The following is a 72089-nucleotide window of genomic DNA, read 5'->3' as shown; positions in this document are numbered from 1 at the left end:
GCTATATTTGTTATTCCACACTTTCATTTCTTCCCTCTCATGTATCATCATCATAAATATCAACATACATATAATATTCCGGAAATCACAACTTTAAGTTCATTAGAAATAAACAATTTAAGCAAAATACATTTTTTTTCGAGAAATGGAGTAAAATAATTGGCAATTGATGCGCAAGTTAAAATCATCAACAAATAACATACCATTTATTAATGACATATTTTCTCCAAAAAAGGGCAACACACAATTTCCACTCACACATATGTAAAAATGCAAAACACATTGAAAATACTCACAAATCATAGCGTCTGTTAAAACAGCCACATATAGGCGTGACTTGAATTTATAAGCTTTTAGGCAATTCTATTTTCGAAGTCAATTCAGAGTAGTTGAATCAAGACTTATTTTATAACCTTTCGCACATAATTTTATTTCATTGGCATCATTGGCCACAAGTATAACTTTCACTTATATCAATCGTCGCATTTCATACTTCTTTCACATCTTTTAATTCCATTGGCACCATTGGCCACAAGTATAACTTTCACTCTTGCACATTGGCCACACTTTATATCCCAATTCACTTATTTCACTTCCAACCATATTTATAGGTTATCAACAGTAAGACATTTCCAATCAAGAATTTAGGTACACATATGAGCAATTAAGAGTCTTAAGCATATTGAGTTTTCTCACACAATTTGGAATCATAACCTTCATTTGAAACACAAATCAAAGACATAGCATTTTAATCCACATATCATTCTTGAACACATTCCCAAAGGATAACATAATATGTTAGGAACATTCGGAACACGTTTTGAATACTTTATTCTCGACACTTTTCTTATTCAGGACAATCGAATTTATTGGGAACAACTCGGAACATAGAATAAGGAACTTGAGACAACCATACTTGAAACTTATGAGAACATCATTGAATTCAATTCTAAGAAAGTAGTTTAGCCAACATACCTTGCTCTGAGTTTTCCTTAAATTACTACAACGTTCCGAAAATTCTAGAAATCCCAATCTATTTTGAGACAAAATAAAATTGAACCATTATTAGAAAGATATTCATGGTCTCAGCTCATTTGAGCATTTTATCAAACACTAGGTGTGCAAATTTAACTACAAGGTTCTTCTACAAGATTTCATTTACTCCACAATCCAATATTTACTTATTTGAGCTCAACAATCATCCCACAAACCTTATTAGTACAAGCATGTGTAAATAATACTCTTACACCCAAGAATCATACTCCCAACCACCCATCTTTTACCCCAAACTCGAAATTGAAGACTAGGGGTTTGAATCTTACCTCTTAGATGAAAATCTTGTGAGATTTTCTTGTTGGATTTCAAAGCTTGGGCAAGATCTTGATGAACAAAATACTTCATCTACTTTATCTCTCTAGAACACTCTTACTTCTCTCTACAAAATCTCAGAGGATTGCCCCAAAATAAGCCCCAAAGCCTATTTATGAAAATGGGATAGCGTTATGAAAATAGAAAAATTAACCCTCCGAAATCAGGTTTGCGGTCGCATAATGGATCGCAGAATAGCTATGCGGGTTGCAAAATGCACCGTAAAATCGGTGCCAAAAATTGGGTTGTACTGGTCCATTCTACGACCAGTTTGCGGTCGCATAACCACTTCTGCAATCGCACAATGGTCGCAGAATTGGTCGCAGAATCGCATTCTGCCAGCCTTTAGTAATTTGGTTATAACTTCTTGTAGGAATGTCCAAATGATGAATGGTTTGAAGCGTTAGAAATTAAACACATAGACCTTTCTTTGGATAGGTAATACACCATATAAATTTTCATATCAAGAGAGTTATGCTTGTATAAAGTTAGGTCTTGTGCGAACTCACTTGAAACTTTATCCCATCATAAAATTTTCAACTTGACTTAGCCTTGGGGATCTTCTTAGACCATAAACCATTATTAATTCACCTCATACATATATTATCATGATCAATTGATATCATTCATATAATAGTCCTTGTCTTCACACAAAAATAATGTAATTAGCGCACATCAACTTTCTTAACAGCGCTTAAGTACTTCGAAATTTTTCGGGGTGTTACAAGTGCGAACTTCCTTGATGAGTAAAGTTAAATATTGATGCTCTTGTGTCACATTAGAACTATTTGTGCTTAAAACTTCAAATCATTTCCTTGTTGATAATTCATAAGTGTTGTGGGTAATTGTTGGTCCCAGTTGATATGTGTTTGATTCACCTTAGATTAGCTGGAATAGCTCTTATCTTGTGTAGGGTGGGAATTACCTTATTTGATCGAGGACAAGCAAAAGCTTAAGTTTGGGGGAGTTGATAAGTGAGAATTTTGACTACTTATTAATGTCTTTTAGCTTTCATTTTAGTCCAAAAGTGTCTAATTGTATTCCCAAAAACTGATGAAATATGCTTACCTGCAGGAGTATTGGAAAATGAGCCACTACGATCAAATCCAACTCAAGAAGGAGTGATCTGAACAAGGAAAAAAATCAGGCACAGAAGCTTAAGTGCGGACCGCAGATTTCTATCTGCGGCCGCATAATGTGAAAGAAAATCAACACAGCCCCAGTGCAAAATGCGGATCGCATAATTATTGTGCGGCCGCAGAAGCTACGTAAGAGCCAAAGTTCAGAGAGTTTCATTTTAAGCTCAAGAAGAAATGTGGACCGCACAATAATTGTGCAGCTGCAGAAACAGTTATGCGACCGCACTCAAGAAATGTGCGATCCGCAGAAGAGCCCAGTGCGGCCGTACCCAGAATTGTGTGGAACACAGAACATGAGAGATGCGGCCGTAATCCAGAATTGTGCGGCCGCAAAGTGAACTCATGTCAAGATCTTAAGAGAAGTGCAGACCACACATATAATTGTGCGGCCGCAGAACCTCCGAAAGGGCAATTTTGTCCGAAAATTCGAGCTTTGTATAAATAGACTACTTTCACAAAATTAGGTCAAGTTTTGAATATTGAAAGTCCTGTAGCCGTTTTTACTTGCCTCTTTAGGCAACTTTAGCTTACTTTGGTGATTTAACATTGGATTTGTATCTTTTAATCTTGGAATATGAGTTTTATCATCTTCTCTTCTTTATTTTCTTCTATACCCATTATGAGTGGCTAGATTTCTAACTAGGGTTGTGACCCAACCCTAGTGTGTAAACCTAATGGATGTTTGATTTATGGCTTGTTTATGGTTGGGTGTTTATTATTTAGCCTTGTTCTTACCTTTAATTGTAGAATTAATGGTTCAAACATTAGTTTATGCCTATTTGACTTGGTATCTACTTGAGAAAGAGAGACATAGTCTAGGAAAACTTAGCTAACAAAAATTTGGGATAAAGTCAAGAGATTGACAGTCCCAATTAAAGGGTTGAACCTAGAGATAGTAAAATCCGACCTGAGCATTTTATCAACTGTTTTGTTCAATACCCATTTGGACTTGAGAAAGAAAAATTGGGCAAAATTACTCTCTTACCGAGAGGTATTGAGTGGGTATTTGAGTGTTGATTGATATAATACACCCCGACCAACAAAACAAGCTTTAAAGTTTACAACCCGTTAGGAAAATACCTAGGTGAAAGTCATACCCGTAGGACTTTTTATATATTTGAAAATCATCCAAAAAATAATATTCTCTAGTTTATATCTTTAGAATTGTAATCCTTAGCCTAATTTTAGATGTAAAAACAAAACCATATTTATGGAAGTGTAACCAAGATACTTCATGTACTTTATCCAAATATATACCACTAATCCCATCTCAGCTCCCTGTGGATTCGATCCCGACTCCTTGCTGGGTATTATTATTACAATCGGCCGTTTCACAACCCCAAATAGAGGTGTGACTTGGAAGAGATCAATATCACTAGGTCCTAATTGATTTGGCAAAGGATCAGACAGGGAATTAGCAAGACATTGTTTGGCTTGTTCAAACAACACTTCAAAATCTTCAGGCCAGGAATTCTAAAATAAAGCAGAGTAATCGAAACTTTTACACTTAAACAAAGAATCAAAGGTAGAACAGTCTAGGATGATATGCTGACCCAACATGAGTGATTCAATTTTATCAGATTTTTTGGAACGAAGATTAGCATAGAACATACGAACAAGATCTTCATAGACTTTTATAGGGTTAGGACAAAGAAATTTTCCCATTCTTGAAAATTGAAAAAGTCTTTTACCTTGCAATTAAGGGATTCCATCTCTTCCAGATTCATGATTCTTACATGAGCAATTGATTTTTCCTTAAAATTGACAAACTTGTCTTTGTTGGGTGAATCCAGTAGTTCAACTCTGACTCTAGTGCACTCGTCAAGTCTATCTTCACTTTCTTTGGGGTGTGAGCTTCTACTTCTTCTTCCATGGGGCGCTTTCCTAGGGCCATTTTGTTAGAGCATCATCGAAGAGGTTTTCTTGAGAAGATGAGAAACCCGCAGAGTGGTCAGAGCCAATGGTAACTTGTTCTGATGGTTTAGATGGGGTTTTCTCTTTGGACTGGGTGCTTTTGTGAGTGGAGGCAGAAGGGATTTTCGAAGCTTTAACCATTTGGGAGTTAGGGAGTAGATTATAGAGTGAGGGCTCCAGGAAGAGGAGGATTTATGGAGATGAAGAGAGGTGTGAAAAGGTGGGACTGAACTGATGGGACTGATAGATGCAGAGAAAGGGAACATACACGACTGATTGATTCAGCTTCCTTCTAGATTTACCAAAAAAGTGGAAAGAATGGCTAAAAATGGAGGCACTTAATTAATGCAACAAACAATAATAATGAGATACATGATACAAAAAGATTTCCTACCAAAATCATTAAAATACACAATCTTTGAAAAGTACCGAAATTCCAAAGCCTTAATTTCAAAAAGGAATAATGGTAAGTAAATCCCTAAGGTTTTGAAATCTGTCCTCTAGAAGGGGCTTATTGGAAATATTAGCTAATTTATTTTCAGTACTATCAAATGATAATTAAGTGTCACCCTTAAGAACATGGTCTCTAATAAAATGATACTTGATATCTATATGCTTTGCCCTAGAATGATGCATTGGATTTTTTGATAGACAAATATACTAGAATTATCATAGAAATGTTTTACAGGATTAAAGGATAGATCATAGTCATTTAGTTGGTGAGTCATCCAAAGTAGTTGAGCACATCATTGTCCGATGGCAATGTATACAACTTCAGTTGTAGATAATGCAAATGATTCCTATTTCTTACTATTCCACGAGATGCGCAATTTTCCAAGTAATTGACAGGTTTCACTTGTGCTTTTCCTGTCATCTTTATCTCCTGCAAGATCTGCATCTGAAAAACCTTCAAGCTTAAAATTGTTAAGATGTGGATACTATAAACCATGTAATGTAGTCCCAATGAGATATCTAATGATTCATTTCACTATTGTTAAGTGAGACTCCTTGGGAGCTGCTTGGAACCTGGCACATCTGCATACACAAAATATTATGTCAGGACGACTAGCAGTTAAGTAAAGTAAGGATACCAATCATTCCACGATATTTTGATTCATCCATTGATATTCCTTCCTCATCTTTGTTAAGAGATGTAGTTGGACTCATGGAAGTTCCAAGTGCCTTTGCATTGCTCATTCTAAATTTTTGTATTAGCTCCTTCGTGTATTTTGTCTGACATATAAAGATACGTTTCATCCGATTGATGAATTTGCAGTCCAAGAAAGAAAGTCAATTCTCCCATCATTTCGAGCTCATTTTGCATGAGATGTGAGAATTCCTTGCATAGAACAGGATAGCACTTCCAAATATAATATCATCAACATAAATTTGAATAATGAGATTACCCGAAGATGACTTTTGATAAAGAGGGTAGTATCAATCTTACCTCTTGAGAAGACATGCTTAACCAAAAGTTAGCTTAGTTTTTCATAGTAAGCTCAAGGTGTTTGTTTTAGCCCATTGAGAGCCTTAGTCAACTTAAACACATGGTAAGGAAATTATGAGTTTTCAAATCCAGGAGGTTGTTTAACATAGATCTCCTCATCAATAAAACCATTTAAAATGCACTTTTAGCATCCATTTGAAATAATTTAAAGCCTTTAAAGAAAGCGTATGCGAGAAAGATACGAATTGATTCTAACCCAGCCACTGAAGCAAAAGTTTTGTCATAGTCGACTCCTTCCTGTTGGGAGTAGCTCTGAGCGACTAGCCTTGCTTTGTTTTAGACAACTTTGCCTTCTTCATTCAGCTTGTTTCTGAATACCCATTTGGTTCCTATGATTGCTGCCTTTGTTGGCTTGGGTACCAATGTCCAAACTTGATTTTTGTCTAACTGATCAAGTTCTTCTTGCAGAGCTTGTAACCAACTTGAGTCTTTCAAAGCTTCATCGGCTTTCTTTGGCTCTATTTTAGATATGAGTGCAATGTTAGCATTTTTCTTTATATCTCCTCTTGTTTTCATTCCATCAGTTGGATTTCCTATGATAAACTTTTGAGGATATTCAAGTTCGCTTCTCCATTCATTTGGTATTGCTTCAGTATGTTGAGTAGACGACTCAGTCTGAGATTTAGCATGCTCGCTGATATCTTCATTAGTCGATTGAAGGATTTCATTTCCACTGCCATCAGATTCTTTTGGGTTGATCTGTTCACTAATCTTGGGTTGATTTTGATTGATCTCTTCATCACCTGCAAGAACTTCTTTCTCGGCCATAGAGTTATTATTATCAAAGATAACATGAACTAATTCCTCTACACATAGAGTACGCTTATTATAAATTCTAAAGGATCTACTATTATTAGAGTAACCGAGAAATATAGCTTCATCACTTCTTGGATCAAACTTACCACGATTATCCTTACCATTATTTTGGACAAAATATTTGCTTCCAAAGGGATGAAAGTATCCAATGTTAGGTCTCTTACCTTTACATAGTTCATATGGAGTCTTCTTCAGAATAGGTCAAATCAAGCACCTGCTAAGAATATGACATGCTATGCTGACTGCTTCTGCCCAAAAGTAGTTTGGTAGGGAGTGCTCCAGTATCATGGTTCTAGCCATATCCTGTAGGGTTCTATTTTTACGTTCAACCACTCCATTCTATTGTGGTGACCTTGGTGTTGAGAAATTATGAGTGTATCCTTGGTCATTGCAAAATTCCTCAAATGATCTGCTTTCAAATTCTCCTCCATGATCACTTTGAGTAGTTGAGATGAGGTACCCCTTTTCTCTTTCTATCTTTTTGCAGAAGGTCTCAAAGTTCTTTAGAGCTTTATCTTTGTGAGCCAGAAATATTACCTATGTAAAACGTGAGTAGTCATCAACAATAACAAAAGCATACACTTTTCCTCATATACTGGCAGTTCTAGTAGGTCCAAACAAATCCATATGCAATAGCTGAAGAGGTTTGATTGTGGAAACAATATCCTTGGGTTTGAAAAATTTTCTAGTTTGCTTACCAAGCAGACATGCATCACATACATGATTTCTAGAGTAATTGAGCTTAGGAATACCAATGACTAATTCATGCTTGGATAGTTTTTCAATCAAATGCATGCTGTCATGACCAAGCTTTTTGTGCCAAAGCTAAGGATCATCAGTGATGGATGCTAGATAGATATGACTTTTCATATTATCAATGCAATCTAAAATGTAGACATTTCCATACCTCTTTTCTGAAAGGATGATTTTACATGATCCTTCTTCAATAGCATACCCAATTTTCTTGAAGTTCACTTCATATCCAGAATTACATAGTTGACTAATGCTTAATAGATTGTAGTTTAGCCCATCTACAAGATACACTTCAGTGATATCACAGTTATTGTTTAAAGGAACAGTTCCGATACCGACATTTTTGCATTTTGAGTCATCACCAAACTTAACGTTTCCTCCATTGATTTTGGTAACTTCTTTGAAGAGATTTTTTGTTGCCCGTTATGTAACTAGAATACGCACTGTCGAGATACCATTTTTCTTTTCGATTTTTCCTATGGTGTTCCTGCAAAGAAATATTATTATCTTCTTTTAGGTACCCAAGCTTGCTTGGGTCCTTGTTGGCTAGTTTGACTAGGATCAGGGTTGTTTTTGGGTTTCCAAATCTATTCTGAAATATTAGATTTACGAAATCTATAAAAGGAATATTTATGTCGAGCTTTGTTACAGTAATGACACACATGGGTTGATCCATATTTTGATTTATCACTGGTATTAGTACTTGTGGACTTAGTTCTAACAGGTCTTTTTCCAGTTGACTTGTAAGTCGCTTGGTTAGACTTGACAGAACTGTGAGTGGTGGATTTGCGCATGCCATTAAGTTGCATTTGCAATTCCTGAACCTCATCTTGAAGAACGTTTCTTTTGATTTCACAAACTTCAAGTTTGAGTTCCCAGTCCTTCTTTTGCATGTAGAGTCTCTTTAATTGATTTAGAATTTTTTGAGACTCTTTTAGGGTAAGATCAAGAATATCCTGCAATTTGTTACATCTATCATAGTTATAGGGTCTTACCTCACTTGTTTCACCTCATGCCATGAAGGAATTTTATGTATCTTCTTTATTGTCATTATCTGATACATCTTCATCAGTCTAGCAACTAGAATATTTGTTCATATAATTTTTCAAAATAGTCATGAAGCACAGGTTTGATATTTCTTCATGTTCTGAGCTATCTTCATTGCTTCAGCTTAGAATGATTTGTTTTAATTGAAACCTTAAGAGACTTTTCTTTTAAGATTAGGGCATGAAAATTGAACATGGACATACCTTTCACATTCAAAATATTTTCCATCATTTTTGTCTTGTTTATTATATTGTCTGGTTTGTCTAGATGACATCCTTCCCTTTCTTGTGTTTCTATATCTTCTTATCAATCCATTCATATTTCTTGAAACCATAAAAATTTCTTCTTCCAAAGCTTCTGCATCGTCATCAATATCGTTCTGAGGTCCTTCAGTTGTAGTTTTGAAGGCAACTGTTTTCTTTTTCTCTTCCTGACGCATTTTTCTGAGATGTGTTTTCTCAAATGCTATGAGATCTCCTCGTAGTTCATTATATGATAGTTTGTCTAAATCTTGAGATTCAAGTGTAACTATTTTATCTGCCATGTGGTAGGCAAACCTCTTAGAATTTTTTGAATCTGTTCACCACTTGAATAAGGTTTACCAAAGATTATCAGATCGCCAATGATTTTGCTGAATCGTGCAAATATTTTCTCAATGGATTCACCTTCTTTCATCTGAAAGAGTTCATAGTCGTGAACCAAAAAAATTATCCGTGTTTCTTTCACTTTGCTAGTTCCTTCATAGCTGACTTCCAGTTTATCCCATATTTTCTTGGCGGTAACAGAGCTTGAAATTTTCTCATATTCTTCTCCATTTATAGCATTATAGAGCACGTTTCATGCCTTAGCGTTAACTTGAATAACAACCATTTGATCTTCAGAGTAGTCATCTATATCTTCAGGATCAACGGGTGGTTGTCCTGCTGTTGGAAGTGGATAGTTTCTCTTTTTGATAACACGCCATACTTTGACATCATAGGACTTTGCATAAATTTTTCATGAGCACCTTCCAATAAGAGAAGCATTGTCCATTGAAATATGGTGGCCTTACTTGCGAGGTCCCTTCTTGAAAGAGTATACCAGCAGTTACTTGAGTAGATATGATCTTTTCTCACTTGTTGTTAAGCAAATATATGAGACTTGCTCTGATACCAATTGAAAGTGCAGGGGGGGGAAGGAATGAATTGTAATTTTTCTTCTCTTTTGCAGGGTAGTAGACTAATTTTCTTTCTAGTCGACTAGATTCTTGATACAAGAGATATTCATAAAATACAGAAAAGTAAAGTAAATTGCAGAAAGTAAATGACACCGGATGTTTATACTGGTTTGGATTCAAAGTGAATCCTACGTCTGGTTTCCTTGGGTTGCAATGGTGTTCTCTTTCAAGTATTTGAAATTTCTTGATACAGGTATGTTTGTGTTGTTATACACCTACAACTTCGTCACGATAGTAGTTCTTTTCTTGCTTCTCGATACAATGGCTCACCAGTGATTTTTCTCTCTTTCTTCTCTCACTAGTTACACAGTAAATCTATAGATTAAAATGCTTATTTGGATTAGAACAAAAAGATTGATAATGGTTCGATCAAACTATATCCATCCTTTGCATCTCTCGTTGTATATATATGATTTGAACACCAATCTTCTAGGTGTGACATATCCATAGATGGTGGGTTACCCATGGAAATTGATCCTCAGAATAAATCAAAATTGATTTCTTCCAAGAATAAGATAGAACTTCCTTTACTGGTCCATTGCTTACGAGATTTTCTTTCCTCCGTATGCCGTTGTGATCAAATATTCTCCGTGATATATATGATTGAATATTCTCCGTAAATCTTTCATACAGATTGATTTATGAGCCTTCCGTAAATAGCTGGATCCAAATGATTGTTTACCATGAAGTTCGCAATCACAACATAATTGATTCCTTGATTCTTGCTTCTAGATCTTCACTGGAATCTTGACTTGCGTAATTGATTCATTGATTCTTGCTTCTAGATCTTCACTTGTTCTCTTTTATTTCTTCTGAATTCCTTCTTTGGAATTATTTTCCTGCAAATAGAAGTCATTAAAACATATATCTAACAGCTGCTAGAGCATTAATGGACTTAACTGTGATCATCTTAGCTGTGGGAGAGAGTCCAAACCTTTTCGTTGGCTCTATATCCTTTTGTAACCTTCTTGACTTTGCATCTCTCTACAATCACATGAAGCATTTTATTTGATGTTGAATACAACACTCATGGAAATGTTTTGGTATAAGGTTGAATTTATTAGCATTGGTGTTCGCATTAAATTAATAAATTTGAACAAATGCTTTTGTACATAATTTATCGCTTAAAAATTGATTTTTTTAATATTTAATTACTAAGATTAAATTATTTGATTTAACTTAAACACCGAATTCGAATAAATACTTATCATCCCATATATATTTCCTCTCTTCTACCATCAGTAATTGGGATATAACAAAGAATATGACATAATCTGATTACTCTTTAAAAAGAAGTTGACCATCAGTCAATCATTTCAAAATGGATTACATTAGTCAATCATTTCAAAAGTGAATATCTTTAAAAGCTATTAACAAGCAGTTGGAAAATCAGATGACCAACCATATAATCCAGTTGTGAATTTTATAATTATCAAGAAACTTTAAATTACAAAAAAAAGGAGTTAAATAAATTGTTTGAGAGATTGCAATGACACATATTTTATGTTATTAATTTAACTAGTAGGAGTGGTTGATAGCTCATTGAGAATGTTGATTGATCCCCGAAAAGAAACAACAAAAGGTAGGTCATGTTAGGCGAGTTGATTTATGACCCATTATTTAGTGCACACTGTTCTTCAAATGTTGACCTAACTAATCTAACCAAAAAGAAAAGAGAAAGAAAAACCAAAATCTATGAGTGAGCAAAACCTGTTAATTATTAAAAACACCCTGTTAGGGGTCATTTAGTTACCGATAAAAATACTAATTTCGAGATAGAATATGAGATTGTATTTATCTCATATTTAATTATGAATATTGTTGATACCCAATTTTATCTTAATATTTTATAAAATATTATATACACTTTCAAAATATCAATTTGCATTATTACCCAATTTACAAGAGTCATATAAGTACTTTCTATAATTTTTCACAATTTTTAAAGCTTTAAAATTTATTTTCTTGCATTTAAATTGTTCAAATATTTATTAATTATTCTTTCAAATTATTTTGTGATGACTTAATCATTCAAATTTATAATGTACACCCACATGTATGTTTTATAATATTTTACTTCATTTCATATAACTACATTTGTATTTTTTGAGCTATTTACATAATTTTGCAATAATAGCCTATATTCTATACATAATCACATTATTTACATTGTTTATGCTAAAATAGAATTTTTAAATTTTATAATGTTAAGCTATTATTTTTAAATATTTTACTGCATAAATAATATTTTTATTATTTATTAATTACTTTTTATAAATTATTTATTAACAAATTTTGTATATTTAATTTATAACCCAATATAAGGCTAATTTTCAGACCAAAACAGGCCCAAGGCACCTGGCCCATTCCATTTAACACCTCAGCAGCCCAACCAAATGACCCTTTTTAAATCCGATCGAGATCCATTACATTTAACTCACCCTGTTTTCAATTCTATCTTGGCATCAACGACCCATAATAAACCAGCCCCTTCTCATTATAACCCCTCACCCTAACCCTAGAGACCATTTTTCTCAACCAACAACCTCTATACTCTCTCGAACCCTTCTCCTCTCTTCTGTAAACCCTGGCAGCCGCTATGTGATTTCTCTTCGATTCCGACCTAGAAATGGAATCCATCTATGATCTACTTACCACATCCAAGATCGGACTGGAATGACTCGCATCTTTGGATTTTGGGTTGTATTTGGTCTATATACGCTCAACAAGGAGCGATTTACACCTTTGGTTCGATTTTCAGATGATTGAACCCAACTAGGGTTTGAGATTCTCCATATCCTCTATTGATTCTGATTTTCATGTGATATTTTCTTCCCTTATTTGTGCTTGATTGATTATTTTTCATGTTTGTTCGTTCAATTTCTACTACTATATAAATCCCCCTTCCTCGTTCCCCTTCAAGGCTTAACGACTATCACTGAAACTACTTTTATTCTCACTCATTCTACACTATTCTGAAACTTGGGGCTCTTGGCCGGTTGAAAGCTAAGGCCACCATAATTTGTTTGTTTAACCTCTCTCAGTATGAGCACTGCCCGGGGTTCATCTGAGACCCTCGAAATTCTGACACACTGAGAATTTTGGGGTTTCTGCCTTTCACTCTTTGCTACTGATAAGCAAGTTGCGGCTGGCATTTAGTTTTCTACCTTATTTGCTCTTTAGTTCTGCAAACTAGTAAGTACTGAGACTCTATCAATTTCATTTTTTCTTGCTTGTGTTCATGCTTTGTACGCTCATGTCATTTAGGCCTTTGTGAATCGATATGCTATTGTTTTCCTCTATTGGTATTCTTTTTTGCTTTGGAATTATTCTGTGCCTCTATGTTTTTCTAGCATCTGAACCTGTTTGAACTCTAAGATTCGATGCTCGCCCATTATATGTGTGCAATTTTAACTATTCTGACTATTCTAATCACCTATTGTGTGTTATGACACCCCTCTCTTGCCTTGCCTTGGGTTCTTATACTGAGACTCTTAGAGGATCATCTCCTGCCAATAACTTGCTTGAATGAACTTCTTCATGCTGAATATTTTATGTTTAATCTACTGTTTCTTTACTAACTGACCATGACCACGTGAATCCCATGTTACAATACTGTCTTAATGTCCAGCCAAACATGTTTTTCTGCTATTTATAATTCTGATGATTGTACTCCTCGACTTGTTAATCCTGTACTCTTTAGCATTGCCTAAGACTTCTAGGGTAGATTTCAATGTTTAGCTTCTTCTCTTATCTATAGTCAACTGGCATGAATCCTGATGTCTGCTTGCCCTGTTAGCCTAGAGTTGATATATGCTTTTACCTACCACGAGCTCTTTTGGGTCTTTGTGCTATGATCAATGCTCATCATGTTAGGCCTCATGTTTAACTAAGTGATATGTCTGCCAAACTATGCCCACTAACATGTTGTTATGTTATCATATTCTCATTAGGCTCTCATGTTAAAGCCTCCATGTTAAGATTGTATCTCACTTATTCTTTTCTATGACACTACTAGATTTTCATGTTCAAAGCCCCTGCCTAAAGCTCTCTAGGATAGTTCTGGACCATGCTTTGTTTTGAAACTTTGTTTGAAATAATCCTATTGCTTTTAGACCCTGTTGCTGGAATGGTAAGCATAAACTTGCCTCATATGTGTCTTGTATATCTCCCAATTTAGCATGATCTTGTTTATGTTCCTTGATTAGAGTTGCTGCCACTTACATTTTTAAGAACCAAGTGTTTAAGCTGTTAATTAATTCTATGAGTCGCTTGTTACCCGTGTGGTTAAATTCGGCATCCATTTGGGTAAGTAAATTATTTGTTGGGCCTGGAAGGAGGCCATATCTGTTGTTAGACTTGGGCACTGGATTCAGGGCCACTCTAGTTATTTTTGTGAGTCTGTGGTTTGGGCCTGCTATTTCGTCCGAGGAGTAAGGCTATTGAAGGCCTGAGGATATCCTTGAGTTACTTTGTATTGGGCATGTAATTGCCTTAGCATGGCCTGTATCTGTTTTAGTCTGTATTTTGTCATCTTTAAATATGTATTATTTTATTCTGGGCCTGTAATGATTTGTAAACAAACAATTGGGGAGTTAGTGAAACTGGGAGGAAATGGTATACTCTATTCTTGCATAAAAGGGTAGAAAACATGCATATAGGATCTACGTGCTTTATTTGCTATTTTGTTTAACGTGGTTTATTTCTGTACACTGATAGAAATCATGCTTATAGGAATCACACACCTCACTTAACTTATCTAATACTTGTACACTTTCCAAAGCATGTTAGTTTAAGTAATTGTTGTACATGTTTTCATGTCTACTATTGTGCGCTATTAGACAGCACGTCTATAGGAATCAAACACCCATAATTACTTGTTTAATCATTAGACAACATGCCTATAGGATGTAATAATACATGCCTTTGCTAATTCTCATCTAGATACCATGACTATAGGGTTTTAACTAAGTAATCAACTACTTTTATTGCTTTCATTATACTGCCCCACCTAGATAACATGCCTATAGGGATAAAGTATGATAAAATCAAAGTTCAAATGCCAACTATTAGAAATCCTTCCTGTAGGATATTGTTACTCGTCTAAGAAGCATGTCTATAAATCAAACATCATTAACTCTGAGCTTTCAAACAGTCTTACTGCCTCATTGCACGGACAATTTGGATATCATGCCTATAAGGTTGTAATACCTTTAATATGCAAATCCGTTAGTCTAAAGCTTCAGTACTGCATGTACGTTACTAGAAATCAAAATCTAATAGAGGCCATGTCTATAGGATTTAAGGACTTTAACACGTCCTAATTCAGAAACTGTCTGCCGCCTAATGTATGAATCTGCCTACATGCAATTTGTTGCTTATGTATGGAGGCTAACTTGAGCCATTTATTATCTTTATGTGTAGTCCTATATGTTTTGAATGGGCGCCTAGTTTTTAATCATTTTGAGCATCCTAAGTGAAGTCTAGAACAACCCAAATAGTATGTCCAAAGCCTCCTGGACCTTAGGCATAGGATGAGTAGCGCACACATAGGACACGATTTAGAATTGAATTAGAACACTTTAAGTAAACAACTTTAACATATTAATTGGGTAGAAGAGATGATGGTGTGTGCCCGCTGAATAATATGAGCAACCCCTACCCTAAGGGAGTTGCGAAGTATTATTTATGTTGCACGGGGTGATCCTTTAGGCTAAAAAACTTAGGACCCCACTCTTTTTATATTGTTCGTACTTCGTCTCTCGAATTTAGAATAATTACGTTATACCTCGTATCTTCTAAAGACTTGTACTAATTATCTATAGTTTAATTCTTGTACGAATTTCTTTACACTTGTTGGAACCTTTAATTCCTTGTCTTCCCTCACTTATATGATCACATAGGACAATTATAATCCGATAATCCCATATAGCGTAAACATTGGCCGGGACACACAATTATGAACCTCGAAGAGTGCCTAACACCTTCTCTTTGAGGTAATTTGAGCCCTTACCCGATATTTGGTGACACAGACTAATTAAAAAGAGTTATTTGCAAATATGTGCCCTAACGCATCTTAAACATCGTTAGGTGGCGACTCTCCTCTTTTTGTACCCACTTAAAGAATTGTCACATGCCGAAACCATCTTTCTAGAGAAAAAGGGGCGCGACAACACGGCGACTCTGCTGAGATATACTTAGGCTCTTACCATAATGAAGTTGACTTATGTGGATTAACGGATTACTTGATAACATGCACATCCCCTCTTTTATTTCCTTTTATTTACTTAAGTTGCTATGATATGCACATCCCTTCCCTATTTCCCTTGTTTAAAATTGCCATAACATGTACATCCCCTACCTATTTCCTTTACTTGCTTAAACTGCTATGACATACACATCCTTTCTCTATTTCCTTTGTTTACTTAAACTGCTATGACATGTACATCCCCTCTCTGTTTTACTCATCCTGTTTAAGACTGCTATATCACTTCTCTCTCGTCCCTATCCCCCTATTTTCTTCACTTAATTCTCGCACATTTTCATGAGTTAAACTGACTTCTCTCTTTTGTCTTTCCTTTTTCTTTTCTTTCTCTTGTTCATAATATTTACTGTTTTTATGCCCTTTCATCATGCAAATATCTGGCAACGTGTTAGTATTTTTGCAAATTGTATGCTTTCAACATCATACTCCACTCGTACCTATTATCAATATAACAACGCTTGATGAGTGTCCGCGCTTTCCTAAAAACAACCTTTTAAACCGAAAAGGCTTATTAGCAGTAGACTAGTCGATCGGTAGTGCAGTCAACGGTCCCGTGCCTTTCCCTCTTAAGTTTTCCACTTGAGAGTACCAGTCTAGACCCTTCTAGAAACCATACTCTGATTTGAAATGTACAAGCATCACGCTAAACCTTTTACGGGTTGAGACGTTATTGATGCATCAAACCGCTTAGATGAACCTTGTCCAAAGTCCAACGAGATTTCCATAATCCCAATGGGCACCATCATATTATGTGCATTACTTGGAGAAAACGTGCCAACATGTTGATCATTATTGCTTAAATAGTCGAATCTAGAGAGGGAAAGGGCTAACCTTTATTTGTTTGCAGAAAATGAAGCACGAAATCCCCAGGTTTGGTATGGTGCAGAATATCCCGCCTCTGCTAGTTGACTGGTGGAACAAACTTGCACCCTGTGACAGAAACCATGTGAGAAGAGTACAGGGTAACTTGCCATTTTTCTAAATATTCAACAGGGGACTAATTGAGGCAGCCACCACGTTCTGGGATGAAAGAGAGCTGTTTTTCGATTTGGCAATATAGAAATGACTCCTCTTCTAGAAGAAATAGGAGGCTTTGCCAAGTTACCATGGGATAGTCTGGGACTATTGGTGCCAGAAAATCGCACCCCACGCGGTTTTCTGAAGATGTTGAGTTTTAAGAAGAACGACAAACTGGTCTGCCTGAAGAATTCATACATCCCATGAGCGGTATGGGTATGGGTATAGCACATAATATTGCCTAACTCATGAGGAGCTAGCCATCACTTCTTTAGGATGGGTACATCGCGGGGTCTATGTCTTCATAGTCTGCTTTTTGGATTTATTGATCTTTCCATTGCAAGGGGGAGTATTCACACTCGCTTAGCCATGGCCGCCATGACCTTAATGGAGGGCATCAAAGGGCAGAAATACACTATCATCCCGATGATCTTAGCTGAGATGTACCGTGCCCTGGATCGGTGCAAGCATGGGTTCAGACACTTCAAGGGTTGTAACCTCTTGCTACAAGTTTGGCAACTGGAACACTTTCAGAGGGGTGATTATCGCCAGGATCTTCTACGAAGGCCACTAAATGACTACATAGCCAGTCATCATCCAAAGAAGATGACATTCATTCCAGATAGGTTTGCAAAACCTGGAAATATTGTAGGTTGGGGATGTTTCTTCAGCAATCTGACAGACGAGAGAGTGCATTGGATGTTTGAATGGTTTCCTAGTAGCGAGTTCATCATTAGGTCCAAAGGAAACACTCACTTAGTACTGATCGGACTGCGAGTCATCTACCCTTACGCTCCTATAAGGGTAGTGAGGCAAGCTGAGAGGAAATAAGTCATACCTCGGGTTTCCAACAAGGTTCAATATAAAGCAAATTTCAAAGGAGATGTCATCCCATTCAAGTTTGAAGCACAACACATGTGGAACCAAAAGATCATCATAGAAGGAGAGACTATTGAGCCAGAAAGGCATCACGAATGTCATATGTACTACTACCTCTCATGGTAGGAAGACGACATAGCCGGGGACGTCAAACCGGGGGTCAATATAAAATATAGGATCATAGATGAGGTGGTTGAGTCACATGTGAAGTATAGGAGGCTACGCAAAAGAGTGTTCGAAACTGAAGCTAAGCATCTAGAAAAACATAAGGTGGATATGGAGGCGATCAGAGAATGGAAGGAGATTGCAAATAAGTCGACAGAGAGGTTGGAGCATCTAGAGCAAGGACTGATGGAGCTAGAGGGGAAGATGATAAAGAGTCTTTGGGATTGTCAAGGCATGTATCCAGATGAAGGAGGCAAGTTGGCAATGGCTTAATTGCTACTCGACATGCGCGATCTGGAAAATGTGATTGATGGAGCCAAGTGAGCCAAGCATGGAGAAGGTCCTTCGGGGACTTATACTAGGAGATGATGTTCTTTACTTCTTTCTAGATTAGATTTTGATATAATAAGGCTTATTGCCATTAGTGACTTTACAATTATTATTTCGATTTAGTGAAAGATTGATTTGGCTTATTTTTGTATTAATGGAATGAGGCAAGGTTGGCATGAATTTTCTCCAAGTCTATGTGTCGCTTAGGCCTACCTCAGGCACAATGAGGTCCCCAAATTAGGATGCGAATTATTGCATGACCTTACGTGATACCTGCTTAAATATTATAAACACTCTTTTACTTCGTCTTACTGACTTTGTTATCTTTTGTTTTACTTTATTTTGATTATTCCCATTCCCAAAGGTTTGTTCATGCATTCTGGCATCATCAACCTACCACACCAGATCCAGAGGTACTCCACCTCCTCTTCTACCTAGCTATCTAAAGGCAAAGGCAAGGGAAATATGGATGATCTAAGTGGTAACCAAAAAGACAATGGTACCATGGCAGAGAATGTTGAAACCTTGGACGGAAGAAGTACGCCAAGACAGAATGAATTGGTCCTACATTTGGAAAAGAAAATCTTGGAGCTTCAGGGTGAGCTTGAGCAGGTCCAAAATCTCGCAAACCTCTCCCTTACTCTAAATGTTCCTGACATCAACCAGCAAAACATAACAATCCAAAATCCACCATTGATGGCTCCACAAAATCTTCCCCCAACGCACCATTATCACAATCCCGCACCTCCTCAAAATCTTAATCTACCACCAGTGCAAACCCCTCAACAACACCACTATCACCCAACCCAGTATCCGCAAACCACCACTTATCACACCCCTCAGAACGAACCACAACTTACCCCGATCCCCCTCAAACATCGATCAATGATCACCCATATACCCAAGTTCCAGGAACTCACCAAGGCAACCCGATATACGTGAAAACCTTGCCCCATATCCCACAACAAACCCTATACATACCTGAGCCAACTGAGAAGGACCTGCGCATTTGAAACATGGCGGAGGAACTCAAGAAACTGATAGGGAGAGTCTAGAGTGTTGAAGGAAGGAAGGGTGTTGAATGTTTGAACTACGAAGACTTGTGTATCCAACCAGATGTAGAACTGTCGAAGGGTTACAAACCTCCTAAGTTTGAAATATTTGATGGAACCGGTGATCCTAAGGTGAATCTGATAAATTAATGTGACAAGCTTGTGGGAGTAGGCAAGAATGAAAGAATCCTCATGAAACTGTTCATGCGAAGTCTTACAGGAGATGCATTATCTTAGTATATCAGCCAGAATTCGAAGAAGTGGCCAAATTGGGTGAGTATGACATCTGATTTCATGGATAGGTTCAGGTTCAACACAAAGAATACGCCATAAGTTTTCTATATCCATATTCTTAATAAGAAGCCAACAGAAACCTTCTGCAAGTATGCTACTCGCTGGAGATCAGAGGCCGCCAAGGTGAGGCCACCACTTGAAGAACAACAAATGAACAAGTTCTTTGTCAGAGCTCAGGATCTGCAGTATTACGAAAGATTGATGGTCATATAGAATCACAAGTTCTCTGACATCATCAAGTTAGGGGAAAGGATAGAAGAAGGAATCAAGAGCGGAATGGTGGCCAATTTTGAGGTACTGCAAGCCACTAACAATGCCTTGCAATCAGGAGGTATCTCGAAGAAGAAAGAAGTGGGTGCTGTGATGGTAGCCTAGGACCCTAAGTCTCCCCTCATATACCAAACACCTCCACCCACATATCAACCCTCTCCTCCAAAATACCAATACCCTACCACAACCTACCATACATATAATAACCAATCTGCATATTACCATTCACCTCCTCCCGCCTGCCAAAACTACCCAAAGCCACAAACAAACTTTGACCGCAGAGCTCCCAGACAATACAACCCAAGCTGATACCATAGCCCAACTGTATGAGAGACTAAAGGCCGCTAGTTATGTCACCCCCATTCCTGCTATTGCTGTTGAGAATCCTTCCCAGTGGGTTAACCCCAACAAAACGTGTGCCTATCATTCAGGCATGAAGGGTCATACCAATGAGGAATGCCGCATGTTGAAAGACAAGATCCAGACGTTGATTGACACCAAAGTTACACAAGCAAATGAGGCTGCATCGAATGTCCGTAATAACCCTCTTCCTGATCATAGGGGCGAATGAGTGAATGTTATAGAAACTGATGAAGAATGGGATCGGGAGGAATCCATCGGACTTATTCGAGAGGGGGATGCTCCTAAAACATCTCCTGTCACCCTCTCGCTGATTGTGGTGCAAACCTAGGCACCGTTTGAGGTCGAGGTAGCTATGCCATTCACTGTGATTGTAGCTCCAACACCATCTTATAAGTCTGATGCTGTCCTATGGGATTATGTGGCGTAGGTGAGAAGAAAAGGAAAAGCCAAGATGGAAGAGACAAGTGCTGCGTAAGGAATGACCAGAACTGGCAGAGTATATAAACCTGAGAATCTTGGAGGAACAAGCAAATAGACCACATCTAAGCCACATGTTGTTGAGACAGGCACTGATGATCTTTGGAGGAAGGTACATGCGAGGAAATATCCTATTGTTGATCACCCAAACAAGACTCCCGCCCAGATATCTATCTTGTCGCTGTTGCAAAATTCAGATACGTACAAGAATGTGTTGATGAAGGTGTTAAGTGAAGCTTATATGCCCACCGGTATCACTAGTGGGGAGATGGACAATATGGTAGGATAGGTACTGGAGAGCCACAAGATTACTTTCCACAAGGATGAGCTGCCATCGGAAGGGTTAAGTCACAACAAAGCATTGCACATCACTGTGAAATATGAAGGACAAATTCATTGCCAAGGTTCTGATAGATAGGGGTTTGAGTTTGAATATATGCCCGTTGACTACGCTGAAAAGACTGGGTAAAGGCCTGCATGAGATACGGATGGGATGTATGAATGTGAAGGTGTTGGATGGATCTCAGAGAGCCACTATCGGAGAAATCAACCTTGATTTGTAGATGGGCCCGACCTAGTTCGATGTCGAATTCCAAGTACTAGACATATCCACTACCAACAACTTGTTATTGGGACGACCATGGATACACGCAGCTGGGGTAGTCGCTTTTACTCTGCACCAGGCTATGAAGTTCGAGTGGAATCATCAAGAAGTGATCATTCACGGAGATGGAAGTAACCCTATCTAACCCAACCAAATTGTGCCAACTATCGAGAACATGAGGAAATTGGGAGGAGAAACATACCACCGCATTGAGTGAGTAAACGCAATTGAGAAGGGTCGATGGTGGAGCAACAAGATAGAGATCATACTGATGTGGTTGGGATATAAACCAGGCAAGGGTTTTGGCCGAAAATTTCAAGGGATTACGAAACCGGTACGACAACAATATCATGGCACAACCTTTGGCCTCGGGTATGAATATACCGTGCAAGAATATCAAGATTGGACACTATTGTTGCATGCCACTTACTATCCATTAGAACAACCCATACCACCGTTGCACCGGACGTTCCGCCTGACTGATGTGATTTGGGGATCCGAGGAAGATGAGGTTTTGGCCGGTATGAGGAAGTTGTTTCTGGACGAGGATGATATGGACTGTAGTGCAATCTTAGAGGAGGAGGAGGAAGACCTTACCATTTAGTTTGTGGGAGAAGGAGCTATTCTCAAGAGCTGGACTGTTGCACCATCCTGGGCTCGTCGAGTACCTGGGTAGCCTTGGCAGAATTAGCATTATTTATTTTTAAAATTATTTTTGGGCATTTAAGACATTTTCAGTATTGTGTTTTGAAATAATTACTCGCGATATTGAGTCGTACTTGTTGAAAATTTTAAGTTTTATTAATGCATTATTGCTTTCATTTATTTATTATTATCTTTCTACATTCTTTTCAACGTAATTATTACATATCTTGATGAAACTATGACTCTGACATGTAATAAAACAACACAACATAAGGAAAGTGATTCGGAAGATTTGGAAGATGATATAATACCTGAGAAAATTGTCAAAGAGGTAGAGAATTTTGAGAACAAACCAAAGTCCAATTTGGAAGAAACTGAGGCAGTTAACTTAGAGGATTCTAAAACAGTCAAAGAAACTCGCATTAGCATTCATCTATCGCTATCGGAGAAGGAATAGTATAACAATTACAAGGATATTTTCGCACGGTCCTACCACGACATGACTGGGTTAAGTACATCCATAGTAGTTCACAAGCTACCTACCAACCCCATGTGTCTGCCGATAAAGCAGAAGCTTAGGAAATTCAAGTCAGCTAAGAGTCTAAAGATAAATGAATAGGTTACTAAGCAAATCAAAACCAAGGTCCTTCGAGTGGTCGAGTACCCAACCTGGCTAGCCAACATTGTGACGGTTCCAAAGAAGGATGGGAAAGTCAAGGTATGTGTTGACCATCGAGATCTGAATAGAGCAAGTCCTAAGGATGATTTCCTGTTGCCCAACATACACATACTGATCGAAAACAACGCGAAGCATGAACTCCAATCCTTTGTGGATTGCTTCGCATGATATCACCAGATTTGGATGAACGAAGAAAATGCCGAAAAGACAGCCTTTATCATGCCATAGGGGATATATTGTTACAAAATGATGTCATTTGGTTTGAAGAACGCTAGGGCTACCTATATGAAGGCCATGACTACTCTTTTCCATGATATGATACACATGGAAATAAAGGTGTACGCGGATGACGTTATTAGAAAATCTAAAAAACGTTCGGATCATATAACAAACCTAAGCCAGGAAGACCTTTGTTGTTGTACCTGTCCATGTTGGATGGAGTCTTTGGTTGTGTCCTGGGGCAACATGATGAAACCGGGAGAAAATAGCAGGCAATATATTATCTGAGTAAGAAGTTTACACCTTACGAGGCCCGATACTCTTTGCTGGAGCGCACCTATTCTGCCTTGACATGGATAGCCCAGAAATTGAGGCACTACTTCTGCGCGTAAACTACATATTTCATATCAAGGATGGATCCACTAAAATACATCTTTCAGAAACCTATGCCTACGGGTAAGTTAGCAAAGTGGCAGATATTGCTAAGTGAGTTCAACATCATCTATTTGACTCAGAAGGCGATCAAGGGGCAAGCATTGGCCGATCACTTAGGAGAGAACCCCGTAGACAGAGAATACAAACCATTGAAGACGTATTTTTCCTGACGAGGAAGTATCGTTCGTAGGGGAAGATATTGCCGAAATATTTGACAGTTGGATGTTGTTTTTCGACAGAGCCGCAAACTTCAAAGGAGTAGGTATCGGAGCTATTTTAGTATCAAAAACCGATCAACATTATCTGGTATCCGCAAAGCTCAGGTTCTCATGCACCAACAATATGGCAGAATATAAGGCTTGCATCTTGGGACTCAGATTGACCATCAACATGAATGTTCGAGAGTTATTGGTAATCAGAGATTCAGATCTGTTGGTACACCAAGTACTTGGAGAATGGGCTACCAAGAATACTAAAATATTGCCATACTTGCATTGTGTACAAGATTTGATCAAAAGGTTCACGAAGATAGAATTCAAACATGTTCCGAGGATTCAGAATGAGTTCGCAGATGCGCTGGCCACCTTGTCTTCAATGATACAACATCCAAACAAGAATTTCATTGATCCTATCCCGATAGAGATTCGGAAGCAGCCATCCTATTGTGCTCGTGTTGAAGAAGAGTTCGATGGAAATCCATGGTTTCATGATATCAAGAAGTATTTAAGAAAAGGAGAATAACCAGAAAATACTACACACACTCAGAAGCGCACGCTTCGAAGATTGGCCAACCACTTCTTTCAGAGGGGAGGAATTATGTATAGAAGGACACCTGACTTGGGATTCCTGCGATGTGTCGATGCCAAGGAGGCATCTAGATGGCTCGAAGAAATACACGCCGAAACCTGCGGACCTCACATGAGTGATTTCGTTCTGGCCAAGAAGATATTATGGCCAGGGTATTTCTGGATGACTATAGAGATAGACTGCATCAAATATGTTAAAAAAAGCCACCAATGCCATGTACATGCTGATATGATACGGGTGCCACCCAACGAACTCAATGCAACAAGTTCACCTTAGCCTTTCCCTTCTTGGGGCATGGACGTCATCAGATCAATTGAACCCGCTGCTTCGAACGGGCACAAGTTCATTTTGGTGGCTATAGATTATTTCACAAAATGGGTTGAAGCCGTATCCTATAAACCTGTGACTAAGAACGTCGTAACAGACTTTGTTCGGGATCGTATTGTTTGTCGATTTGGAGTATCTGAGTCAATCATTACCGATAATACTGCTAATCTTAATAGTGATCTGATAAAAGCCATGTGTGAAACATTCAAGATTAAGCACTGAAATTCTACAACATATAGGCCACAGATGAATGGAGCCGTAGAGGTTGCCAATAAGATCAAGAAGATATTAAGGAATATGGTGGACAACTACAAGCAATGGCATGAGAAGCTACCATTTGCTTTGCTCGGGTACCGCACCACACTTCGTACATCAACTGGGGCAACCCCCTATCTGCTGGTCTACAGTACTGAAGCTGATATACCTGCTGAGGTGGAGATTCCTTCCCTAAGAATCATACAGGAGGCTAAACTCAACGATGCAGAATGGATACGAAGCCGGTATGAGCAACAGGATCTCATTGACAGTAAGAGGATGAACGTCGTGTGTCACGGTCAACTCTACCAGAATAGAATGGCTAGGGCTTTCAACAAAAAGGTTAGATCGAGGCAATTCACACCGGGGCAATTTGTGTTAAAACGGATCTTATCGCATCATGACGAAGCAAAAGGGAAATTCTCACCTAACCGGCAAGGCCCTTATATGGTTCATCGAGTACTGACAGGAGGCGCGCTTATACTTGCAGATATGGATGGAGAAATATGGCCAAAACCTATCAATTCGGACACAGTCAAGAGATATTATGTTTGAGATTATGTTCGCACTTTCTTTTGATGTAATCTGAACTACGCTTGACCTGATTTTCATTTAAGAGGGGATGCGTAGGAAGCCCTGTGAGTTTGGTCACATCATAATAAAATTTTCATTCCCCTCTACGGTCGGGAACTGGGAAAAGATTTTGAGTTTTTGTCAATCTCATTACGTCAAGGATCGCCAAGAAGTGTATTGCCGGGAGTATATATTTAAACTTGGGCAGAATTTTGATGAGGGTCCTCAAAATTACGAGTCGAGAAGGTCGCAATGTCTCAAAGCGTGTCACAGTCTAGGATTCGAAAAAATTATTTATTTTATGAAAATCATCACTTATTTTGAACAACCGCATTTCTCACAAATGATTTATCACAAAGACATATTTTTGAAAATTTCATTTCTGTAGTAACCATATGTTACATAGGGTGACTCGAACAAGGCATCAAGAGAAAGAGCAAAGGAGAAATGAGGAATCAAAAGCACAGACCAACCTTTCCCCCCAAAACTCAAGATTTTTCTTTGGCTGTAGGCATAACGGACATAACAAGCATGTCCACGAATATATAACTAGAATGCTATCTTCACACTGACAGAAGTCACCAAGCACAAACGCGTCAAGATAAGGATCATTTCCCTCTCACATTTAATCGTTGCCTTTCTCTGCATAGGGCTAAGCATTGCCCTCATTCTTTACATGAGACTAAGCACTGCCTCCATTATTACATAGGGCTAAGAACAACCCTCATTCTTTGCATAGGGATAAGCATTGTCCTCATTATTTGCATCGGGCTAAGCACTGCCCTCATTATGCTGCATGAGGCTAAGAACTGTCTCCATCACATTGCATGAGGCTAAGCATTGCCTCTATTATTGCATACGGCTAAACGCATCATTTTCTTGCATGAGACTAAGAACTGTCTCCATTACATTGCATGAGGCTAAGCATTGCCTCCATTACTGCATAAGGCTAAATGATGCCTTTCCTTGCATGAGACTAAGCATTGTCTCCATTACATTGTATGAGGCTAAGCATTGCCTCTATTATTGCATAAGGCTAAACGCTGCCTTTCCTTGCATGAGACGAAGCATTGTCTCCATTTCATTGCATGAGGCTAAGCATTGCCTCTATTATTGCATAAGGATAAATGCTTCCTTTCCTTGCATGAGACTAAGCATTGTCTCTGTTACATCTGCATGAGGCTAAGCACTGACTCAATTATCGCATAAGGCTATACGCTGCCTTCCTCTATATTGGACTAAGCATTGCCCTCATCATATACAAGTCTAAGTGATGTCTTGTCTTATTCTCGCCTATGATTAAGCATCACCTGTTCACTCTATCAAACAATCAATATCACCGCATCTTTGCATTTCATGGGCTGAACATCGCCACTTGTCCGAAGGCATCGTAGTCTGAAGGCATCATCCTCATAGCCCGAAGACATCATTCCATGGCATGAGGATCTCTCGAAATTGCATATCATTATTCAAAGGCGTCATAGTCCAGAGGCACCATCCTCATGGCCGAGGACACTGTTTCATGGCTTGCAAATCCCTTATCATAAGCTTCATGGCCCAGGACGTCATGGTCTAAGGACATCATCCTCATCGTCCAAAGACAACTCTCATGGTCCAAAGAGAATTTGCATCATGTTTAAATTTCCGCAATAGCCCTCTCTCTCTCTCTCTCTCTCTCTCTCTATATATATATATATATATATATATATATATATATCCACGTGCATCTTATTTTAAGTTTTGCAGGTAACTCGGGAGGTAACCGTTCTACAAACGGGAGCAATTCTCACTCCGGTTTCCATTCACAATGTTCACATTCATTGATTATCTCAAACATAACCAATGATCGACAATTGATTACTCTTTATTCCGTAACCGCCCAAACATTTATCTCGAATATCCGTAACATTCAAATTTGCATTCATGACTTCAACCGAAATCACTTGTTACTCATGATACTATCATGTCCAAGAGAACCTTTTTCGAAACACAATACCACTCTTATAACAACTCCATCGGTTTCATTTATCGTTAGATCCAGAACTACACGCGGCCTGATTCCCGTAATACCAGGGATATGTAGGCAACTCAGGAACCAGGGTTCGACCCCCATTTTTCAAAAAACACCTCATCCTCGCTCATTCGGACAAAATTGGTCTATCATTTTTCTTTACCCGACAACTCTTTCATAATTCCTGGGTAAAGAGGGACAGTTGTTGATACTCAATTTTGACCTCATATTTTATAAAATATTATATATACTTTTAAAATATCATTTTGCATCATTACCTAATTTACAAGAGTCATATAAGTATTTTCTATAATTTTTCACAACTTTTAAAGCTTTAAAATTAATTTTCTTACATTTAAAATTTTTAAATATTTATTAATTACCCTTTCAAATTATTTTGTGATGACTGAATTATCCTAATTTATTATTTACAGCCACATGTATGTTTTATAACAATTTAATTCATTTCATATAATTACATTTGTATGTTTTGAGCTATTTACATAATTTTGCAATAATAGCCTATATTCTATACATAATCACATTATTTACATTGTTTATGCTAAAATAACTTTTATATATTTTATAATGTTAAGCTATTAGTTTCAAACGTTTTACTGTATAAGTAATATTTTTATTATTTATTAATTACTTTTTATAAATTTTATTTTAACAAATTTCATATATTTAATTTATAGCCCAATATAGGGCTAATTTTCGGACCAAAACAGGCGCAAGGCACTTGGCCCATTCCATTTAACCCCTCAGCAGCCCAACCAAATGACCCCTTTTAAATCCGGTCGCGACCCGTTACATTTAACTCGCCCCATTTCCTATTCGATCTTGGTCGTTGATCTTAAATGATCAACGGCCCATAATAAACCAGTCCTTTCTCCATATAACCCTCACCCTAACCCTAGAGGCCATTTTTCTCAACCAGCCGTCTCCATTCTTTCTCGAACCTTCTCTTCTCTTCTGCAAACCCTAGCAGCCACTACATGATTTTTCTCCGATTCCGACATCTACTTACCTTATTAGCCTTCTCCCATTATTGGTCGTCCATTTATGATATCACTTAGGCACTTACTTAACTTTGGCAAGTATTACTTCCAAGATCGGACTGGAATGACTCGAATCTTTGGATTTTGGATGGTATTCTGTCTATATACGCTCAACAAGGAGCGATTTGCACCTTTGGTTCGATTTTCAGACAATTGAACCCAACTAGAGTTTGAGATTCTCCATCTCCTCTAATGATTCTGATTTGCATGTGATATTTTTTTTCCTTATTTGTGCTTGATTAATTGTTTTTCATGTTTGTTCGTTCAATTTCTACTACTATATAAATCCCCCTTCCCCGTTCCCCTTCAAGGCTTAACGACTATCACTGGAACTACTATTATTCTCATTCATTCTACACTATTCTGTAACTTGGGGCTCTTGGCTGGCTGAAAGCCAAGGCCACCAGAATTTGATTGTTTAACCTCTCTCAGTGTGAGCATTGCCCGGGGTTCATCTGAGACCCTTGGGAACTCTGGCACACTAAGTATTTTAGGGTTTCTGCCATTTTCTCTTTGCTACTGATAAGCAAGCTGCTATTGGCATTTAGTTTTCTACCTTATTTGCTCTTTAGTTCTTCAAACTAGTAAGTACTGAGACTCGCAATTTTATTCTTTCTTACTTGTATTCATGCTTTGTACACTCATGTCATTTAGGCCTTTGTGAATCGATATGCTATTGTTTGCCTCTATTGGTATTCTTGTTTGCTTTGAAATTATTTTGTGCCTTTGTATTTCTCTAGCATCTGAACCTGTTTGATCTCTAAACTTCGATGCACGCCCATTATATGTGTGCAATTTTAACGATTCTGACTATTCTGATCACCTATTATTTGTTATGAGACCCCTCTCATGCCTTTCCTTGGGTTTTATACTTAAACTATTAGATGATCATCTCCTGCCCAGAACTTGCTTGAATGAACTTCTTCATGCTGAATCATTTATGTATAATCTACTGTTTCTTTACAAACTGACTATAACCATGTGAATCCCATGTTACAATACTATCTTAATATCCAGCCAAACAAGTTTTTCTGCTATTTGTAATTCTGATGATTGTACTCCTCGACTTGTTAATCTTGTACTCTTTACAATTGCCTAAGACTTTTAGGGTAGATTTTAATGTTTAGCTTCTTCTCTTATATATAGTCAACTGGCATGAATCCTGATGCTTGCTTGTCCTGTTAGCCTAGAGTTGATACACGCTTTTACCTACCACGAGCTCTTTTAGGGTCTTTGTGCTATGATCAATGCTCACCATGCTAGGCCTCATGTTTAACTAAGTGATATGCCTGCCAAACTATACCCACTAGCATGTTATTATGTTGTCACATTCTCATTAGGCTCTCATGTTAAAGCCTCCATGTTAAGACTAGGTTACTTTGTATTGGGCCTGTAATTGCCTTAGCGGGGCCTATATCTATTTCGGTCTATATTTTATCATCTTTAAGTATGTATTATTTCATTTTGGGCCTGTAATAATTTGTAAACAAATAATTGGAGAGTTAGTGAAAATGGGGGGGAAAGGGTGTACTTTATTTTTGCATAAAAGGGTAAAGAATATGCCTATAGGATCTACATGCTTTATTTACTATTTTGTTTAACGTGCTTTATTTCTGTACACTGATAGAAATCACGATTATAGGAATTATACACCTTAACTTGTCTAATACTTGTACACTATCCAAAGGATGCTAGTTTAAGTAATTGTTGTACATGTTTTCATGTCTACTACTGTGCTCTATTAGACAACATGTCTATAGGAATCAAATGCCCATAATTACTTGTTTAATCATTAGACAGAATGCCTATAGGATGTAATAATACATGCCTTTGTTAATGCTCATCTAGATACCATGACAATAGGGTTTTAACTAATTAATCAACTGCTTTTATTGCTTTCATTATACTGCCCTACCTAGATGGCATGCCTATAGGGATAAAGTATGATAAAATCAAAGTTCGAATGCCAACTATTAAAAATCCCGCCTGTAGGATACTGTTACTCGTCTAAGAAGCATATCTATAAATGAAATGTCGTTAACTCTGAGCTTTCAAACAGTCTTACTGCCTCATTGTGCGAACAATTTAGATATCATGCCTATAAGGTTGTAATACCTTTAATATGCAAATCTGTTAGTCTAAAGCTGCAGTACTGCATTTACGATACTAGAAATCAGAATCGCATAGAGGCCATTTCTATAGGATTTAATGATTTTAACACGTCTTAATTCGGAAACTGTTTGCTGCCTGATGTATGAATCTGCCTGTGTGCAATTTGTTGCTTATGTGTGGAGGCTAACTTGAGCCATTTATTGTCTTTATGTGTAGTCTTATATGTTTTGAATGTGCACCTAGTTTTTTTTTATCATTTTGAGCATCCTAAGTGAAGTTTAGAACTACCCAAATAGTAGGTCCAAAGCCTCCTGGACCATAGGCATGGGACGGGTAGCGCACGCATAGGACACGATCTAGAATTGAATTAGAACGCTTTAAGTAAACAACTTTAACATAGTAATTAGTAGCAGGAGATGATAGTTTGTGCCCGCTAAATAATATGAGCAACTCCTACCCTAAGGAGGTTGCGAAGTATTATTTATGTTGCACGGGTGATCTTTTAGGCTAAAAAGTTTAGGACACCCCCCCCCTCTTTATATGTTTATTGTTCGTACTTCGTCTCTTGAATTTAGAATAATTAAGTTGTACCCGATAACTTCTAAAGACTTGTACTAATTATCTATAGTTTAATTCTTGTTCGAATTTCTTTACACTGTTAGAACCTTTAAATTCCTTGCCTTTCCTCACTTACATGATCGCATAGGACAATTATAATCTGATAATTCCACATAGCGTAAACTTCGGCCGGGATCCACAGTTGTGAATTTTGAAGAATACCTAACACCTTCCATTTGAGGTAATTTAAGCACCCATAAGAAAGAAAGAGTCCGCACCAATTAATGAGAAAGAAAGAAAAGACAAAACAAGGAAAAGAAAGAAAAGAAGAACATATGGTCTTTCGCCGTAGCACCAAACGTTCAGTTGTTAAATTAGGTGCCACTTTAACTATTTATACTATTTTATATATATATATATATATATATATATATATATATATATAAAAGTTTGACCGAGGTGTGCGAGTGGCGTGCCACCCCACCCTCCTTAGTAGATCCGGCCGTGGGTGCCACTTCCACCTTCTATAGAGCAGATATACATAGTTCAGAATCTAGTTGTACATAATAAAAAACTGTGCCCGTTGGTTGCCCAAATAGATCAGAAAGCATTTAGTAACTATAAATGCTACTACAGACAATCCCACTTGGAAAAAGAAAAAACAAATGGAAAAAACGATAAATATCTATCCTTCCTTTTATATATATAATAAAAATAAAATATACTTAGTCATAAGACCAACCAGAGATAGTTTTCATTTCCTTTCTCTGTATTTGGAGGTCAAATGGAGAGGCATGAGGATGATGTGAAAGTGCCATTTATAATGAAAAAAGAGAACAAAAATGGATGGTTTGGCAAGTATTTGATGAATAATGTGAAAGCAGTGAGTGAAATGAGGGGTGATTTCATTCAAAGATTGCCTGAGAAAGTTAAATGTGGAGTTGATCTTGAAGACCCTCTCACTATTAATTTCTCTGCTGCTAAAGGATTGCTGCAAGGTATGTTCTTCTCTTTTTACCATTTCTTTTCCAAAATTTAGTTTGATTAATTCACCACACCAAAAAAAAAGAAACATGCCATGTTTTCAGCACTATTTGACATATAGAGTCAATAATTATCAATTTGCATGCAATTTTTTAAACTTACATATTGACTTTGCGATAATTAATTGAGTTGAAATTTTGAAAAGGAAAATGAACAGGTGTAGTCATAGTTACTAGTATTTCATTTGCCGATCTTTTCCTTTGTAAAATTTCTCGCTGGGATATGAGAAGGAAACAGAGAACGAAAGAATATATGAGAATCAAAACTTGCATTTGTATGATACAAGATTACAATTCTAATCAATGAACTATTAAATTTTTTTAAAAAAATCCATTATATCTGGGGATCGGAAAGCGGGGGTAAAGGAAATTGAACACACAATTATTATGTAAGCGTTATGGTCAGTGAACACACAATTGTTTGTCAATTGGCGAAGAGATCTCCTTAAAAGATTGTGTGGTTAAATTAAAATGTATTCACTTCTATTTATTATTTATCACTTAATTATGATAAATAATATAATTTAACATAAATATCGGATTTGAGTATGTATTTATTTCGGCATACATACTAAATTATGCAATTTATGGGTCAAGAAAGGCGTAATAATCACATGTAATCATAAGTAAGTTGTTGCAATTATAATAAAGAAAATGACCCGTATCACTGCAATTGTAGACATTAATAAATTCATAAAGAGATTATAGTTGTAGATACGAATAAATTTATAAGTTAGATAGCAATCATATCTTAGCCTAGCATGCTGGATATGACCTAATGCACTGTTTATTTTATTTTAAGTATTAGGTATGCCTTTTATTTTTATGCAATAATTTTCTAAGTTAGATCTATTCTCTATGGACCATGTGATGCTGACAAATGAAAACTTATGAAAATGAAATATTCGATCGTCAAATGCATGTATTACTTCACCAAATGTCTGAATGGCAGTATTCATCACAAGCATCTTAAATTCTTAATTGGAAAAATACATAGTTTACCCGTCAATCTTGCAGCGAAATCCTTGTTACACACTTCTCGTTCATGAAAAACTTTTTACACACTCAATATTTTTAAAGTGTAACTAAGACACACTAATTTTGACTAGGTAGCACTTGTGTATTTACACACAAAAAATACGGGTGAAGCCCATAAAAAATTCCATATTTTGTCTCCCCTCCCCCACAGGAACCCCTCCCCTCCCCCTGGTCTTCTTCCTCATATCCCCCCCCCCCCCCCCCTCAAATCTTCTTCCCCATATAGAATTTTTGAAAGAATATAAAATTTCAAATCTAAAAATTGAGCATTTTTTGTTGGTTTATTATCCAAATATTGTGAAAATCATTTATTTGTGATAGATTTAAAAGATTTAAAAGTAGTATTGAAGGTTTGGTAAAAACATCTAGAATCCACCATTATTGGGGTATTGAAAAAGCTTGAAAATACAATTGCGTCTTGTTGATTTTTGGGTTGTTGAACTTAATTTGTTGCTCGATTTTTTTCACTAGTTGTTTAGATATTGTGATTGAATTTTAGTGTTGTTGAAAATTTTCTCACAAACAATCATGGTGGCGGCAACAATGGTGCTTAAGATAAAAAATGGGAAGATGGGGTTACATATATTTTTTCCCTTTTTAAAGTCAATGACACATATCACGGCCCTATTAGTACGTGACATTCACGTTAACTGAAAAATTAGTCAAGCACAAAAATGATGTGTATTAGACACACTTTTAAAAAGTTATTGTGTAAAGGAATTTTCTCAAACGAGAGATGTGTAATAAGAATTTCGTTGCGAAATCGATAGATAAACTATATATTTTGTTTTTCTTGCTTAAATCAAAAGTCAAAGATAATACGAAGCTTCCTGCCTGATTTTAGGTTACAACTTTCAACTTTCCATATTTAGGCATTTCCTTGCGTGACAATTGATTAATTACGATGACGAAAATAACCTTTGTTTCATTTATGTTCAGCTTTTTCCAGATATGTCCTTTTGTATACTTCGGTGACACCTGGCACGAATTTATTTGGATGACACAATCTTTAAGTATGATTAAAGTCATTAAGGGTATATTTAAGATAAAAGTCATTTTTTAACAAAATATTTTTTATGAGAAAGCCATTTTTTAGTGTTCGTTTACCAAAATGAGAAAGCTCACTTCCCTCGTTCATGGGTGGAAGGCGTTTTTCATAGAACTATATTAACTTTTAATTTCATATCACTTATTCCAACTAAGAAAAAACTATCTGATTTATTGTTACTATTATTATTTTATAATATATTTTCTTCTAAAAATATGTTTCAGTCACCAACAAAACACTGAAAAAGATTTTTCAAAAACAATGACTTTTATCATGCTAAACTCTCTAAATAAAAAATTGCCAATTGCATATGTCTCCAAATAGGAATTAGGTAGGAGGGAGCTAATCTAATCTAATAATCTAATAATAATGTAATTAAAAAGAGAATAGAGTTTAGTTTGCTGGTAGAGCTGCCACTTTTCATCCAACAACTACACCTGATTAATTAATTTAATTGGAATATAGAATTCTTTTGAAGAATTAACTTAAGTAGCAGTCACCCAATCGCTTAAACTAAAAATAACCTATAAAACTATAATATATATATAATTTATGTATTATATGTGTATAATTATGTATAATAACCAAAATAATTTGAGAGATTGAGTTAGGTATGTCGTACTAGTACTACTGAAATTAAGTACAATACCATTAATCAATCTTTACATGCACATGAAATTGACAGAACCAATTCATGATTAAAAAAAGTTTTGATAAATCAAGTGAAGTGACCAATACCTGTCCGACCCTTTAATTTGATGTAACAAATTATATGAACCAGGCATAACCCCATTGGTTCATTTAAGAGGGTGGGTGTTTGATATTGAAAGCTAAGGTCTCATATTTTGTAAGATTCTCTGCCATACAAAAAAAAAAAAAAATCAGTTTTATTTTCTCTAAGATAGATGTGTAACTTCATTAGGAGTATCTATACGTGTAACTATTCCTAGTCCTATTTCTGTAATTTTCCCGTAAATTGAAAAAGGGTTATTAAAGATATATTCATACACACGCACATACAAAGAAGTTATAAAATGTTAAGACTCATAACTAGGAGTGTTCATAAAAAACCGAAAAACCTAAAATCGAATCAAACCGACTAAAAAACCGACACATTTTAGGTTTGGTTTGGTTTTGGTTTTAAATTTTAAAAACCGATCAAATTTGATTTGATTTTGATTTTAATAAAAAAATAACCGAAAAAACCCGAACTAAACCGATTATAAAAGTAACTATATAAATTTATTATTACACTAGTCATAACACATTCCGCTTGTACCTAATAATGGGTATCTCCCAAAACAGTAGTCAATTAACAGTCTATGTACCGTGGATAATAATATATAGAGGGATGAATTTTACTTTTAATTTTCTTTCTTGTGCTACTTAGAAGAAATCTAAGACCGGCTGAGTAACTTTTGTCCAAACTTTGTATCTTTCTTAAAAAAATTATTTAATACGTACAAATTATAGTAATTTTAGAACCCAATGGTTAAAATTTAGAACTCCTAAAACTTAATCTGGTCGTGTCTTCTCTTTTAATAGAATCGATTCACGTGGAAAAATCAAACACCATTAAATTTAATAGAGAGCATTCTTAATTAATAACTTTTCTTTAAGGTGGGTTAAAATAACGAAAAAGAAACCAACAAAAGGATCTATGCAGCGAATGAGGCTAATCTTTCTTTAACCAGAGGTTTTGGGTTCGAGTCCTGAGTATGAAAAAATTCTTGGTAGATAGCGCTCCCCGAATAGGGCCTACGCGGTGCGAATGATATTACATGATCATCAGTCATTTCTGTCATTAAAAGGTTATACCCAACTTAATTGTATGGATTTTAAAAACTAGAATCAATAAATGAATGAGACAAGAGACGAGGACAGCCATGCAGAAAGAGTCATAGTAATTCACGCCTTATGTAAAATCATGGGTACAAGGAATTAGGTGTTTGTTTCAATCCTAACCAACTTAGAAACCAAAAAAGGAAAAATAAAATGATAAAAAAAGGCAAGACCAAACAAGTCACATTTCTCATGCATGCCACTATTTTTGAGAGCAAAAACATAATCTGAAAATTTGGATATCTACGCATTTTCACATGTTTCAAACTCCTTCACTTTGTCAGCACATCAACAGCCAATTTTTCTCTCTTTGAAAATAAAGGAAAGGGAAAGAAAGGAAAAGGGAAGTTGGGAAACATATGCCAAATCCCCTGTCCTTTCTTTCCCTAAATAATTCCCATTTCTGGCTGTTTCGATTTCTTGATCTGAGGATCGGAGGAATTGAATTTTTAAAATTCTGTTATATTCCATCCATTGCCACTTCTTTTCTTGATTGATTTTTGGATAAGAAAATAAAGGGATTTTTCAAATAAAAATGGATGTGGAAGAGGCATTGCTGAGGAATGAAGTTCCAAATGTCATACCAAAGCGTCGAAACTCAGTTAATTCTATGAGATGTGATTTCTTCTCTAAACTACCTAGAAAGGTTAAGACAGGGCTTGATCCTGAAGAACCTTTTCTTTTGGACTTGTCTAAAACCACTGGTTTAATTGAAGGTAAAGCCTCTTTTAAGCATTTCTAAGTGCATCATCTTTTTGCTCATCTCTTGTTCTAATTTCTATGTTGATTTTGTTGCTTGATTCTTAGCTCATCTTCTAATGTAGTTATTTATGATCTTATGAATAGGGGAGAAAGAATATTATGAAAGACAGATTGCAACTTTAAAGTCCTTTGAGGAAGTAGACTCACTTGATTCAGCTGATGTCATTGATGAAGAACAAGACCTACTAGATCAAGCACAGCATGAAAGAGCAATGAACATTTCCAATTTTGCAAATGTCTTATTACTTGCCTTTAAGGTATAACTTCTTTTTCATTGTTTCTATTGTGCAAACTTTTAATGCCTCAAACCTTCTCCTGAATACACCCCAGGATCCCTTTTATTTCTTTGTTATGAGTATTATCTTTTTACAATTAACCCTTGTGGCCCGACCTTTTCTCAGACCCCACGCATAGCATATGCAGGAGCTTAGTGCACCCGACTACCCTTTTATCTTTTATATAATGGTAGTGTCTGAGCTAACTTGAACGCACCTCAACTATTCAACATCCCACTAACACAAGTATCAGGTTACATCTGCTCACTAAGGTTTAGGCAAATGGGAAGAAATCACCTATCATTTCTTATCTCTGTTGAGATTTGAATATTGATCTCTCATGATTTTCACCCACTTTTGGCTTCTAGGCTACATCCCCAAGATCCTGTTTATTATCTCAAAGAAAAGGAAGACAGCCCTCAGGTTCAGGGCAGGGTAGTTTGAAGTTTGCAATAGCTAGTTTAGCTACTTAATTTTTTTATTGCTCAAATTATACCACATGTAAGTTTGACATTAATGACATATTGAATGATCATTGTGAGACAGTAGGTAGTTGTCTCCAATAATGTTCCTTGTAGAGAAAAGAAATGTTGTATATTTCATCTACGAGTAGTTAAATTTGCTTAAATCAAACTGAACCCTCGTTAATTTGGACTGTTTGCAGATCTATGCTACTGTAAAAAGTGGTTCTTTAGCCATTGCAGCGTCGACGTTGGATTCACTACTTGATCTAATGGCTGGTGGTATTCTTTGGTTCACACACCTGTCAATGAAGAGCATAAACATTTACAAGTACCCTATAGGAAAGTTAAGAGTTCAACCAGTGGGGATTATCATCTTTGCTGCTGTTATGGCTACTCTTGGTATGTCCTGGTTCACCTGTCATATCTTTCTCTTAATTTTGGCAGTCTAGAATTCATGAATAACCCTTGATACTGAAGAAGAGGATAAATAACTTCTATCATAAGAATAAGTTCGACCAAAAAGTTCTCCATTGAAGCATTGTGAATTGCAAAATGATGGCGAATACCTCTAACCACTTCTTAGCAGTTTATATTTTGTGGATTTAGGTGGTTTAGTGTGGTGTAAAGATTAAGTATACAAAAAATTGCAAAGAGAAGTGTTTAAAGAGAATTAGCAATTCTAGATGATTGTTTGTATCGGTCATGATTTCTCTCCTTGTGAAAAAAGAAATGGAAAAGAACAATCTAAAGAAGTTACAATGGAAGTCTGCATTTTTGTCTCATTCTGATCTGCATTTAGACAGCGCATGTATGGTGATCGTGTCCTATCACACTAATTGAGTATCTGCGATTGCATAGGCTTTCAAGTCTTAGTGCAGGCTGTGGAACAACTGATAAAAGATACACCCTCAGACAAGATGACTGGGGAGCAACTGGCTTGGCTATATGCAATCATGCTGACAGCCACTGGAGTGAAGCTCGTCTTATGGATTTATTGCAGAAGTTCAGGAAACAAGATAGTTAGAGCATATGCAAAGGTCCTTTTTCCCCATATACTCTCCTGAAAAATCTCATTTAATGCAGTGTTATCCTTTCTTTCATCCATTGAGCAACATTTGACAAATTGTGGAACCATGCATGATATCCAGGATCATTACTTCGATGTGGTAACAAATGTTGTCGGTTTGGTTGCTGCTGTTCTCGGTGATCGATTCTATTGGTGGATCGATCCTGTTGGTGCTATTGTCCTTGCTGTATATACAATTACAAATTGGTCAGGAACTGTGCTGGAAAATGCAGGTTCTTACTTTTTCCTTTGTCAGCTAACATGCATTCACAAATGATGCTAATTTGATTTTGGTTTCGAAAGTAATCAACTTACGCGAACAAAAAATAATACACCCAAACTCTAATGCTGCAGTTTGCAATTCTTGGATATACTTCTTGGATCTTTTGGCTCTTATAGAGTAGAATTTTCCCCTTTTGTGGGGAATGGTCAGTGAATGATTTTGATGTTTATTTGCTATTTACCTAGCTAACACTTGAATGTTTCTCTCTCCTGCAGTTTCTCTAGTTGGACAATCAGCCCCTCCTGAATTTCTACAGAAACTGACATATCTTGTTCTAAGGCATGATCCTCAGATAAAAAGAGTTGATACCGTTCGAGCCTATACTTTTGGAGTTCTTTACTTTGTTGAGGTGCGATGTCCACCACTCTGAAGTGCTTTTCTCCTGCACAATTTTCAATTTTTAATAGTTCATAAAATTGGTTGAAGAGAGCAAGAAAACAACTACGTCTCAATTCAAGCAAGTTGGAGCCAATTATATGAATACTCACTATCCATGTCACTTCAATTAAGCTCGTCCCCGCTCAACATTATAAATTATTAGCTTCTCTAGTAGTATAATTTTGGAAAATTTAGACAACTTCCTTCATAATCTGATAATTGGCAATTGTCTGTTTTGTAACAGGTTGACATAGAGCTCCCAGAAGATTTGCCACTGAAAGAAGCCCATGCCATTGGAGAGTCACTTCAGATTAAGATTGAAGAACTTCCAGAAGTTGAACGTGCTTTTGTCCATCTTGATTATGAGTGTGATCACAAACCAGAACACTCCATTTTGAGTAGAATTCCCAACAGCCCACCTTAATATTCTAGTCTCTCAACTCCGTGTTATTTCTTAGTACTTTTACAATGTAAAATTAAGAGCCCATTTTGCTATGTGGAAGTATCATGAAGAGTGAGGCCTGACGTTGTGATATGTATACAGAAAAGAAGGAAACTAATGGTTGGAGAATTCCATTTTTCCCTTATGAAGCACCTAATTAGCTTCACATTTCCTTAAGATTTGAGTAATCTACTTGGTTTTGTCGGGTTGAGTATGCATATAGCATATTCTAAGGAGTCATTTATGTCACGACCCCAATTTCCCTCCATAGGATGTCGTGATGGCACCTAGTCTCGACTAGGTAAGCCTAATATACATGCAATATTAACGGAAATAATAATTAAAGTCTCAAAACTTAACATCTAATATAATGGAAACTTTGCAATTCAACATAAGCAACTCCCCAAAATCTGGTGAATACAAGTCACAAGCTCTATAGGGTGGTACTGAATACCCCTATACATCAGTGTCTATAAAGGATAAGGGAATAAAATAGACTAGTTAGAGAGGGACTCCGAGGTCTGCGGACGCCGGCAGGTATACCTTGAAGTCTCCGAAACTGGACTCACCTCAGTGATGCCTGGACTGATAGGAGGTACATGGATCTGTACAAAAAGATGTACAGAAGCGTAGCATGAGTACACCACAACGGTACCCAGTAAGTGCCAAGCCTAACCTCGGTAGAGTAGTGATGAGGTCAGGTCAAGACCCTACTGGAATAAATAAGAACAGAACGAGTAATTGATTGTGTAATAATAATAACAATGGAAATGAAACAAGTAAGAAATGTACCAAGATTAACTACACTAGACTAAGGCAAATAATACATCATAGAAGAAAACAAGGAATGTTATGCCAAGGAAACGAAACAACCAAACACAAGTGTAGTAATAGAGAAGTATCAACAAGAGCCACAACCGAGGTACCGCCTCATAGTCTCAAATCACAAAACAATTCACAATCTTTTCTTATATCACCGTGGGAGCCTTGCATTTAGTTTTGAATTTTTTTTTATTTTTTCCGAAATAGCATCTAGCGTTTTAGCCCACCTTATCACACCGCGTGGCTTCTAGTAGTTTCCCTACTAGCAACACGTATCAAGCCCACCTTGTCTCACCGCATGCGTTTCAACCCCAAAACCTTATACCACCGCATGCGTATCAATATCACAACGTAGCACAAATCGCACCTCAAGTGCCCAATATCACAACTTGCCAAGAAACCAACAACAATATTGTTTTTACAACAAGTAGCACATGACTCAATCACAATATGCACAAGAGTATCAAAAACAACAGCCGGAAGTGAGTAACTCAACAAGAATAGTATTTCACAACTTTACAACTTTATTTCAATGTAAATCACTGCCTTTATAACTCAATACCAGTTTTAATGACAAGATATTCCAAAAATAACAACTTCAAGTAAGGAACTCGACGGTTAAATAATGAATAAGGAATAGATGAAACAATACTTCAACTAAATATGTAAAGACAATTAACAAATACGAGATAAGACAATTAGAGTATGTGAAGATAGACTAATGATGATGAATATCATGTTAAGATAACTTAATTAAGGCATGAAAGGAATCTACATAGCTAAAACCTATAAATTTTTATATTTAGACCGTGTACACACTCGTCACCTTGCGTACACGACTTTCACACATCACAATTTCCACAAACCAACACCGATCCTAAGGAAAAATCCCCCCACACAAAGTAGGCAAGACACTTACCTCAAAACACGCTAACTCAATCCGCTAGTAGGCCTTTCTCACGATTATCCAACTCCAAACGGCTTGAATCTAGCCAAAATAACTTTATACCATAAATATAAACTATAGGAAACTATTTCGAATAATATAGTTACGATCTTTGTGAAGAAATAAAAAGTCAACTCAAAAAGTCAACCCGTACCCGCGTCTCGGAACCCGGCTAAAATTATAACATCCGAACATTCATTCGATAACGAGTCCAACCATACAACAATTACTCAAATGCGACCTCAAATCGCCTTTCAAATCCCCAAAAATTAGCCTAAGAAGTCTTCACAAATTCTTCCCCAAATTTCCAACTCAATCACTAATTAAATGATAAAAATAATAATAAATTCGTGTAATATAATCAACATCGGGTTAGTCAATTACCCCACTGATTTCCTTGAAAAACTCTCGAAACATCGCCACAAATCGAGCTCTCTAAGTCCAAAAATAAAAATGAGATTAAACCCTCGAAAAATCCCTATTTCTGCCTAGCGATTTCGCTTCTGCGGGCAAGGGGTCGCATCTGCGACGTCGCACCTGGGAAAAAACCATCGCAGGTGCGGTTCCAACTTAATGAGGTTCCGCTTCTGTGGACTACTACTCGCACCTGCGAGCCTGCTCCTGCAGAGAAAACGACCGCACCTGCGGTCCTGCCCAAGGCCTCCCTCCAAATTTCTCTTCTGCGGAAGACAAGTCCGCGCTTGCGGAGGCACACCTGCGTGCCATTGACCGCATCTGCAATCCCAGCTGGAATAGAGAAACTCTCGGTTGTAGTTTGGCGACCTATCTTCAGTAGGGGCCTTTAGTCTTTTGATTAGAGTAGGGGTCGCGAGAGAACAAAGCGTACTACCCTACCATAGTCACGAGTTTGTTTATAGATTCGTCGAGAATCTACATCCAAGACTGGTAGACAAGAAGCTAGCAACTCGATCTAGAGAGGAAATTCGAATCCCCGCCGCCTCCTTGAAAGAGAGATGTCCTAACCACTAGACTATGGGGTATATTGAATAGACTTTGACTAAGAATAAGGTTCCCTTTTCTTCCACTCTATCTCCTTATTGGATTGGTAGGTACATTCCTCTTTCTCTTCTCTTAGTCGACTAGACTTCCCTCACATTCTACTCTTTCCGTAAAAATGGCTTCTTTCTTTGTCTCCGCTGGACTTGTGTAATAGCTTGATGATTTGAACCGACAAGCGATATTATGTTCTACCTTCTGCTTCGAGCCCGGCCGAGAGTGGTGAAGAGTGAACCGAGACTCTTTTTATTGAGATTTTCTTCGAGTTTCTGCTTCATTCAAGTCTTAATTCAAGGAAGGAGAAAGTCCTTATCATCCCGATTGGGATAGATGGGCCTGCCTCACTGCGGGCAAGATCAAAATCGCTTATGCGGCGCCACACCTGCGACCCAAAATGCGCAGGTGTGATTGCACCAGAAGCAGCAGTGCTTCACCAATGCACCAAGTCCAAACTTGTTCCGGATTAGATCTGAATCACACCCGGGGCCCCCGGGACCCCGTACGAATATACCAACAAGTTCCAAAATACATAACGGACCTACTCGAGGCCAAAAATCACATCAAAGAACATCGATTCTATGAATCGCAATCCAATTCAAGCCTATTGAAACTATGAACTTCTGAATTCCAAAACCAATGCCGATTCATACCAAAACAACTCTAATTGACTTTAAATTTTGCCCACAAGTCATAAATGAGATGACATACCTATTCCAACTTCCGAATTGAAATCCGAGCCCGATATCAATAAAGTCAATTCTCGGTCAAACTTCTTAACCTTTCAAACCTTCAACTTTCTAACTTTCGCCAATTCAAGCTGAAACGACCTACGGACCTCTAAATCAACATCCAGACACGCTCCTAAGTCCAAAATCACCATACAGAGCTATTGGAACCGTCAAAATTCCATTCCGGATTCATCTACATAAATGTTAAACTATGGTCAACTCTTTTAACTTAAACTTCCAACTTAGGAATTATGTGTTATTTCACTCCGAAACTCACCCGAAACCAAAACCAAACACCCCCGGCAAGTCACATAACCATAATATAACATAGAGGAGGTAATAAATAGGGGGTCAGTGCTAAAATACTCAAAACGACCGGCCGGGTCGTTACAATTTGGTTCCAGACAAAGGTGATACAGAGATTATATTCACGATCCAAAATCTTATCAAGGTCGTGATGGCACCTAACAGCGCCAACTAGACGAACCAACAATAATACAATAACCAAGAACAATACTAAGTACATAACAAAATCTAATGAGATAGCATAAATAAGTAAAAGTAAGTGTGGAAGTACATCAATTCAACTGCCGAAACTGGTGTTATTTTCATGAGATACTACAACCGATTTATAATGCAACTATCTGAAACATAATATACATACTGTCCAAAGGAGAGAAACAATAATAGATAGACAATTGAAGGCGATTTTAAGGCACTATGATCGATCAAAGTAGTCCTATCTTGAGTCTCCAGAGCAGCTCCTATACGGTCTCTTGGGTTCCACTAGTACCAGGCATAGAACCTGCACATAAAATGTGCAATCAGTGTAGTGTGAGTACAATAATCAACATATGCTCTGTAAGTATCATTGACTTACCCCAATAAAGTAGTGAGAGTTTTTGTCAAAAAATACTCAATTTTAACCTGTATAATTTTTAAATATACACAATAACAAAAACAAAGCATAAGAGCAATGTATAAAGTATGCATAGTTCAAGTATGAGTTATAAAGCATGCTTTCATCAACTATCTAAGTCCAATGCATATAAACTGCATATATAAGGATATGCACAAGGAGTATTTATATGAAATGCATCAACAAGAGCGTAATATCACTAATGCATAATAAAAATTCAAACTTTACCTCAAACCAACACTCTCCAAGTATCCAATAACCCGTATGTACGTCATCAAGAAAGAAACATGAGAGAGAGGCTCATGAGGGAAGGATTCATATCCACACGCAATAACAAGCACAAACAACTTACATGCATCACATAACCCATACAAACAACTCAATGTGCCATATCCTTAATTAAGTGAGAATCAGGTTCAAGCATAAAAGCATATGTATAATACATGACTATATGTAATCCGACATACATATCTATATAATATTAAATTAGCATGTAAAGGATGCTTATAACATTATTCTAGCATGGAGAATATTCTTATGTAGTAATGCAACAGGTAGGCAAATAAGACATGTAAAACACGTAACGTTTACAAGCATATCATACTATCCACAACATGAATAAACTTAATACACACACATATGCTCGTCACCTCGTATATACTTTATCCTCATCTAGTAAACACCTCAGTTTGAGGAAACATTCTCTCAAGTTGAGGTCAAAGTCAAGACTTATGTTATGGTCACGCAGAATAGATCTTGTCACAGGGCGATTCACTGGAAAGTCTGTGTTGAACTGATCCTTTCCCTTGTTTCTATTCCGTGAGCGACCTATTTTAATAACAATAAATAAGCTCGTTAAAGGGAGCCTATAGCCTTAGGACTCGTTAGAGAGAGACCCCGATCTCTTGTTGTTTTATATAAATCTTGCATGCCCATATTTTATTCCTTTTGTCTCTTTAAATAGAGAGTCTTATTACAAAGCTATTACGCATAACTAGGAGTCTACGGATATAAGAAATCTACTAAATTAAGAATTCTAGTAAAATTAAACTACTGACTATTTAATGCTCAACAAATATCTGCCAGGTGCATCTGCATTCCTATCTACTTATCCTCTTTGACGTTATTTTCCTCAACTCAAGGGCCCCGCCTTGCATAAACTTTACCCACGAATGAGTCTGTAACATTACCACCCTCCTCTTGAAAGAGCTTGTCCGCAAGCTTGAAGTCTGGATAGGCATTACGAAAATATTCAGCATCCTCCCAAGTAGCATCTGATTAAGACGAGCTCATAAAATAGAACAAGCCATAGGAACAACACGACCATTCGCTAGTGGTGGCAGAGTCGGAGGAATTGTGGGAGCAATACCCTTAAAAGCTTTAAGGAGGGATACATGAAATACACTATGCAACTTACAGTCACTGGGCAGTTGTAACTCATACGCAACTTCCCCTATTCGCCGCAACATAGGAAAAGGCCCAAAGAACCGAGGTGCAAGCTTATGGCGTAGTTGACCCGCAACAGATTTTTGATGATAAGGATGTAAACGCAGCCAAACTAGTGAACCTGGATCATATGCAACCTCACTGTGACCTTTGTCATAATAGTCTTTCATCCTAACTTGATCTTGTTGCAACTTGTTGCGAATGTCAAGCATAACTAAATCACGATCCAGCAATGCATTGTCAATAGCCTCCACTCTTGAAGAACTAGCCACATAGGACAATAGACGAGGAGGATCTCGTCCATAAACAACCTTAAAGGGAGTTGTTTGCAATGCAGTATGAAAGGAAGTATTATATCAGTACTCTGCCCAAGGCAACCAATTATCCCACTTCTTTGGATAATCCCAAACCAAGAAACGCAAATATATTTCAATAGTACGATTCACAACTTCAGTTTGACCATAAGTCTGAGGGTGATAAGCAGAAGAGAATGCCAACTTTGTTCCATATAGACAAAATAATTCTCTCCAAAATGTGCTTGTAAAAATTACATCCTTGTCACAAGTAATCGATTCGGGTATCCCATGCAAGCGAAAAATATTCTCAAAGAAAACATGGGCAACATGGGTTGCAGTGTAAGAGTGAGACATGGGTATGAAGTGTGCATATTTGGAAAAACGATCGACTACCACAAATAATATTGTTTTGCCCCAAGCCTTTGGTAAGCCATCAATAAAGTCCATTAAGATGTCAGCTCATACCTGCTCAGGAAGTGTAAGTGGCTGTAGTAAACCTGCAGGGCTTAGATGTTCAGCCTTGTTGCGTTGACAAACTGGACAAGCAGCGACATAATTCCCAATAACCGACTTCATACCTTTCTAGTAGAAATTTTGTCGTATGCGCTGCAGTGTTTTCTGTACCCCTTCATGGGCATTATCATGATATCCTAACAGAATAATAGCAATCAATTGGGAAGAAGGCAGCAAGTAGATACTGCCTTTATAAAATAGTAGCCCATCTTTGATTGACCAGGAAGCATCAAGTTCTTGACGAAGCACTTGTTGGACTAATTCTTGCAAGGAAGCGTCATTGCATATCTCTTCTCTAATCGCATCAAGCAGTAGTACACGTGGTTGGATGATGGCATACAGTAATTCCTCCTTACTAGGACGATGTGACAAGGCATCAGCAACCTTATTTAAGTGACCTGCCTTATACTCCACACAAAAATCAAACCCCATAAGGTTGCTGATCCAATGTTGTTGAGGTGAAGTCGTAAGCCGTTGTTCCAACAAATATTTAAGGCTATAGTGTCTGTGCGAATCAAGAAAGACCTTCCCCATAGATAAGGACGTCAATGTTGCACTGCTTTAGCCAAGCCAATTAATTCTCGCTCATATACAACCAATTTAAAGTGTCGAGCTGCCAGTTGTCGATTGAAAAAAGCAATAGGATGGCCATTCTGTTGCAACACCGCTCCAATACCACCTCCCGAGGCATCACATTCAATTGTTAATGGATCATTAAAATTTGGTAATTGTAAAACCGGAGCAGTTGCAAGTGCTTTTTTAAGAGTGTCAAAAGAAGCCAAAGCTATTTCATCCCACTGGAACGAATTTCTTTTAAGCATGTGAGTTAGAGGGGCTGCTAACTGACTGTAATTTCTTATAAATTTACAGTAATAACCTGCTAAGCCCAAGAATCCGCGCAAGGTAGTGGTGGACTGTGGTTGAGGCCAATCAATGATAGCCTGAACCTTGTTTGTGTCTGTTGCCACGCCTGTTTCAGACACCACATGGCCAAGATATGCTACTTGGGTCTCTCCAAAAGAACATTTGGATCTCTTGACATAAAGGTTATGAGCACGCAATAACTCAAAAATGATACCAATATGAGTGAGATGATCATCCCATGTTTTGCTATATATTAAAATGTCGTCAAAGAAAACCAACACAAATTGACGCAAGTGTGGTTTAAATACCTCATTCACTAGTGCTTGAAATGTTGATGGGGCGTTTGACAATCCAAATGGCATAACCAAAAATTCAAAGTGGCCATAATGCGTGCGAAAGGTTGTCTTCTCAATGTCTAGGGGATCCATGCAGACCTGATGATAGCCCGACTTCAAATCTAGCTTTATGAAATATCTGGACCTGTATAATTTGTCTAATAATTCATCCACCACTGGAATTGGAAATTTATCCTTCACTGTCTTGGCATTGAGCTCACGATAATCAACATAAAAATGCCAAGTTCCATCATGCTTACGAACCAATAAAATTGGAGATGAGAAGAGTGATCTACTAGGCCGAATGATTCCTTGTCTTAACATATCCACACACTGTTTTTCTATCTCATCTTTCTGTAAATGAGGATACCGATATGGTCGAACTACCACTGGTTTGGAACCAGGCAATAAGCAAATGCGATGATCACAATTTCGCATAGGAGGCAGCCCAGTAGGCTCTTGAAATAAGTCAGCAAATTCGGCCAAGACCTGCTCCAGTTTGCTGTGGTGCTCATCTAAATCATGCCATAATTGAAGCTGTAATTTCGAACAGGTTTGCTGCCCTTGAAAGACGACTTGTTTCCCATTTGAAGTAAAACTCATTTCAAGTGTAACAACGTCTCAAAGAATGGGGTCCAATGTTTGTAACCAAATCACCCCTAAAACAATGTCAAAGCCATCTAACGGAATAACAAATAAGTCAGCTTCAACGTTTTGGTTATCAATACAGAAGGATACCGCTGGGCAAGTTCCTTTGCTGTAAACTCTTTCTCTATTAGCCACTGATACCTTGGCACTTGTCCCAGGCTATAATTGCATCCCCAAGTGTTGCGCTGCTGTGTAACTTATGAAATTGTGTGTGCTGCCCGAATTAACCAGGCTCAACAATGGTTGACCTTTCATGATTGCCAGTAACTGCATTGTTCTTGTGCTCTTCTGTCCCGTGATGGCATATAAGGAAATTTCAGGTTCTTGTGCATCTTTATGGTCAGGTTATTCATCATCTAGATCAGCTAGTTCCAACCAAAATAGCTTCTTACATTGATGCCCAATCGAATACAATTCATCACAATTATAACACAATACTTTTGCCCTTCTCTCTGCCATTTCAGCCCTTGACAACTTTTTTAGGAAAGGAGCAGATGAACTTATCAACTTTGGTTCATTAATACCACCTGGTGCATTGCTGCCCTTTGGGGTTGGAATTGTTGAACTTGCAGTAGTACTGAAATAGCCTTTAGTCCCTTGCCAAGTCTTCCTTCGACAAGATATCGCCCGCACCACCTTCTGTTTCTTTTCAAAGGCTCGAGCTATATTCATGACATGAACCAAATCTAGTGGACTACGCATTTCAATATCAAGCCGAATGGAATCGATCAGCCCGGCAGTGAAAAGACTAACTTTCTGGTCCACGTGAACACACTTACTGGCCCTGGCTAACCGTTCTTGAAATTGGCGCTGATATTCTTCAATTGAGCCCGTTTGCTTAAGGTTAACCAGATCACCTAGTGGATTACTGCCCACTGGAGGCCCAAACCTGAGAGCACAATATTCTTTGAATTCCGCCCTGTCAATAGAGGGATACTCTTGTTCCACTTGATGATACCATAATTATTCCTCACCTAGAAGATGGAATGCTGCCAATCCCACCTTATCTGCTTTATTTGTTCTCTGATTGGAGAAGAATTTGTCACAACGGTGCAGCCAAATCAATGGGTCTTCAGATCCGTCAAAAGTAGGAAAATCCAACTTTGTGTATCTTGGTACTACACTATTTCCTATCAGCTGATTAGGTCGATTCTCTGGTCTGTAGGGTTGGTTACCTACATTGCTGATTGCTCCAGCATCAGAATCCTTACCTTATTTTTTGTTAAACCCAAAAATGATCTCCTGCAATTGTAACGATAATTGTTGCATTTGATTAACCATCCTTGATTCAGATTGTGCCACTGCTTCTATTATTCATGCTTCGTTGGCAGCCTGAAGCCTCTTGAAGGAGAGCTTGTAACTCTTCACGTTTGCTTGGATCGCCCATAGTGTTTGGCTCTGATACCAAGTTGTTATGGTCACGCAGAATGGATCTTGTCACAGGGCGATTCACTGGAAAGTCTGTGTTGAACAGATCCTTTCCCTTATTTCTATTCCGTGAGCGACCTATTTTGATAACAATAAATAAGCTCGTTAAAGGGAGCCTATAGCCTTAGGACTCGTTAGAGAGAGACCCAGATCTCTTGTTGTTTTATATAAATCTTGCATGCCCGTTTTTTATTCCTTCTGTCTCTTTAAATAGAGAGTCTTATTACAAAGCTATTACGCATAACTAGGAGTCTACGGATATAAGAAATCTACTAAATTAAGAATTCTAGTTAAATTAAACTACTGACTATTTAATGCTCAACAAATATCTTCTAGGTGCATCTGCATTCCTATCTACTTATCCTCTTTGACGTTATTTTTCTCAACTCAAGGGCCCCGCCTTGCATAAACTTTACCCACGAATGAGTGTGTAACAACTTACCTCTATCCAGACAAGCTTCAAATTTCAAACACTGCTTTTGTAACGATCCAACCCTTTATTTTCAGCATTTATTATCTGTTGATTGATTTGAGACTTCATATATATATTTATATCATATATTTGGACTTGTATGTGCTTTTTATTTGAGTCCTATGAGGTTTAGGACGAGTTCGATTACATTGCATGTAACTAGTAAGGTTTAGGATTTGCAAAAAAAAAAAAAACATTAAGCAGCTTGGGTAATTAGGGGAATCTTGGAAACTAGGAAGCTCATTTTGCAACATAACTCTATGTTAAGTGATCTACCGACTAACCTAACTAGCCTGCAAAAGGGTAAAAAGTCTTTATTGAAAAATTATATCAGCTGAAAATACCTCATCGTCAAAGAGTTCCTTGGAAGTATATCACTACGCATTCAAGTCTTCATCCTAGGTTCAAGTTTATCCTCTGGCTGGCTGTTCAAGGAAGACCGTGGCTTGATTGATGAAACATTTGAGTATCAATTTTTTGATTGTCATGTGACTAAAAAGATATGGAATATGATGCTATCTGTATTGGTGGAAAAGTCACGACCCGTGGAATGACATTAAGCTGATGAAGCATGACACGTGAAGCGTTGATATAGCGACAAGTGGCATCCTCAATTAACTGAACTAAGGATGCACAGAAGGCACGAGAGAAACACCCACAGGATAGCATAAGAGAAAAGTACCGAGCCTGACAGTTGTCAAAGGAAAAATTGGAACGGAATGCATGGAGACTCCAAAGAAGGGAAGATACATGAACCAGAAACAAATAAGGAAGGGAAATCGGGAGCAGTTATAAGGAATCTTTAGTCATAAATATGCCAGTTGCAATTATCTATGGTAACGGAAAATCAATACAATTAATGCCCTTAATTAGTCCAAATTAAGTATGATAGCCGTTACGATTGTATGCTCATATATAAGGATGGGAATTCCATTTGTAAGGTGGAGGACGATTATTACTGAAATTCATACTATAATTCTTTGCTTACTCTCTAAATTTCCGGCCTTGATTTTTGGAAGTATTTGTCAATCCGTTCCATACTTTTTCTTATTAATTATTTCCATCATTTCTTTTATTCCTATTAAGATTATTAAGAAAGTGAAGTAAAATATGGTTATCAGTAACCCGTTTTCTTCTAGATATTGACTTTGAGCGAGAAATCTATTTTTGGTTAAACAAATTGGTTCCGTTAACGAGAATCTGATATTCTTTTCACTTTACAAATTCTACTTTTCGACAACCAACTATGTCAACTGCTAACGAAAATAACTAGTTGAACCCACAAGGTGGAACTTCACCACTCCTCTCTCCAACGGGATCCTATCAGCAATCCCGTGGAGGTTCACCTGAAAGGTCTACATCGCGCGCTGATGATCCACAAGGAGATGAACAAACTGTAGAGTAGGACGCTCTAAAGCAATTGATTGCAGAACATATGAATAGTGATCTACAAGCTTTTGTTAGAGGATTGCCCAACGCGCCACAAACTCCTCCACCAATCAATACAGCAACTCTAGAAGACTCGCGCTCAAGGCTTGACAACTCTGGAAGTGGAGGAATTCCCAACGAATCTCGCGATAGAGGGTCAGGTACCCCAAATAATTCTAATCTACAAAGTTTGGTACTAACTTTGCAGAAACAATTGAAGGAGCAAAACAATCGCATAGAAAAAATACCTAGTGTGCCGCCCGTGATCAAAGGGGTGGATATTTACAAGTATTCGCAACAGCCTTGGAAGACAAGTACAATGCCTTTACCAATTCCTAAAAAGTTTAAAATGTCTGATATTTCCAAATATGATGGAACGACTGACCCTCGAGATCATGTAACTTCATTCACAACTGGCGTAAAAGGCAACGATTTAACCAAACAAGAAATTGAATCGGTTTTGGTTAAGAAATTTGGTGAAACACTCACGAAAGGAGCATTAATGTGGTATTCTCTTTTACCTGAAAATTCTATTGATTCTTTTGCTGAGCTTGCAGATTCATTTATAAAAGCATATTCGACAGCTCAGAAGGTTGAAAAAAGGATGGAAGACATCTTTAAAGTAAAATAAGGGAATACAGAATTACTCAGGGAATTCATAGATAGATTCCAACGGGAGAGGATGATGTTACCTTGGGTACCTGATAACTGGGCAGCTATGGTATTCGCGAGTAATTTAAACAAGAAAAGTTCAGAAGCCACAAAAAGACTGAAAGAGAGTTTGCGGGAATTCCCAGCAACAACTTGGAATGATTTGTACAACAGATACAATACAAAGTTGTAGATAGTAGAAGATACGGTCGCACAGCCAAGAACCAATGAAAGAGCAGGATCGAGACGTTCAGAATCAGAAACAAGGATAGGAAAAAATAGGTACGAACCTTACATGGGACCTGCTGGGCGGGACCCTCGATATAAACAAGAAAACACATGATTCGACTCAAGACCGAGGCAAGGAGATATGAGCTCTTCATCCAGGTTCATAAACAAATGGGGTGCACGAGCCAACGAATCTGGTACACACGCAAGGGTAGGAGATTATAGCTTCAATGTCAGCACCTCCGAGCTAGTAGCTGTTTTAAGAGGTATGTGAGATAAGGTGTGATGGCCTAAAGAAATGAGATCAGATCCAAGCAAAAGGAATCCAGATTTCTGGTGTGAGTTTCAAAACGATCATATCCATAGAACAACAGATTGTAGACTATTACAGGGAGAGGTCGAACACTTGTTGAAGCAATGTTATCTAACTGACCTATTCAGCGAGAAAGGAAGACAATCATATATGAAGAACACTCAAGAACCCCCAAAACCTCCATCACCGAAGAGAACAATAAATGTGATAACTGGGGGAGATAAGGTCAATGATGTAACCTATACAACTGCAAAAAAGACGTTAAAAGTCATGGTTACTCATGGGAAGCGAGTTCGCCAAGTCTTGGATGGAGACAACATAACATTCGATGATGAAGATACGGATGGCTTGATGATTCCTCACAACGATGCACTGGTAATATATTTAATTGTACACGATACTAATATAAAGTGAGTTTTGATTGATCCAGGTAGTTCAGTAAATATCATTTTATTAAGGGTGGTGAACGAAATGCAAGCTAATGACAAGGTGCTACCAAAGGCACAGTCCTTGACCGGGTTTGATAATTCAAGTGTTATCACAAAAGGGGAAGTTTTGCTCACCACGTTTGCTGAGGGAGATGTTAATGATATGAAGTTCCAGGTGGTGGACGCGGACATGGCATATAATATAATTCTAGGAAGACCATGGATTCACGACATGGATGTTGTCCCATCCATATTACATCAGATTATCAAATTTCCTTCAAAGTGGGGAATCCGTCAAATCCGTAGAGATCAGCAAGATACAAGAAGTAATAACTCGGTGGTGGTTTCGAGCAAGGTAGTCAATGATGCAGACGCAAAATTGCAACTATAGAACTCGGTTGAGGAAATTGGTGCAAAAACCTCAACTGAAGGCATACCAGGACAGACTGATGTTGATTCGAGACCTGATGTTATTCAAGAGCCAGAAGAAAATAAAAATATTAAGACAACTGCTGAAGAACTCGAAGCTATAGTACTCTTTACACGTTGGCCAAACAGAAAAGTTTACGTCAAAGCAAATTTAAGCCTATAAATGAAAGGTAAGTTAATCAAATTTTTACAAACTAATGTAGATTGCTTCGCTTGGTCGCATTCATATATGACAGGTATACCACCAGAGGTAATGACTCACAAATTGAATGAGTACCCATCATACCCACCTGTCAAGCAGAAGAAGATGAAATAAGGATCCTTCAAAAATTAGGTAATCCAAGATGAGGTACAAAAGCTTAAGAAAATTGGTTTGATACGAGAGGTAAAGTACCCTAACTGGTTAGCTAATACCGTAGTAGTTCCTAAAAAGAATGGAAAATGGCGAGTTTGTGTAGATTATACTGATCTAAATAAAGCTTGTCCTAAATATTTATTCCCTCTGCCACATATAGATCAACTAATCGATTCTACCGCAAGACATGAACTTTTGAGTTTTTTAGATGCATATTTAGGATATAACCAAATAAAAATGGACTCTCTAGATGAAGAAAAAATATCGTTTATCACAGACAGAGGGACTTACTGTTATAAAGTCATGCCCTTTGGTTTAAAAAATGCTGAAGCCACGTATCAAAGGTTAGTGACCAAAATGTTTCAAGAGCACCTGGAAAAAAATATGGAAGTCTACATTGACGATATGCTGGTCAAGTCAACACAGGCGAGAGATCATTTTCAACACTTATCAGACACTTTCGAGATTCTCCGCAAATACAATATAAAGCTAAATCCATAAAAATGCGCTTTTGGCGTGGCTTCAGGTAAGTTTTTAGGCTTTCTCGTTTCTAATAGAAGTATTGAAGTGAATCCTACACAGATAAAAGCTATCGAAGAAATACCAGAGATACTCACGAGCATAAAAGACCTGCAGAGATGAACATGAAGAATAGCAGCCCTGGGGAGGTTTATATCAAAGTCATCAGAAAAGAGTTTTAAATTCTTTTCAGTATTGAAAAAGTATAATTAGTTTGAATGGACTGACGAATGCCAACAAGCCCTCAAGGACCTAAAATTGTATCTGTCAAATTCGCCTTTGTTAGCCAAACCAAAAAACGATAAAAGGCTTCTCATTTATCTTATTGTGTCAGAAGTGGCAGTAAGTGCGATATTGGTACGAGAGGATAAAGGTAAGTAATTCCCAATTTATTATGTTAGTAAATCTTTGTTAGATACTGAGACACGGTATCCCCACTTGGAAAAGCTTGCTTTAGCATTAGTCATGGCATCCAGGAAGTTAAGACCTTATTTTCAAATGTCATCCTATTTCTGTAATAACTGCTTTCCCCGTGAGGAATATATTGCATAAACAGGTAGGTTAGCTAAATGGGCAATAGAACTCAGTGAGTATGATATCATATATCAGCCTAGAACTACGATAAAATCTTAGGTTTTAGCAGATTTTGTAGCGGATTTCAGCAGTATTTAGTTCCTGAAGTAGAAAAGGAACTACATGTATTCACCAGATCAAATCCGGGGACTTATATTTTACTTACCGATGGTTCTTCAAACGTTAAAGGAGCGAATTTAGGAATTGTACTAACTCCACCTTCAGGAGAAGTCATAAGGCAAGCAATAAAGTGTTATCCAATCACTAACAATGAGGCAGAGTACGAAGCTGTGATTGCAGGTTTGGAACTGGCACAAGAACTTGGTAGAGAGCAGATTATGATCAGAAGTGATTCGCAGTTGGTGGTTAACCAGATGCAGGGGACTTGCGTGGCAAGAGAAGCGCGAATGCAACAATATCTGGAAAAGGTACAAGAATTACTTAGACAATTTCAGTTGTGGAAGGCCGTGCAGATACCCAGGGAAGAAAATGCAGAAGCAGATGCGCTGGCAAATCTCGCATTTGTCACGGATGTAACGAATACAGAAAATGCTATCGTAATACATTTGTTTCATTCGGCACTTAACCAAGATAAGAGCGAGGTAAATTTTAATAATTTAACTTGGGATTGGAGGAACGAATTTATGAACTTTTTGCAGTATGGAATCTTGCCCAAGGACAAGTAGAAGTCATAATTGCTTTGCCAAAAAGCCACCTGGCATTGCTTAATTCGTGGAAATTTATATCGAAAGATGTTTGGCGGACCTTTAGCACAGTGCCTCGGCCCATCGCAAACGGAGTATGTGATGAGGGAAGTACATGAGGGGCACTGCGGCAATCACGTCGGGGGAAGATCATTGGTAAAAACATTAGTAAGATCAGGGTATTATTGGCCAAAAATGGAAGAAGAAGCGGAAGGCTTTGTAGTCAAGTGCGATAAATGTCAATGATATGCCAATAACATGCACCGCCCAACAGAACTGTTACATTCAGTTATTTTACCATGGCCTTTCATGAAGTGGGGCAGGGATATTGCTGGACCGTTGCCTCAAGCTAATGGAAAGGTACTAAAATCACAAAATTCTTTCAAAGTTGGCAGATTAAACGGATTACGTCTGCACCTTACCACCCTGCAGCTAATGGACAAGCTGAGTCGACAAACAAAGTTATCATTAATAACTTGAAGAAGAGATTAGAAGAATCAAAAGGCAAATGGACAGATGTGTTACCGTAGGTGTTGTGGCCTATCGAACAACGGCAAAAACAAGTACGGGTGAGACTCCATTTTTGCTTGTTTATGATGCAAAAGTTTTAATTTTGGTAGAGATAGGTGAACCAAGTATGAGATACACGCATCTTACTGAGGAAGCAAACAAGGAGGAGATGCGAGTAAATTTGGATCTATTAGAAGAAAGGAGAGAAGCAACATTAGTTCGAATGGCGGCTCAAAAACAAATGATTGAGCGATATTACAACAGGAAAGCTAATTTGAGATACTTCAAGATTGGGGACTTCGTCCTCAAAAAGGTGTTCCAATCGACAAAAGTGGCCAACGCAGGTAAGTTGAGTCCAAATTGGGAAGGCCCTTATAAGGTTCGTTGTATCGCTGGAAAGGGAGCATACGAGTTGGAAACCATGGATGGCAAGGTACTACCATCAAACTGGAATGCAGTTCACTTGAAGAAGTACTACTTCTAGATGAGGAAAGTACCCATGGTCAGGTATCACACAAGTGCAATTTTGTTTTGTTCTTTTAAATTTTACTAACCATTTTAGATGATAGGCAAAAAGCTAGCCCATACCAAATGATTATATTAGACCCTAAAGGCACGTGGAATACTGAATTATTCCCGGTCTAGGTTACAACCTTTCTGATGGAAAAAGGGTTATGCAGTCATCATCTAAATAAATGTCTCCGAGTCTCGTTCGTATTTTCCTTTTCAGGGAATGGACCAAAAGGAAGGAGTAATCCAGTGTTCGAGATTTCATACTTCAATGCTTCAATATTGGGGGGACTATGCATGTAGAAGAAAGCAAAAGCTTTTTAAAATATGTACTTCAGTTTTGCCTTAATCAAAAACCTTGAAGGAACAAACCTCTGGAATTTTTCAAAGGAGTGTGAACTCACGAAAAGGATGCAAGATATTACATGTCCCTGCGAGTTTTAGGTTAAGGCCAAAATTTAATCACGGGATAATAGACCCGATTTTGTATTTACTCATGGGATAATAGACCCGATTTTGTATTTTTAAGTCTGCTACAATAAAAGCAGTTATGAAACTGTTGTACGAGCGATCATGAAAATAATGTATGAAATTTATTTGAAAGTTCAAAATATAAAACTTACTCAAATTATTTCTTTATTTTTCATGTCTACTTCAGCATTAAGGTTAAAACCATCCTAGTTGGCTTCAATTAGAGTCTCGAGGCGAGTGTTCAAAAAGGCCCAGCTCATATCCAACGATAGCTTATCCTCGAGAGCCTCATAATCCTTATCCCACTGATTAACCTCAGCTTTCAACTATTCTTTTTATGCTTCCGAGGCATCAAAGGCTTTCTTCAAAGGAGCGAAAGAACTTTCTAATAATTGAATTGTATACGCAGAGGCACGGAGAGCCTCTTGAGCTTGGGTAAGCATCTGAACCAATTCTCCCGCGTAAACCTCATTTTGATTAAGGAGTTCTTTCAAACTCCTTATCTCTTCAGTTGCCTTAGAAAGTTGTTCAACAAAAGAGGATTCCAATATATCCTTGTCCTTCCCAACATGACTAGAAGAGGCATTTTCAACCGCTAGCTCGGCAGAAACCATCCTCATTTGACGCTCCAAAGCTTTCTTCTCTTCTACAAGAACTTCCTTTTCCAGTTGAAGACCTTCAAATTGTTCCTTCCTATTGTCAACCTCGGTGCATAATTCCATAACTTGCTGGTTCGCTTGAGAAACTCTTTTCATAAGCTCGGTTCCAATCAAATTAATCTGCAAAAAAGTAAAGGAAGAAAAGTTATGAATGAGAAAGAAAGAGGGACAAAAATATAAGCTTGTACCTTCAAAGAAGAATGAACGATGTCGTTCATTAAAGTCAGTGAGCTGTGGCTTTCTAATTTCTTCTTCTCCACGGGGCCAATCAGTGGCTTTAACCACACGTCGGCTTGACCAGATTTCCTCAGTAAGCTCCCATCTCCAAGGACCTCAATTACGACTCTTTTCATCTCCCTCCTGCTACTAGAAGGTTCAGTCTCTGTATGAGAAACAACCATAGGAGTAACAACCGGAGTAACATCAAGCAAAGGCACTTAGGTGTTGATGGTAGATGAAGTTGGAAGGGAAGCAAGAGGCAATTCTTCAAAGACATGCTCGAAAGTTTCTTCACCCTCGAAGCCTTAAGCAAACAATCTATCAACGGAACTTGGTGGGGTTTCAACAATATCTTCATCAGAAATCACTAAAGGAACGTTCTCTGGCTCATCTATGAGTCTGAAAGGAATTGCACTGGAGGGAAGGTCATGAGAGGGGTGTGCCTCGCCTCATCATCAGAAACCACGCGTCTCTTGACCCGTGGCTTTCTCACCAAATATCCTTCCTCTGTTTCTTCTTCATCGTTAGAGCCACGGGCTTCATCAATTTTTCTTTTGGAGGAAGAAGCACTCAGAATCCGGTCTTGAACAAGACTCATGGAAATTCTAGTTGATTGAACAGATGCGGGGCTAATACCATAAATAGCAAATCCAAACAAAAAGGAAATGGGAGGATGAGAAATTCTTGTATAAACAAATATAAGAAAAAGAAGAACTATAAAGGTAAAATGTACCGTGTGTCTTCACTTTCCAACCAATTTTTTGAGAAATGAATTTTCAAGATCTTTTGTCCATAGGGGCAACAATTAACATTTTTTTCTACCCAAGCACGAAAGTCGGGAATCTCATCAAAAACCTCCATGGTTGCTGCAAAACGGGTACGTGATTACAAAAAATTATGCAAGGTATATAGAAAAAGAAAAAGAAGAAGAGAACTTACATGCAAAATTCTATTTTTCTGGGAATGTCATATTCTCTTCACCAACTAATCCACTAGTGGGAGCAGCAACGAAACGGGCATACCATCCACGGTCTCGATCATATTCAGGGCTAACCAGTACCATCTTACTTCTAGCCACGAGAGAAATGATCCCTTCATGAAATAGTTTAGGGGATTAAAGGTGAAGTAAATGCCGAAAGGTAAAAGGGACGGAAACCAGATCCGACAAATAACGTAGGCAAGCAACGGTCCTCCATACAATGGGGTCAATCTGACCAAGATACACGTTGAAGTAATGACAAAACTCAATGATTACTGAATCAATGGGAGTCTTAAATCCCAAAGTAAAATGGTAGGTATAAACAAAAGCATAACCAGCATGATAAGAGGTGATTCTCTGATTGGCACTATGGACTAAACCTGGGAAATCTGATTTCCAATGACACTCTCGTCGAACCAAGGAAAGAAGATCGGTAGTGACCAAACTTGGATAAAGTTTAGCAGGGTTGAGGGAAGCTATAGAAGAAACTTGATTTCTCATGGTTTCACGGTCAGTTACAAAAGAGAATTCTTGGGGGACAATTTTTGCAACTGTAGGTTCACGCACATGTTCATTTAAATCCTTATTCCTAGAAAAAGACCTGGGGGTTAAAGGAGCCCTAGGTTTAGAAGAAGATGGCCTAACATAACTACTTTGAAAAGATAAACCACGGTTAGATAATGAACTAAGGATACAGAGTCCACCACCTCTCCTACTTCTAGTAGGGGCAGTAGAAGGGGGTTGTTCATCAACAATCACAACTTTGTGAGGATTTGGCGCTGTCAAAGATATGATTATCCAAGGAAATACAGATGAAAGGATGCAAAAATACAAATAAAGAGTAATGTAATGGATGCTGAAGAAGGAAAACTCCAAAAGATAAAAAAGAACAAAGTGTTTATAAGAGATACGACCGTCGTTAAAACTGGTCATTATGAAGCGTCTTAATGGAACCGTCACTTCATGACTGGCACAGACGTAGGGATAGAACCCTAAAAGGCGTTGAGAAATTTCAAAACCAATCATCAGAGGCCACGTGGCATAGGCATTAAATAGATATGACAAGCGACACATCAATTCTGAGAAAGGCATGATGATGCTCAAGAAGCGGCTGCAAGGAATTTCCGCCATAAAAACTTACCACTTCCTGAATATTCAGAAAGTGGGGGGACTATATGTATTGGTGGAAAAGTCACGACACGTGGAATAATATTAAGCTGACGAGGCATGGCACGTGAAGCATTGATATAGCGACAAGTGACATCCTCAATTAACTGAACTAAGGATGCGCGGAAGGAACGAGAGAAATACCCACGGGATAGCATAAGAGAAAATAACCGAGCCTGACAGTTGTGAAAGGAAAAACTAGAACAGAATGAATGGAGACTACAAAGAACGGAAGATACATGAACCATAAACAAATAAGGAAGGGAAATCGGGAGCGGTTATAAGGAATCTTTACTCATAAATATGCCGGTTACGATTATCTATAGTAATGGACAATCAATACAATTAATGTCCTTAATTAGTCCAAATTAAGTATGATAGCTGTTACGATTGTATGCTCCTATATAAGGATGGGAATTCCATTTGTAAGGTGGAGAACGATTATTACTGAAATACATACTATAATTCTTTGCTTAATCTCTAAATTTTCGGCCTTGATTTTGGGAAGTGTTTGTCAATCCGTTCGATACTTTTCTTTGTTAATTATTTCCATCATTTCTTTTATTTCTATTAAAATTATTAAGAAAGTGAAGTAAAACTTGATTATCAGTAAACCCCTTTTATTATAGATATTGACTTTGACCGGTAAATCTATTTTTGGTTAAACACTATCCTGGTTAGGCTTTCAGAAACTATTTTGTGATTGTCAAGCTGAAGTATAGTGGGCCCGCATTATGGCAAAAAAAGAGAGACTAGTTTGTGCTTTATTTCTAGTTATGTGTTTGCTATGCTAGTCTACTTGATATGGGGAGAAAGAAATATGCTCAGATTCAAGAATGGTACATTTTAGGAGGGCAAGATTTGTAGGTAGAAAGCACTGAATTCTTTTCTTTAGTTTCCTTTTGAATGTTTTTGAGGGTAGTTCTTCAGGTTGCTTGTAACCTGATCTGTAGTTATTTTCCGGGATATAGATGGTCAGCATGTACTTGTTTTGTAATAATTACTTTTTGGTTATTAATAGAATATTTATTTTACCAACTAAAAACATTTAAGCCTCGATTTGAGTATTTATGCTCCGGTTCCTGTTTTTAGATCTTGGATGTGTCCATATGATATTTTTGGTTTTAGTCCAGAGAGGTTTGATGGTGTTTCGCCATTGTTGCACAAAGATTAGAGCTTTAAAGTTCTTTAAGTCGATTTGAGGTGTCTCTTTTTCGTGCATATGTATTATGACCTAAATTCTACCTAGTCTTGATAGCTCCTAATCCAACTCGCTAGGTAAGCCAACCAATATATAATACATCTCAAACTGGAGATCATCAAATAAATACAAAATAAGAATGCAAAAATTAATACAACTATCCCCAAAAACTAGTAGTACAAATCATGAACAACTAAAATTAAGAAGTACAATGTTGGTGAAGAAAATATATTATTTGTTTAAAATATACATAAATAGAAACACAAGTCCTAAACTACCATGAATAAAATGATAACTTGCAACTCGAACGCTAGTACATCTTCAATGCTAGCCTTCGGCTTTTATGATAGGTCAGCTCTAAAATCTGCACGCGAAGTGCAGAAGTACAGTATGAGTACAACCGACCCCATGTACTCGATAAGTATTAAAACTAACATCAACGAAGTAGTGACGAGCTTTAATAAAAAGATACTCATTTTATATAACTTGTGCAGCTCATAAGCATATACAATAACAGAGAAATAGCCAAATAATATCAAATAACAATAATAAGCTACGCAATCAAAGAAGAAGGCAATAAAGTAACCAGATAAAAGCATATATAAATGCACCAAATCCTCATATAAGGGAGATTTGCATCAAGTAGATGACTCAAATATTTCTACATGAATGTAGAGTATCTAGCATGATAAATACCCAATTTCACATTACATCACAAATAGAACTTATACGAATGCTCCTACATAAGTATGAAACATCTATGCATGATCAAGACTCAACATATATATATATATATATATATATATATATATATATATCAGTATGACACCCTCTAAATGTCCAATAATTCACTAACAAGTCCCATGCATATGTAAAATGCATGAATATGCATATGTGAGTGATATGTATAGGTGCTTTTACATGAGTCTAGGATGTCAACGCATACTCAAGACTCAATCATATCCAACATCCAGCACATCCCGCGTGCTCCAACATGATCCAGCACATCCCACATGCTCCAACACGATACGCATATCACCTGTGCTCATATCGCCCTATGTAACATGGGTAATCACCAAATCCTAGAGGGACAGATCCATATCCAAGCGCCAACATGAAAACTTATTGTGCTATAATATATCAATATCACTGCAACAGCATGTGCCATAACAATATTAATATTATAATAACCGTACAGTAGAAATCTCGTACCATATAAATAATCTCAAGACATAAACCTCGTACCATAACAATATCATGACCACATATAACTAACGTGCCATAATCATCTCAACTCGTATCGACAACTCACATGTCATAATCTCAGTACATATAAGAGGATCATATGCAGGGATGTATGAATATGGATAAGAGATAAACATGTATGATGGGCATAGATAGAGAAATAACCATGCAAGGAATATATGCATGTGTACAAAAGATGATCTCTTTACATGATATATTGGCATATATGTAACATATCACTACAAATTCGACATGTAATACATCATACAAATATCCATCATGTCCAAATAACGCATCAAAATCCTAGATATGATCTCTAACATGAATAAGAAAGCTCAATTAGTAATAGCAATAATTAAAGCGTATCACAAGTCGAGCATGTACCAAAACAAGGCATAACAAAGCATAAACTCTACCCCTCAGCATGATATAACCTTGGTGCCCGGATATATGCTCGTCACCTCGTATATACATCACCTCCAAATACATATCATGTAGCATATAAATCTATTTTAAAAAATATTCCCCCAAGTTAAAGTTAAGCAAGATACTTACCTTCTTCGGGCTTGCCTTTAACTCCAAATCACAAATTTTTCTTTGTTCTTGACCTTCAAGTGCGAAAAATCTGGCCAAATATCATTCGTGGAAGTCAACCAATGCTAAAGGAAGCAATCCTAATTAATAAAGTTTCGATCTTTGAAAAATTTCCAAAAAGTCAACAAAGTCTCACATGGTAAAAACCTACAACCAAGACTAAATCTTAGTGATCCATAACTCCATGACTCTAAATATGTGATTAATTTTCAAATTCGAGTCCAAATCGATGTTTAAAAATCTCAAAATACACTCTCTAAAGTTTCAAGTCAAAACCAATATTTTACTCTTTAAATCCTTGATTTTATGTGAAATAAATAATGGAGAATCATGATATATAATCAAATACAAGGTAGAAGCACTTACCCATGAGTTTGGAGTGAATTCCTCTTCCAGAATCGCCTCGCTAAAAGTGCAACTCTCATCGCTAAGGTTACCCAATCTGGTCGCTAAAAGTGCGCACCAGAACCTGTTTGCACCAGCCTTTTTCTACACTTCAAAACATATTTTGGATGGTCCAAAACTCACCCAAATTCCCTGGGACCTAGTCTAAACATTCAAATAAGTCCATAAATAGTATACAGACCTGTCCAAGGTCTCAAAATACATATGTGATCACTACATCTAAGGAAATTTTGATATAAACAGTCCATAACATTCAAAAAGGAAATTGTATTTCACTATTTTTCGTACTTTTACTAAATCAGGGAGAGAAAAAGGGAAGGGAATGTCATATTATTAATGGGGTTTGAACCCTGCACCACAACTGTGGAAGGCAGGGATCTCAGTGAGCTAGACCTTAATCCCCACTGCTTTTCGTATAAAGGAAAACGTCTAAAGTTCATGAATGGTAAATGGCATTGCCTCCTCCACCTACTATCTTACTATTACAAAGATTGCTTATAATGTAACAAAGTTTTACCCCTCCGGAAATGATGTTTCCAATTATTGTGCTGGTTAGTCTCTTATATGAATTATTTGCGCCCCTTTCATATTTATTCGGTTCTATATATTTTCTTCCAAAGAACTAAATGATTCATTATGACTATTATAATGTTGGCTATAATTTGTCATGACCTTATCTGTCACGATCCAAAATCTCACCGGATCCGTGATGACGCCTAACACCACTTCCTAGGCAAGCCAACAATAAATATGCGAAAATAAATTTTATCAACAGTAAAAAAATATTCTCAATAGCGGAATATCATAAATGTAACGATTTGATCGGTCATTTTGAGCTTTAGTATTCCGTTCGGTGGTTTGAGACTTTGAGTAGTTTCATATGATGTATTATGACTTGCGTATATGATCGATTTTAGTTTTCGAGTGGTTCGATATTGATTTGGAAGAATGACTCTCGATTTGGAAGCTTTAAGTTGGAGGAGTTGTCCAAGGTTTGACTTTTGGGTAAACGGACTCGAAATCGAGTTTTTATGGTTCTGATAGGTTCATATGATGATTTTGGACTTGTACGTATATTTGGATTCAGTTTTGGAGGTTCCTAGAAGGATTCGACACTATTTATTGAAAATTGGCAATTTGAATAACTTAAGAGTTCATAAGTTTGACCAAGAATTGACCTTGATGTTATTGGACTCCAATGGGTGTTCAGAGACTTTGGATATGTCTATATAGTTGAACTGAACTTGTGTGCAAAGTTTAGAAGTAATTCGACGTATTTAAGTATGATTTGGACACTCTTTTGAAAGAATGAAGATTTAACACCTTAAAGAATTCTATTTGGTTTGAGTCTCAATTCTTTATTGTGATATTTCCGTGGGTATTTTGAGACTTTGGATAAGTTTGAATAATGTATTTGTACTTATTGGTATGATTGGATAGGGTTCCCAGGGGCTCGGGTGTGTTTTGGATTATTGGTTGAGAAACTAGTTAAGTTAAGGATTTGGAGTTTGATCATGATTAATATCGGGTCAAGAAGACCTATTTTCGGTATTTTGAGTGCGCGAGCAGGTTCGTAGCGTACTTTATGATTGAAATGCATAAATGATTTGTGTCCAGGAGGTTCCAAATGAGTTTTAGGTGCTAAAACTAAGATTTTCTTATTGCTATTTTTTTCTGGTGTAAATAATTATGAAAAAATGCCATTTATATCCTTGAATTTTTCAGACTTCCTTTAAAACTTCAAAACATCATATTTCCCTCATTTTAAGGCCAAATTGGGTAATTCAAAAGGCTATCTTAGGTGTAATATCGCAAGGATTATGTTATGCTTATTAAATATGAGTTTCGGAGTCATCTAAGATTTGATTCAAGCTATAATAGCTGGTACATTATTTTACTTGTTCCGGAATTTAGTCACTTTTTCTCACAAGGTTTCAGAGCTTGGATTTGGACGATTTTGGAGGAAATTTTTACAATTTGGATTAGGGTAAGTATTTTTGACTCGGATTATTTTATATTTCATGATTCCAACCTTGAATTTAGCAATTTTTTGATGAATCAAATAGAAGAAATTGAGGATTTTAGTAAAACAAATTTTAAACCATAAATTGATGATTTGAAGGCCGATTTGAGGTCCGAATTGGATGCAACTGGTATGTTTGAACTCGTATCCGAATGTGTGTTCGGAATTTGTGAGCTTTGACGGTTTTCGAGGTGCGGGCCAGGATTGACTTTTTTATTTTAGTTAAAGATCGAAACATTATTATTCGAAATCATTTCCTATAGTTTTTATTTATGATATTAAGTTATTTTGGCTAGATTCAAGCTATTCGGAGGATGTTTCATGGAAATGGATTCTTAGAGTATTGTTTTAGTTTCTTTGAGATAAGTGTCTTGCTTAGGTTTGTTGAGATAATATTTTCTAATAAAATGATATTGTTTGCTACATGCGGGGGTGATGTATATATGAGGTGATGAGCATATGTGCATGTGTTAGGGTTAACTATGATCGGGGTTGATTATACGATTCTTTGATTATTGTTGGAATATGTGATTTTCTTGCTTCATATTTTACTTAACTTCTAAAATAATACGAATATAAATTTCAATGCTATAAACTATGATTTAGCTTATTATAACGTGATTAAATTTGAAAGACTCTTTGTGAAACTGTTAATATGCTAAATTCGGTCATCACTATACCTAATCACAAATACTTGTCTATGACCGAAATTCTGAGATACTTGGGTTCCATACTTATGTTGGAAAGCATGTTTGAGCTTTTGTCGAAATACTTGAACAATAGGATTCTTGTGGTTTATTAAATTGTTTATTGGTTCAAAAGTTGTGAATGATGTTCACGTGGTGTATTTGCTTAGCCACTCTTCTTGATGTTATTCATGCTTCCTACCTTGCTTGTCATTATTATACATGTGCTTGGTGAGGAAGAGTGTAAAGTACGAAAGGTGTGCCGTACTATTTCATATCCACTATTATACACAAAGGATAATGTCGTGCCATTTCATATACATTATCATGTGAGGACGAGAGTAAAAGAACGAAGGGTGATGCCGTGCCATTGCATTTACATTATCATGTGCGCACGAGAGTAAAAGTACGTAGGGTGATACCGTGCCATTGTTCTTATATTATCATGTGTTCATGGCATGAAGGGTGTTTCCGTGCAGGTGAGGACGAGAGACATGCATTATGTTGTGATATCTTTTTCTTGTGTATACGTTTATGCCTTTATCTTGAGTTGTTACTGTTGCGCCTATGTTTTTTATGATGCTTGTGGTTGTCACATTTTTGCCTTTTTCCTTACGTGCTATTGTTCTACCTGTACCTTCTATTTGTCACTTATTGTTATATTCATGCCTATCTTCTTATTTGTTACATGTACATCTATGCCTTTTTCTCATTTGTTGTGATTTCAGCTAAACCTTCTACCTCATTAGCTGATGAAATCTATGTTCTTCTACCTTACTTGTTGTTACTACTTTTGTGCGTCCTATCTCGTCTGTTTCTATTTTTCATATGCGCCCGACTTGTTTATTACTGCTATCTGTGTACTCTCTACTTCTTAGCTACTATTATTGGTATTTTTTACCTGGTTGTACTGTTATATATATGCTCGGTGAGGATGAGATAAATGTACAAAGGGTGTTGCCGTGCAAGTTTATAGGCCACCTCACCAACTCTCTCTAACACCTCAAATGGACTAATATACCGAGGGATCAATTTTCCCTTCTTACTAAATCTCATCACTCCTTTTAGAGGCAAAACTCAAAGAAGAACCTCTCACGTCCCTCCATGAAAGCCACACCATAAACCTTCCTATCAACATAACTCTTTTATCTAGACTGTCAGTACGAAGCCATTCTTGAATCAATTTCATCTTCTCCAAAGCATCACGAATCAAATTTGTGCCAAACAATCTAGCCTCGCCAAGCTCAAATCAACCAACCAGAGAACGACATTGCCTCCCCTATAAGGTTTTATATGGAGTCATGTGGATGCTCGACTGATGACTATTATTGTATGCAAACTCCGCTAATGTAAGAAACTGATCTAACTCGCAAGAACATTGATTTGCATATCTTTCTGTTTCTAAGTGAATAGAGTTTAATATGAATATGATTGCTTGAACCTATAGTCTTTCAAGGCGGTCGCCAACTTGGCAAAAACCCCAAGGGGCAATTTCATATACACTACTTCTTAGAGACCCCATGTAAGAAGGTATTATGGACGTCCATTTGATGTAATTCCCAATTATATTCCACAGCTACAACTAAAAATGTTACCATCTTGGAAAGCAGAGCAAATGTCTTAATATAATCTATTCCCTCTACTTGATTGTTGTCGAAAATGAACAGACGACGAGCCTTATATCGGTCAACCCTGCCGTTTGAGTTGTATTTGATCTTGTAAACCCATTTGTAACCAAGTGTTTTCTTTTGAGGAGGTAGGTCCTCTATCACCCACGTCTCATTCTTCTCCAAACTTCCTTCACTATTCATCCTTCACAGCTTTTGTTAACGTAGCTTGCTCATTCCCTAAGAGACACTAGCATGGGTGACTACCAAGATAGACTTACTTTTTGGACCGTGTTGGTAACATAGTCACGCACATGAACATAATTCTATTATTGATGTTTCCCACGACCCAGTTGTTCCTCACCTTGCCCTTTTTGGCAAGCTTACCCCACTGGACCATCCTTTGTTGCTCGTTCGTCATAATTTTCCTATGCTTCCCCTATTCTATCACTTCCTGATATTGGTCCTTCTTCACTCCCCTAGAATTTTTCCATTCTATTTTCCTTCAATGGTTGCTTGTTTATATCCATTTTGGGAGGGTTGGAGATGTACATGCAAGACCAGAGCAACCTCTTTATACAATTTCCTCATTACTCCTAAATTCCTTGTCTTCTTTCGGTCCTGACAATCCCGAGGCAAAAGGGAATTTGGTAACCTAGAAGAATACATCCCTCGAAACTAAATACCTTTTAGTATCCAAATCATACAATTTTCACCCGTTTTACCCATAAGGTTATCCCGCAAAAACGCATCAACTGCTTCTACTTTTAAATTGTCTATGCATATAATGCAAAGACCCGAACACTCGCAGATGCTCATACCTAGGCACCTGACCATAGAGATAAGGAGTTTTTCTGTTCAGCATAAAGGGTAGTATTTGATTGATCAGGTATCCAGCAATTAAGACACGATCCTCCTAAAAATCAATTGAAAGATAACCTTAGACCGGCAAATATCAAGCCATATTTAGTATTTGTAGATGTTTGGTTCTACCCTTTCATTCTGTTGAGGTGTTCCAGTGCAAGAAGTTTGAAAAATAATTTCATCTTCAAGAAAGTAGTTTCTCATATTGTATACGGTCAAAATCGGTTTTACCCTTCGTGTAATTAGTCGAGATTAGAATATGATGGACCGAGGGTCGTCATCATAATATCAGGATGAGATCTGAAGCCAGGTTATCGAGCTCAAGATTCAGGGACCGATCAATACCGAGCTCGAAGTCAATATCGAGCTCAAGTCCAAATCGAACTATGATGTGAATTGGTGTTATCAAGCTCGAGATCCAAACCGATCAATATCGAGCTCAAATCGATATCGAGCTCGAGTCAATACCGAGCTCGAGTCAATATCGAGCTCGAGATCCAGAGATCGACCAATACCAAGACCGACCAAGATCGAGCTATGAGACAAAGAGCCGTTGTAGCCGCACCAGGGGAGAGAATCTCGGCGGGAATTAAGGAAAAACTAATTAACTAATCTATCATGGTATCCCCACTATGTATTTTTAATTATATCTAAAGTAGGTTTCCTCCACTATATGAAGGGTGGCCATCATTTCTGTAAGGGGGATGGAATATTCAAGATTTAGACATCAATACACTCCCACATTTCAAAGATTATTACACTAATATATAGTAGAGATTATCCTTTTTTGGGCTTTGGACATTGATTCATCTTGATTGTTTATAAATCATTCTCTACTCAATTTGGTTTATATTTTTATTCCTTTTTTACAGTTAATATTCGATATATTTCTACTTATTTTTCTAATTTGTATTAAGTTATACCACGTATCCTTAGAACTACGTATAAATTCAACTCTATCCGTTTTTTGGGTAAACAGTTTGGCGCCCACCGTGGGGCTAAGGATAATAGTGGTTATTTGGTAAGAATCTCTGTAAAACACACTATTTCACGCTTGTTCTTGGAAGTGTCTTCGATTTCAGGTTAAAAACGACAAACTCTCAAATAATGGCCCTACCTATCGACAACGAAGCTGGCCTTCAAGATGAGAATAACAACCTGACTCCCGGGGATGAAAGGCCACTCGTCGACCCCGTTGGAACTCGGGCCATAGATCCAATCGACGTTAATTCACATGTGGCCGTTGAGACAAACTAACATTCCGACCCAGAAAATAACATTCATGGTGGAACTCAATCTGCATTTCGAAATACACAAAATGCTGGAGAGGACAGGATCAGCCTGCGTATGATTTTCAAAATGTTGCAAGCTCAACAAGTAGTGATAGTCCAGTTGCAGAGCCAAACCCAGGCACCGAGCAGGCTCGAGCCCAGTCCACCCCAAGAAGTCACCCACAAAATGTGGCCAGCTATAGTGAGGTCAAATGAACAAGAATCGGGGACTAATCCCGAAATTATTAAGATGCTCGAAGAACTAACAAAACGAATAGAATCGGGAGAAAGGAAGATTGAAGCAAACGACCAAAAGATGGAAACTTATAACTCCAGGGTTGATCAGATCCTGGGGTCACCACCGATATTGAAGGGCTTGAATTCCAAAAAGTTCGTGCAAAAGCCTTTCCCCCCGAGCGCGGCTCCAAAACCGATCCCCAAGAAGTTCCGCATGCCTGAAATTCCTAAATATAATGGAACGACTGACCCCAATGAACACGTCACCTCTTACACATGTGCCATAAAAGGGAACGATCCAGAAGATGACGAGATCGAATCCGTATTATTGAAGAAGTTCGGTGAAACCATGTCAAAGGTATCAATGATATGGTATGATAATTTACCGCCTAACTCTATCGATTCTTTTACTATGCTTGCAGATTCTTTTGTAAAAGCACATGCCGGAGCCATAAAGGTCGAAACCAGAAAATCAAATCTTTTTAAGGTAAGGCAAAAAGGTAACGAAATGCTAAGAGAGTTTGTATCTCGTTTCCAAATGGAACGAATGGATCTACCACCAGTCACGGATGATTGGGATGCTCAAGCTTTCACTCAAGGACTGAACGAACCAAGCTCGATGGCTTCATGACAATTGAAGCAAAACTTAATAGAATACCCTTCCATTACATAGGCCGATGTCAACAATAGGTATCAATCGAAAATCAGAGTCGAATATGGTAAGTTCGGAGTCCCTTCGGAGCCTATTTATCCAGCCAGGAACTTCAAAAGAACCAAGAGAGACACCGATCGCGGGCCAGGGTCAAGTAGGGATAGATATCGGCCATATAACTAAGATCGGAGGAGCATCGGATCCGGTTGGAACCATGTGAGAAACGAAAAAAGAAATGATCAAGGTCGAAATAATCAGGGCTCATGACCAAAAATGACTTCGACAGGCCCGTCAAGAAGCACCGAGGCTATTAGGCCTAACAAATGGAATGTAACACACCTAAAAACGATACTACTGCTGAGGTACGACCCCCGTTCGTTTCTCTTTTTGATGCTTCAAAACTAATAATTGTAGGTAACTTAGAACAGTGGTTCGATGTTAAATGTTGCGTCAACAGTATCTGAGGCTTCTCTATCTGATCAACCTCGAATACTGGGGGGCGTCGCCCTCGGATATCAGCTGCAGCAAAGAAAAAGATTTATGTTAAAAGGTCTTCGAGAAGACAAGATTATTATACGGGCCAAACGGTCAAATGAGCCGTTCCCGCGTAGATTGCTCAAGCCTTAAGCATAAAACATGTACGCATGTAAGATTATTTCACACAAGAATGAAAAGAACCCCCCCCCCCAAGAATTTATTACATCCGATTTCTATGGATATATCGAGCCTAAGGACAACTTTACTTCGAGTTCGGGATGTTATTCTAACTCGACTACAAAACCCAAGGGCTACTTTATTTCGAGTTCGAGCAAGTCCTCTCTCGACCACTAAGCCTAAGGGCTATTCTTATTTCGAGTTCGAGCAAATCCTCACTCGACTATAAAGCTTAAGGGCTACCCTAACTCGAGTTCGAGCAACCATTCTCACT

General features: G+C 37.5%; 3 protein-coding genes across 4 annotated transcripts; all 3 read left to right on the top strand.

Annotated features, from left to right (window-relative positions):
* The first annotated feature begins 23796 nt into the window (after positions 1-23796).
* LOC138907498 (uncharacterized) lies at positions 23797-25398 on the top strand. The gene is made up of 2 exons (XM_070198096.1): positions 23797-24173; positions 24828-25398. Exons 1-2 carry the CDS (start codon positions 23797-23799, stop codon positions 25396-25398), a joined length of 948 nt encoding a protein of 315 aa, XP_070054197.1.
* A 6521-nt stretch (positions 25399-31919) lies between these two features.
* On the top strand, positions 31920-39976 carry LOC104112938 (metal tolerance protein 4-like). 2 transcript variants are annotated; one of them, XM_009622985.4, is made up of 7 exons: positions 31920-32156; positions 36976-37148; positions 37831-38029; positions 38489-38667; positions 38779-38929; positions 39195-39328; positions 39602-39976. In XM_009622985.4, the coding sequence occupies exons 1-7, from the start codon at positions 31943-31945 to the stop codon at positions 39779-39781; spliced, it is 1230 nt and encodes a 409-aa protein (XP_009621280.1). In that variant the 5' UTR covers positions 31920-31942; the 3' UTR covers positions 39782-39976. The 2 variants fall into 2 exon arrangements, with proteins under 2 accessions (XP_009621280.1, XP_009621281.1); XM_009622986.4 differs by lacking the exon at positions 31920-32156 and adding an exon at positions 36322-36845.
* Positions 39977-53324: 13348 nt separating this feature from the next.
* LOC138907497 (uncharacterized) lies at positions 53325-56855 on the top strand. Its single transcript, XM_070198095.1, has 6 exons — positions 53325-53607; positions 54648-54733; positions 54798-54957; positions 55218-55759; positions 56257-56365; positions 56482-56855. Exons 1-6 carry the CDS (start codon positions 53325-53327, stop codon positions 56853-56855), a joined length of 1554 nt encoding a protein of 517 aa, XP_070054196.1.
* The last annotated feature ends 15234 nt before the right edge of the window (positions 56856-72089 follow it).

This window comes from Nicotiana tomentosiformis, chromosome 3, assembly GCF_000390325.3.
Source record: "Nicotiana tomentosiformis chromosome 3, ASM39032v3, whole genome shotgun sequence".
NCBI lineage: Eukaryota > Viridiplantae > Streptophyta > Magnoliopsida > Solanales > Solanaceae > Nicotiana > Nicotiana tomentosiformis.
This window is presented reverse-complemented; position numbering and strand designations above follow the sequence as displayed.

What these genes read in the sequence shown, in the direction of transcription:
- LOC138907498 (XM_070198096.1), top strand. Translation starts at nt 23,797, where the DNA reads ATGGCAGAATATAAGGCTTGCATCTTGGGACTCAGATTGACCATCAAC. An exon ending in TGGTTTCATGATATCAAGAA is followed by an intron (nt 24,174 to 24,827) that starts GTATTTAAGAAA and finishes TACAACATATAG; the next exon opens with GCCACAGATGAATGGAGCCG.
- LOC104112938 (XM_009622985.4), top strand. Translation starts at nt 31,943, where the DNA reads ATGGAGAGGCATGAGGATGATGTGAAAGTGCCATTTATAATGAAAAAA. An exon ending in TAGTTAGAGCATATGCAAAG is followed by an intron (nt 38,668 to 38,778) that starts GTCCTTTTTCCC and finishes CATGATATCCAG; the next exon opens with GATCATTACTTCGATGTGGT. An exon ending in GAGTTCTTTACTTTGTTGAG is followed by an intron (nt 39,329 to 39,601) that starts GTGCGATGTCCA and finishes GTTTTGTAACAG; the next exon opens with GTTGACATAGAGCTCCCAGA.
- LOC138907497 (XM_070198095.1), top strand. Translation starts at nt 53,325, where the DNA reads ATGCAAGCTAATGACAAGGTGCTACCAAAGGCACAGTCCTTGACCGGG. An exon ending in AGAATAGCAGCCCTGGGGAG is followed by an intron (nt 54,734 to 54,797) that starts GTTTATATCAAA and finishes AAGTATAATTAG; the next exon opens with TTTGAATGGACTGACGAATG. An exon ending in TTAACCAAGATAAGAGCGAG is followed by an intron (nt 55,760 to 56,256) that starts GTAAATTTTAAT and finishes CAAAGTTGGCAG; the next exon opens with ATTAAACGGATTACGTCTGC.